The sequence below is a fragment of the Acipenser ruthenus genome, chromosome 18 (genome assembly GCF_902713425.1).
Source record: "Acipenser ruthenus chromosome 18, fAciRut3.2 maternal haplotype, whole genome shotgun sequence".
Lineage (NCBI taxonomy): Eukaryota > Metazoa > Chordata > Actinopteri > Acipenseriformes > Acipenseridae > Acipenser > Acipenser ruthenus.
Genome location: NC_081206.1, coordinates 18,549,210 through 18,621,298, shown reverse-complemented (window position 1 = coordinate 18,621,298; position 72,089 = coordinate 18,549,210). Strand labels below are relative to the sequence as shown.

At 37.3% G+C, this 72,089-nt stretch overlaps 1 protein-coding gene across 2 annotated transcripts; it reads left to right on the top strand.

The window, feature by feature from the left end:
• Window positions 1–46,460: 46,460 nt before the first annotated feature.
• On the top strand, window positions 46,461–68,706 carry LOC117395549 (bcl-2-modifying factor-like). 2 transcript variants are annotated; one of them, XM_033994640.3, is made up of 4 exons: window positions 46,461–46,631; window positions 52,343–52,636; window positions 54,187–54,279; window positions 64,127–68,706. In XM_033994640.3, the coding sequence occupies exons 2-4, from the start codon at window positions 52,366–52,368 to the stop codon at window positions 64,198–64,200; spliced, it is 438 nt and encodes a 145-aa protein (XP_033850531.3). In that variant the 5' UTR covers window positions 46,461–46,631; window positions 52,343–52,365; the 3' UTR covers window positions 64,201–68,706. The 2 variants fall into 2 exon arrangements, with proteins under 2 accessions (XP_033850531.3, XP_033850445.3); XM_033994554.3 differs by having other exon boundaries at window positions 46,464–46,631; window positions 54,187–54,368.
• Window positions 68,707–72,089: the final 3,383 nt, after the last annotated feature.

Below are 72,089 nucleotides of genomic sequence, written 5' to 3'. Positions count from 1 at the left end.
TGCGCTGGGAGAACACACATAGCACTGCTCCTACAGTTAAGAACAATACAGAGCAGATTAGATGTTAACAGCAAGTGCAATTGAAACAGTTTTCTTCATTTAGCCTGTATATGGGTCACTCGCCAGTACACTCGCTCTCACACATCAGACTGACACATCTTAATTCTCAGAATTTCAGAAAGTAAAAAATAAAAAAGATAAGAATCTGGGCTTCTCCCACTTAAACTGTGTTGAACTTACTTGTTATTTTCAGTCAAATATACTATTCTAAGGAATGTACAATATGAAAATAAATGTAATCTAAAGGAAAATATAAGATGGGTACAATTACAGAGAGCGTGACAGAAGCATTATTATTTATCCTTACTAAATTAATAAAGCATGCCTTATCATGACAGCACAGTGGAAAACAGGGCCTCTGGTCCCTTTGTGAATACTGTCAGATACAAATAGGTTAGTTTACCAAAGAGCCACAATGATATCTTCTGTATTTTGTGGAAACTGAACTGGAGTTTTCAGTTGTTCAGGTTTATTGAGGATGATGCAACATACATAAAAGAACATCTGCCTCAAACCTGGTTTGAGGATTCCACCACCTGGCCTGCTGGACGAGGCAGTGACCCCACATAACAAGCAGCTAAAGGATGGAGCTGGGCAAGAGAAGGGCAAGTTACCAGTTTATTTATATTGCTTTGATAGGTCAGAATCAGATGCGTTAATGTGTGTACGAGACAGCCCTTCATTTCAGCAGATCAGGACAAACCCCAGCAGCACAGCAATTACAATCATTTCTATTAATGATGTACATAAATAGGGTGGTGATTTAGATTGCTATTTAAAAAAAGATGTAGCCGTGCCATTGCAAACATTTTAGCTACGTTAGGGTCCATTCAAATCAGCTCTCTCTGTGAGGACTGTGTTTTTGGTTTGGTTTTGAATTGTAGTGCCATCTTCTGGCAATCCTGAAAAATGTTAAGCAACTACAGTAACAAAACATGTAATGTGATTTTGAATTACACCCAACACACAGTATAACATAATGTTGCTGCGGTGTAAAAAACAAAGTCTGTCCAATGTTTTATTTCAGTTTTGCTTCCTTAGATATAGCAAAGGTTCTGACATTTCTGATGAACTGTATAAAGCATGTGTGTTATAGTGGTACCCTGCCAACCCTACAAGTAGTTTGAGAGAAAAAGAGAGTGGGAGCACATTGATACCAGATCTTTGTGATATGTGTTACAGCCAGTGGCAAAACAAAATATCAGGCCAGACTGTCACAGGATCTGAACCTCAAGCAAACACCATGGCAGCAGCCTGACCGCCTTGACCCTGAGTGACCAGTGGAAGCTAATCCTTGTTTACGAGACTGCTCGGTTTCTTGTGTCCATCCCGAGACAGGGCTGTTTTTAACTTGTCTGGGTGAAACTGAACCCCTACAGATAACCGCCTTGATAGCAACACAATAGCAACCTTGATAATTGTGATATCGATAGGGTCTGAGATCAGCCCGTACAGGGTAATTATTTTCCAGTGTTTGTCTTATTTTGCTTTCTATTGACACTGCTTAGGTCACCTCATGGAAGCACATATAAACAACACAAGTTAATATGCCAGCAGCAGTCCTTAAAAGAAATGCAGTTATGAACAAACGTTTGGACAGGAAATATTTAATGTATTATGTTTTGTTTCTTCTTGTGATACCATCGTCAAATTATCTATGAGTAACATTATAGATAATACTTAATTATTAGAGTAGTGAATTCAATGTAAAGAAGTATACAAGTTTTGTATGAGAAGTCTTTGTCAATGTATTTTGCTTTATTACTAAAATAATAAATAAAAAACAATAATGTATTTTGTGTAATAATTAAGTAGTACTTCTATATAGATTATGTGATGGGATTTATATCCACCTTTGAACAAAAATAGATTTTTTTGAACAAGACCAGTTGTGCAATTGTGTAAACAAATAACGAAACAATTTTGTACGCAAATAACTATGCTTGAGTTAATGGTCTTGCACTTGGGTATGCCCCTATATATGTATTGCATAACCTTTTTTTGCTTAAGGCACTGAAACTGTAATTCTGCCTTATATGCAACTGTGACTGGAAAAGTAAATGGACAATGTCACTGGTCATCCAAACCATATCAATCCTTCATCAGGTCCAGCATCAATTGTCTCTCAAATGTCTATGTGCACTTTAGAGGCTGCTCTCTTGGCATTGGGGACCAGCTTGAAACTATTTTTTGGGTGTCGACTAGTTTGTCGAGCAGGCTAGGTAGTGGACCCTCAAACCAAACGGTTTGATGATGATGCCCATCAGTGTTTACAGGCTTGGTGCCACAATCACTTCATGAAGTACACAGCTCCTCGTTGTTTAGCATTATACCTTCTTGACCAGGTCTCCCTTGAGATCTTCATTCATGTCAGATGTATCAGGTGGGAGAGGCTCCCACGTTGCAGTGTACAGTTTAAATGGATCCAGTAACTGCCAGGCCGTAAACAAGATGTTCTTTTACCCAGTCTTTATTTTTGACAGCTGTTTCTCTCTAGATATTATTCATGTTCAGTGTGATGAGAAAAGGACAGAATTATATTGTGTATTACTTCTCCTTTCAATTTTAAAACAGTATTGAATTAAATTGTTTTTGCAAAAAACCAGACCGAAGTAAAATATCAAGCAAATGTTCAGAATCCTAGTGTGTGTGTGTGTGTGTGTGTGTGTGTGTGTATATATATATATATATATATATATATATATATATATATATATATATATATATATATGAAAGCACTGAGAAATTGCAGCCAGTTTGGGACATTTTGTCTGAGTCCAGTTCTTTACAGTTACATTATTAAAACATGTTTAACTAGAAAATTATTAAAAGTGTGACAGGCGTCATTTACTGTCCTCAATATTAAGTAACTGTATGTGTTAATTATGATGTGTTTCTTTAATCTTTGAACCCTAGGCTTTTGTGCCTACCATTTAAACGCATATATCAAATCTATCTGTGTCATCTGGTTATCTGAAAAATGCCATGACTGACACATTAGAGACAAGTGTATGTTTCTTAAATAGCCAACAACTACCTTTCTACTTCAAATAATATTTACTTTCTATTTTTTTTTAAAACTTGTCCCGTTATTTATCCCCATTAGTGTGATTGACGAATCCCATATATAACTCCCAAGAAAGTAGCTTCTTTCATACATGTATGCAAAGACTGCTTTAAATGAAACATATGGCAGTGTACAGGGCTGGACCAAGTGGGTGATGACTAGGATTTCTAAACCTCAGAACTTTCATTCACTTAACCTGGAACTCCACTAGTGGGCGCTGCCTCACTGTAGTTTACAAGACAAGCAGAATGTCTTCTTTCAATTAAAATGACAAAACATCTTAGTGTATTTAAAGTATATACCTTTCCCAACCATTAAAATAAATATATACAAAAATTAGAGTAACCTTAACGAGTAGCTGGTTCGAGGGGAAACAGTAACCTGTGTCAAAGGTTTCTGTGATTTCCCTTATAAAAGTTTCCCATAGTAAAAGCATAGCAAAGTGCAATAGAGCTCAGTGGTAAAGCATAGCTTTATAAAAGCAAATGCACAGGGAACACTGCAAAATAAATGTGCAAATGTACTGTTTACTTTTATAAGGGTTGGGCCAATTTAGCACGTATGTTGCCTGACGTTTGCAGGCTCAATTATGTGAACGTATAGATTGGTATACATTTTTAAATTGTACTTCCATTCCCTCATTTTTTGTCCTGTCAGTGTAGTGATTGAACCAGTGGATGCACATGCCTGGGTTGTGAGAAAAGCAGGCAATCAGACAGTGGTAGGATAGAGTCCAGTGTTCACCTGTCCCACACTTGTAATTAGGCTACCATTTTTCAAAACAGTAAAAATGTAACAGTTTAGAATTCAGCAATAGAACATGGATTTGAGGGAATTACCTTCACTCTTAAAAAAAAAAATGGTAACGTTTTTGTAAAAATGCTGTAGTGTATACGTTTCTGTAAATTTACTAGTTTACAATATTTCTGGATAAAAAAAACAGTCACTAAAATGTTGTTGACCTTGGTAATCACCTACCTTCCATACAAAGTAAAGCCCTCCAATGAAGTTTATTTTTCTTAAGTACAGTGTCAGTTAAGTGACGAGATAGAATAGTCAATAGCATTGCTGAGCTACATCCCCTAAGCGTAGCAGAGGAAGGCATCAGGCAGCAAGGAACAGTTAAAGTATTGTTGCTTGCTAGTTTTATATCAGTAGAATTATATTCCTTTCTGAAAATGTCTCTTTTATTTTGTAAAAATGGGCCCAAAGTCATATCACATGGCAAACATGATGGGGTTTAAAATGCAAATGAGCGAGCAGTATCCTTTTGCAAAGTGGAGGTGGAAATACTATACTTTGACAAAGGCTACACAACTATGGGTGGCCTTTTCAATATACTGCCTTGCAGATAAGGATACAGGAATAAGTAGCTTGTCGCACACTATTATGCTATAATCACCCCTGGGGTACGCCATCCAGGACTGCCTGCCAGCTACAGATTTGCTCTGTTCTTAAAGTTACCTGAGCATTATACTGTAAGTGTGGAGTGATGTAAAAGTATAGCCACTTGCTGATCTCACAGTATCCCACTAGTCTGGTGCCAGGTTGTAAATCAAATAAAAATCTATTGAACTCCATGTGCTCCAGATACAGACTAGACTAACACATATTGATGTCATTTGTGAATGTTTTGATTGTCTCAGATGTGGTCACTTTAAGTTCACTAAACAGTAATTACAATCAGTGCAATCCATTTCTAACCACTACCTTAAAAGCTTTTGTCCTGTAATCTTTGTTTGTAGGGCTGCCTATACTATTTATTTATTTATTTATAGTTAGCAATGCTAAAACATATAGCGAGTAAACCCTGAAACAAGGTTATAAAGCTAAGCTTTCTGAGGCAGTTTCTCTTTGGGGAAGTTTCTCTAATTTGACAACCAAATCTCTTTTTAGTACTACAGCATATCTTTTGATTGGGTGTTTAAAGTTATGGATAAAGCACTGGTGTGTGACTGAAAATAGCTGAGCTGTTAAGACTGCAGTTGGCGTGTTTTAATACAGCAGGTTGAGGCTTGTCCTGTTCGTACTGCTGGACTGGGTAATGGAAACCCAGACAGATGCTCTGCAGCTCTGAGTAGCCAAGAGCTGTTAGCTGTACTGTCTGTAGAAAGTCCCTCGAAGGGAGGTGGTGACAAAAAGGATTGGTTTGAAACTGACTTTTCGTAAGCTGGTATTCTGAATCTTAGTGGATGAGTCAGACAGACTTCAGTGTATCGGTTGCAGAACATTCCACGACAAGGCTCCTGTGATCACAAGACTCTTTTTTCTAATCTCCTAGACAACATTTCATCCAGTATTCTTAATTGAAGGCATTGATATATGTTGATATATGCTGAACAGTAATACTACTACTACTAATACTACTACGACTACTACTACTACTACTACTAATACTACTACTACTACTACTAATAATAATAATAATAATAATAATAATAATAATAATAATAATAATAATAATAATGAACACCCTTTTGTACACACAAAGATAGTCATTTTCAAAGATCTGAGTGATCAAAGGTTCGAATAACAAAAGTGTTATGGAATTACATTGGTGTTTTTTCTTTTTCTAAAACACACTGTAATTTTACAGCACCCTTTAACTTTTGCAAGTTATATTTCCCTGTCGGTAATTGCATTTTTTTATGTATATGTGAACAAAAAGTTTCCCTGCCAAGGTTTTGAAAAAAAACATACACTACTGTGCAAGTCTTAGACATGTTGTATTTTTCTACCCTGATGCATTATGAGCATCAACAATTTACTCAAAGCCTCCACTATTGTTTTCTACTATTATAACAACCTTGACTTGCATAAAGAAGGAAAAACATTGAGTAAAATAGCTCGCATCACTTGATTTTCAAGGTGTGGTATCTGAAGCATAATCAACAAGTACAGAGAAACATCATCTATAATTGACAAACCCAAAAAGCTGTCTAACAAGGATGAGCAATACTTGAAGATAATATCCTTAAGGAATAGAAAGAAGACAATGTTGAATTGACAACAGAACTGGCAGAAGGCACAGGTGTTGTTGTCCATCAAATCAACAGGACGAAGGCAGCTTCCAGTCCTGGGTTTGTCAATTACAGATGATGTTTGTACTTATAAAGCATAGAACTGCACTTGTATACAAATGCTACGAATATGGCTTTTCCAACACTGTAGCTCTAAACCTGCTTGAATCTCACACATAAATCAGTTCTGTGCAGCTAAAGCTGCTTCTGAATTTCTCAGCCTATTCTAATTCCAAGTACTTCATGTCAGTATGACTACATCAATAGAATTTATGACCAGAGAACCTTTAAGAAAACAGAAGGTTGTATTTCCCGCATTAATTTTTCATTGGTTTTCTTTTACAAGGTCAGTCAGTGGTACACTGTCCCGGTCAAGTTTTAATAGCATGCCTGAGGCCTCACACACACACAGACGGAGAGGCAGGCAAATAAACACACATATATAAGCACAAGTAACATGCTTTTCAATAAATACTGAGAAAGCATATGGTACTGCTGAGCAGTTGTCAATCTTCCATCACTTGATATGGCCATCTAAAAGAAACCCAGAAACTCAAACACAGTATGACATTAATGTTCAATGTATATAACTAAGTGATAAACCAAAAACAAACTCCCATGCCTGATTATTTTCCCTTTATCACACATTTGAAATATAAAATATTTCAAATATACGGGATATTTATTATATGTTATATTTTTCATAGACATAGACCTATTTTGCAATACATTCTTTGTTCTATATTTCTAAATCTGTTATATATTTAGTATATATATAAAACATTCTTAAACACTTATATTTGTATGGATTCTTATATTTTTGCAAATGAAGTTAGGCGGGTTTGGCAAAAACAAGTACATTTTGTTAATTTATATCCCAAATGGGTTGCTGTGTCAGCTAATTGAATTGGTAGTTAAATAGTTTAGGGCCCATCTGAAGGCTATCTGGAGCATGGTGTGACCGGTGAGAAAGGGCAGTGGAGAGGTCATGGCTTGGGAGTAGAGTAAAGATGGTGTGTGAAGTGGAATGAAGGAGGGAGCAGGTGATGAAGAAATCTGTATAACAAAGAGGTGCAAAGGGTGTGGGGGACAGGATTAGATGGCCTCTCTGCATTACAAAATCACAGAGAGGTGTTAAATGTGGGGTCAGGGTATAGTGTCAGTGAGAGAAAAAGAAAGACAAAAAAAAAGATAAAAAATAAATGGGGTAATTAGTGTAATAAAAAAAACCCAGACAGCTGTTGGTGGGACCCCAGGTGAATTTTTTGCTGCGTGGTCGTGTGTCTTGGAATCTGTGTAATAGTAAGACAACAACAAAATACTGAAAGACACAACAGATCAATTAATCAATCAATCAATATTTATTTTATATAGCGCCTTTCATAGTGGACCACTATCACAAAGCGCTTTACAAGATAGTGAGGAACAATGCAAATACATTAAATATAGGGATAATACATTAAAAAGGCTAGGATGTGAATTCTAAACATTGTGGATGCGTGTGTCAATCAGAATTAAATGAATAAGATGGAGTGAAAAACCTGAAATAGCAATTTAGACAACAGCTAACAACAGATACCAGGCTTAGAGAGCATTAAAAACAAGAGTGAACAAGTGGGTCTTGACAGTTGATTTCAAGCGAGCAATTGTGGGAGCTGCACACACTAAAGCTGGGAGAGAGTTCCAGAGAGTCGGGGCCATGAAGCTAAAAGACTGCTCTCCGAGTGTGGCGCTCTTTTGCTTGGGTATAACAAGCAGGCCTGAGTCAGAGGACCTCAGCTTGCGGGCAGGGACATAGCGGGTCAGCAGGTTGGAGAGATACTCTGGACCTGTGTGATGGAGGGCCTTGTAGGCAAGCAGGAGAATTTTGAAAATAATCCTGAACTTAACAGGTAGCCAGTGCAGTTGGGAAAGACAGGGGGTAATGTGATCATGTTTTTTACATCTGGTAAGGATCCTAGCAGCGGCATTTTGAGCCAGCTGTAGTCTGTTTATGGTGCGTGATGGAAGACCATTGTAGAGAGAGCTGCAGTAGTCAATTCAAGAGGAGATGAATGCATGACAGAGTATCTCTGCATCCAGGAGGGAGAGGTAGGGACAGACCTTTGAGATGTTTCGGAGGTGGTAGAAGGAGGATTTGACTACAGAGGAGATTTGGGCATCAAAGGAGAGGTTACTATCCAGAAGTACACCAAGGCTTCGTACAGTGGGGGAAGGCAGCAGCAGACAGTTCCCGAGGTTCAAGACAGTTTCCAGATTCTTGAGTTGAGTTTTTGATCCTACTAGAAGTTCAGATTTGTTGGTGTTGAGCTGAAGAAAATTGCCAGGCCTCAATGTCTTGGATGCAAGCGGAGAGCTGGACCATGGCAGAGGGACATCCAGGGTCTAGTTTTAGGTAGAGCTAGGTGTCATCTGCATAGGAGTGAAACATGAGGCTATGTTGGCGGATAAGGTGACCCAAGGGAAGCATGTAGATGTTGAAGAGAAGAGGCCCGAGAACAGATCCTTGGGGGACACCGCATGTGACCGGGTTTCCGTCAGCAATGCTTCCATCACAGAAAACAGAGATGACTTCTGTGGTATAATATAATGTCTGCATCTATTCCCATGAGTCGGAACAATGCCATTTTATGATTTTATAGGACAGTTACATTAAAGCACTATATAGTTTTTTTTGTTGTTTTTTTTAAATCTTTTTTTTTTGACTACTTGGAAGGTTACTGTTGAAGCCCATGTTGAAATACATCTCTACAAATGTTTCCTATAAAAAGTTACCAGTATTACAAAAACAAAAAAACATTTGAAATGAAAGTATACCCCCTTTAATATGATATACTGTATATTGTTGTTTTGCACTGTTTTCAGTTCATCTTAAATCTTGACATTATTAAACAACTCTCACGTGGCCTACCAGGTGCATCTCTGTCATAGCCGCTTTTCCTTTGCATATCATCCTTTGGCTCTGATAATATTGTGAGAATTATGAATCACCCTGTATATTGTTTTGTTCAGCTGCCCAACCTTCCGGTATATTACATACTTGGAGGTATTTGCAGGATATTGATGGCATTGTAACTATATATTACAGTTAAAAATGTAACTAACTTAACAGAATTCCAAGTGTACATGGGGAGACAAGAGATCCTTCCTGATTTCTCTAATATCTCTGCCCCACCCTTTTTTCCTCTTCAGTAAGGTCATTTGGAATCACCTGTGTATAGTGTGGGGCACATGTCTCCTGTCCTTTCTCTAGTCACTATGCCTTCATAAACCTCAAAAAATGTACTGGTTACACATGGGCAACAAGTCTTCTTTTGAGAGACGCGACCAAACTAGAAATACTAAAAGAAACCAAAATGCATTTCTAAATTGGGACGTCAACAAGGACTGGTTTCTAATGATCCAGAAAGCACAGAAGGGTAAACAATGGGAGATTTGCAAAAATTACTTTATAACACTAGCCATATCATTGTGCTTTAATTACAGAGCACATGTTTATCCAACTCCCAATTATCAGTCACACTGAAACTGATAGCTGAGTATTGACTATACAGTTCACAAGTTGTTTTTCAAACTGCTCCAAGTGTTTTATAGAAGGATCCCACTGTAAAATGAACTTGCAGTGTCAAATAGCTAACGAGGCAGAGAATACAGATAGATAGATGGACAAACTGACAGACTGGCATTGCCTGACAAACCCAATACAGCTGAAATATGAGCACCTATAGTAAACACAGACGCTTCCTTATTCATTGTCTAATTCACTGTCTGGATGCCAGTACATCACAGACAAGTTAGTCACTATGGGAAGTTTGGAAATTTACCCCTAGGAATTTACAGACAATGGAATGACATCAGTTGAACAGGCCTCTTCAATACAACTCATCGTAGAGATCCACTTTCATACTTAAACAAGGTATGTTACATATCTATCCCCCACAAAGGGTACCAATAACACCTTACAGTTGTCTATCCCAGACTGCTGTTGGCTTCTTAACAACAGTCTATAACAGTTACAAGCAGACAACTTGATTGAATCCATATTTAAACATTATTTAAACAGTGCACGTGTCAAGGCTTTGTGAACTGGGCCAATAAAAACTAGAGCTACCATCCAGTATCATGAATAATGCTTTCCATTTGCATCATGATAGTGTGTAAAACAGTGCTTGAAATGGAGCAGTACTCACCGGTACAAAGTACCGCCACTTCTCAATTTTAAATATTTGAGTCCCGCCACTTCTCAATTTTAAACATTTGCGTAGCACTTTGGTGCTTATCACTGACTATCTGCCCGTTTTCTTTTCCAATCCGTCAGCTGCATTATGTGACTTTCTAGTTGTTACTTTGTTGTCCCAGCAGCAGCTGCAAGATTTACGTCACAGCAGAGCATAGACTGTAACTCCCAGAGTGCATTACAAAACAAATGCAACTCCCAGAGCGGGGGAATTTATTTTGAATGGTCCAGGCAGGTCAAGCAGCGATTAGACGCAGTTCTGATTAGAGAAAATGAGCTGGACAGGGAGAGAGGGAAAGAGAGGCAGCTGGACAGGATGCCTGAGAGAGCTGGACAAGGAGACAGACATATAGATGGAAAGGGAGACAGAGAGAGAGCTGGACAGGGAGACAGACATAGCGATGGAAAGGGAGTCAGAGAGAGAGAGCTGGACAGGGAGCCTGAGAGTACTGTGTGTACTGCCACTTTTTTTTTTTTTTTTTCCATTTCAAGCACTGGTGTAAAACTTTATCTCATCTCATTCCAATATCAAATCAGGGCTGTGGCTGGATCCATCTGCTGTCTACAACCCAGTCTGCCACTGGACATTGCTTCTAGATTCCCTGTAATTGTCAGTTATGAATGTATTTCACTACCTAAAACATTTTCCTGATAATATAATTATCACAGCCCATCTTTTTGGCAATACACGGTTTAAAACATGTCTAGCATCCTTCACATTGACTCTCTTGGGACAGATTACAAACTTATTTAACTCAATCCCAAGGCAAGGCATAAATATAATCACTTGTTTGTACAAACTATATGTGACAAACGGACAGAAGGACAGTATCCCATATTTGTATTCTCTCAAAAAAAATGTGATGAGTGTTTCACAATTGCACAAATGCTTAGAATAAAAATGTTAGCGTATTATTTACAAGTACACTTGCCACCATAAATCAGACTAAATTATTAACATTATGTAGAATTCTGTGGATTTTGTCCTATGACTAGGATTGTATGAATCAGCTGCAGTCAGAATCCATACCTGCCACTCAGTCACCTTGACCGTGCGAAAGAGCCTGCAGCTATCACCACCCAGGTAAGGTAGCCAGGTACCATTCAGCTGGCAGTGCTAAACGTTTGTTTAATTAATTGTTCATTTTGTTTCTGCAGTGTTTTTTTGGGTCCTCTGCACTAACGTATGCATGATCGCTTAAAAACAAGATGATAAGACACTCAGGACTGCCGACATGCTTTTGAATCTTTTATAGGCCGTAGTGTCTCCTGATCCTTCGATTCCTGTTGCCAGGGCTCTGGTCCAAATCATAGGCAGAAAAGTCCTCTCACTGACAGATTGATGCTGAGTTTTGTTTACCTGTGCAGCAGGACTGATGAAAGACGCAGTGGCCCCTGGCATAAAGTGCATGTAATGTATGACACTGTTACTCTTCTCTTATTTTGTGTTCTATAATATCTCATTGACTGATACAGAACACACACGCACACAAAGATAACAAAATGTTCTCACAAACTGGTGTTTGAAGTGGACCACTTTGAATCCCCTATTCAGCTTTCAGTGTAAAAATTTTCAAAATTAATGTTAATTCAAAAATATTTTCCCTTGTACCTTTTTAACTAGATAACCCTTCTTCTTCTTCTTCTTCTTCTTCTTCTTCTTCTTCTTCTTCTTCTTCTTCTTCTTCTTCTTCTGACATTTAAAGGGGAAGCTTCATGAGCTAACCGACTTTCTAACGTCCTTCTAAATTAATTCTAAATTTACTAGCTGGTATATTATAGCTGTTGCATTTGCATTAATCTATGTACATCATCTTACCTTTCTTCCTTGACATGTACACATAACAGCACCATAGGAGGCTGATTTGCATTTGTTAAGTGTGTATATGTACGAAACCAAATCATTTTACTGCTTTCTAAAGGTTTAATGTATATGATACTCTACTGTTAATTTTTTTATTATTCATATTATTATTATTATATATTGAGAGTTGCACTACAGTCTTATTACTACCATGTAAGTGTGTGTAATAAGACTGTGATGTCACTGCCATGGCCTGTCATCATTTACAGGCCATGGTGGTGACGTCATCACCCTGTCAGAATTCTAAACTGAGAAAAAATGTCAGGCTCAAGATTTCCTAAAAACGAAAGCCACAATACGTGCAAAACAAAGGTGTCTCAAAAAAAAAGGGTAAAGGGAAATGCTCCTCACCGGGCTGATGGGTTTAACAGATGATGAAGTAAATGTGCTGTTTACTTCAGGAACAGTGGGAATGGCGGACCCGGCAGCCCTTCTGAACATGGTGTCTCCATTTCGAGCTCCAGACCAAGGAGCAGCACAACCTCGTGTGAGGAGACATCGCTCTGAATACCGATTCGCCTGGAAACAAGTTTCTACAATATTCAGAGAGACAAACCAAGACACGGTCTGGGGACAAGCATGTTTGTTAAAAAATGTTATTTCTTCAGCTTTGCAACATTTGTGTTTGTGTGTTCGATCGATTACAACTCTCCATATATAATACATAATTAAGGATAGGTAAGTGTGTGTAATGAAGCCTGTTAAGGGCTCCTCAAGGTTCTGGGTTAGGGATTTGACTTACAGTCTCATGGCCTATGATGTCCCATAACCCCTCGAAGCCCTTAACAGGCTTACTGCACACACTTACCTATAGTTAATACTCTATATGTTATCCGCTATCCACTATTGATCCCAAATACTGTAATACTGGTAAGCAAAGGATTAAAATTAGGCTAATTAGTTTAGATGTTTTTGAACCAGAACCACTTGCACTAGCAGAGGATGAATGACAAGATCTGGCGAAGAGCAGCTACTTTCTGGGAAACTGGACGCTATTCACACTGTTTAAATAATGCACAATTAAAACATGTTGAAAACATAATTGTGGATGATAGCATGGATAAGTGTTAATTTAAAACTGGATTCATCTGCTTAATATCACACACTCCAGTGAAGAAACTGAAACCAGAATAAATTATATATAAAAAAGTGAGTGACCATATCAAACAGAAGATTCACAGGCACACACTCAACAGAACACGCAATCCGGCACACAAGACTGGTTCAAAGTCCATTTATAGCTTCTTAAGGGAAATGAATGTTGGTGTGACAATTTACATAAGCAGTTGGGTTCTCAGCTAGTTACTGTTCTTCACACAAGTAACATAAATTACAGTACTCTGACAAAAATACACAGCTTGCGGGTGTGGTGGCTGATTACATCAGCTGTTGAAGTTATCAGCTGTTGAAATGATGTCATTGTTTGATGCCAAACCTCATAGATTATGTGAGGACCTATCAAATGTATTAGTTGATGCTGATAATCACGGAATGAGTCGCAGAAGTTACTCCTTCTGTATGTTTAGGTGTGATTTTAAAACTGATAATAACTGTTTTCTTTTCTTTTTAAAAAGACAATTACAGTAAACTATGTTAAATACTTGATGTGAGTATTATAAAAGTCATTGTCTATCTCAGTGTTTGTTTCAGTACATATACAGTACTGTATAATATGAATACTTTTTTAATTAGAAAAAGAAAAACAGATACAAACTTTGCACCTACTTTAGCATAAACAAAAATATAGTAAATAACAAAAAATACAATAATGACTGTGATTTATATGCACCATGTTATCTACAGACACACAATCCATGAACACTAAGTAGTGGAATTGTCTCCCTCAATGAGTGCCAGTGGCTCCTCACAATTGGAGGGTGTGAGCCCCCTTTAACTGCACTCTTGTTACTGTGGCTTGATACTAATAGTGTGAGGAACAGTTTTGAATAGGGGCCGTTGTTCTTGTCAAGTCCCAGATTGTTAAATGAACCGTTAGCAGGTTCCATTAACTAGTTAAAGACCTGACTGGAATAAAGACCTGGATTGCAATGGTCCAGAGAAGTTCTCCGCTGATCTACATGTTGGCAGAGCAAAGTAATTCAATGACACCAGAGACTGAAGTGCACTCTTACCATTGTTCCATAACCTTGGCATACAGTGACTGGTTAAGTGATCTAAATAGCATTAGTATTTACTGTATTATGTCCTCGGCCGTTTAGATTAATTGAATTGACCTGATATTATCAGTTTACCTTTAAAAACAAGTTTTTTATTAGACAGTCCTTATAAAAGTTTACTGTAGTTTTTTTTACCAAGGTAAATGCTGTATAATGCATTTACCTTGGTTTGCCATGTATTTTTAAATATGCTTTACCACACCTCTCTTACAATGCTTACCTATGCTAAAGCCCTGTGAAATTGATTTTATTTTTTATAATGTTTGTAATATTTGTTGTTGAGCGTTAATTTAGCAAAGTGTTATAAATAAACCTGTTTTGAAAATTGACGCCTGTCCCTTTAAACTCAAGGCTGGCAGAGACCACATGAATGAGAGGGTTAGCTTCTTATTTAATTTGTTTAACCGCAAAAGGATGTTTGGAGGTGATGTCACCGGGCTGCCTTCCACAGATAAGCTCTTTTTAAACAATGCCTCGCTTTACAACTCTAAAGAAATAACATTCAAAAGAAGGTGATGTCACCCAGCAGCCGAGGTGCAGGTGGCCTGAGCTCTTTGAATCACAGCGGGTAGTCTGTCCCTTTGAATGTCTCTTTCACTGGTCACACAGCAGAAAGGTGTGAATCCTTGTATTGACCTCCAGACAGTGAATAATCAGCTTGGCCCTAAACTGAAATGCAGCACTTACACTGTAGAGCAGTATTTATAGTAGCTTATTTTGAGCTGGGTTTGTAATTATGTTTCCATTAGTGCCACACAAACAATTTATGGCTACTGCAAGCCACTTTTGCTTGGGGGTCTTACAGTTCATTCAGAAATAACACAACACAAACAAAAATAAATGCAATGCTGTTAATTTATTTTTTTTTGTTAAGTTTTAAGTTGGTTCCCTATATGTCGTCCCCCCCCCCCCCCCCTCCCCCATGCCCCCCCGCCCCCCACGGGTTACAAGCCTATACAATTGAGGTCTGGGTTGTTCATTTCTTATCAGGTATGTTACTAGGTGCATTTTTCCTTTTTTTGAAAAAAATCGTACTAATGACAGTTTGGAGTAAAAAGCAAGAATCTGTTTGACATACACAAATTTAAAGTATCCCTACAATGCTAAAGCCCTGATAGCTCTGTATTAACGTTTTTCAGCCCACTTCATTTTCAACATATTCATAAACAATAAGTTATTGATTAAAAACAGCACATATATATACAGCACTACCAGCATGGGAATAAAAATGTATTTAGATTATATACTAAAGACGTACCTTTTATTTTGTGATTTAGACTGTTATGCTTATAAAAATGCAATTTTTAAAACTGCATTGTAGGCTTTTCTCATGGACAGTGATTGATGTACTCAAGCCAGTTAAATGTTTAATAATAGTGGATGAGATAGATAATACAAAATAGGATGTTGTTAACTAGTACAGAAGTTCATAGCGATTACAATATCTGGTTACATCACAGAAAATGGCAAAATAAACACCTCAAATTTAAAAGTTGAACTTTTTTTTTCAGTAACTATAATAATAATAATAAAAAATGCATATTGTAGCTTTTTTGACCATAATATATGTTGGTTTATCTATCATGTTTACATTTTAAGTTAAAAAGTAACCTATTACAGTTAGAGTTACTTTACAAAAAAAGGTGTAACTAGTTACAGTTACAAATAATTACATCTCAGGCAGAGTTCCCATTTTACAAAAAGAAAAAAGTTTTCTCCCAAACATACACAGTGTAGAAATTACACGAGAGCAGATATAAGGCAAACACACCAGGCCCTATTCACAAAACTTTAAGAACTGTTTGAAGGAATGCTTACTGAGTTTAAAGGATTTTCTGGGTTTAAAAATGCTTTGAAAATTGAGAAGAAACTTCTAACCTCCTCTAAAACAATTGAAAACAGGTTATGTGAATTAAAAATATGATTTAATCAAGTGTAATGGGCTTTCTAACCAGTCCTTAACATGCATGTCTTAAGACAGTCCTTGAGTAGGTCCAGGTAAACCATTAAAACAAGTCATTTTTAAGGTACTTCAGCTTGACTTGTACACTTGAGAGTATTTCCATTCTAGCTTTCAATATGCTGTAATTTTATATCACTGAGTAGCCGATATGTAACTGCTCATTCATTTAGTAGGCTCTCATGCTTCATCAAAACAGAGAAATATGGATATTGTAATATTCATTGTTATTTAAAGAACATGTCATGCAATACATAGATTTTTGGTGTGTATGTCAGACTTTGTTACCAGTAACCATATACTGTGGAATGTATACTTAGTCTGAAAACATGCTGTTTTGATTCCCATTGCACACTATTTTTGTACCAGTTATCAGAGACATTCCTCCCAGACCAGTGAATGATGGCAGCATCATGGCTTAGGAATTTAACACCTAGTGCCTACTTTTTTTTTGTTTTTTTGGAATAACATCTGTGTGAGTTTTGTTCTTTATTTGCTGTTTGCAAGCGGCAGGGGGTTGGGAGGGGCAAAGTCCTTGGGAATCAAGAAACAGCATATTAAGAAATGACATCATGTTGGCCTAAAGGGCTTTGGAGTCAAGAGGATAGAAGCCATTGATTCCAAGGGACTCTGTGAGTTACTGATGCAATTGCAATATATAGTCCTGATAAACCCTTTAAATGACAGGGAAAATATGGATCTTAACACCCATTATAAGTTGATGTGTTTGTTGGTAACCTATCCACAATGTATGAATATATTAAATAGACTCCCCACAGCAACAGCAATCTTAAATCTGTTAAACAAAAATAAATTACAATGATTATAATAAGTAAAGGGTTAGTTACAGGTGGTATAAAAAGAACACACAATAGGTCTTCGTGGGTAACTAAAAGATAATCAATTTGTGACTTTGGGACTTTGTTAATGTCTTCCCTCACTCACTGATTATTTTTGGGTAACCTGCTTACAATCATTGTGTAATGATTGCTATGTCTGTCTTTTACATTATTATGCTGGGATTGCCTCATATTTGACAGCCATTGACAGAAATAGACACTGAACCAAACATCATTTATTTCTGATTGCTCCAAACGATCATCATCAAGATTACATTTTTAATGACAGACTTGCTGTATGTTCTAGTCAACACAAGTTAGGGTTATCACCATCCAGTACAGTGTTAGTGAAACTGGTTGGATGCAGAAACCATTGCCTAACAAGGGTTTGAAAATTACAGTATCCTCGCAACATTAAAACAGAAGGCAATATAATGGATGGCAGTTGCCCAATTATATGTTGTAGCAATGTTTTACAGAACTACAGTTTAATAGAATAATAGAATAATGGATGGGTCAGAATATCTTCTCACAGAATAATATGTCTCCAGTTGGATTTGGGCACTAATGCATGAGTGGCACAACCACAAGTGCATTGCCAGCCCCAAACCATCGAGAGACTTATATTATTGTGTGATAATAATATTTTCTGACCCATATGTTATTTTATATATTCTATGTTTCTTAGAGTATAACAAAGAGAATAATGTTTAAAAACAAACTGACAGCACAGTAAATGGGAGAAGAAATAAGATCCACCAAGCCTCATACAGGTATCATTTGGAACAATATTCTTGGACAATGTTTATTAGTATTTTTAAATCTAAATCAGATGCTTTGAAATGAAAGGTTACCAGATATTAATGGTAAAATATGCATATTCATGGCCACTATACGTATACTCTCCTCTTGGATTTCCCCTTCTGAAGGTATGGTGTATGGTGTCACCCTTGATTGGCATCACTTTTATTTTCCTGTTATTAGTCAATCTGACCTCATCCTAACTCTCAAGGGGTTACATATCCATGCCAATAGGTCACATAACACATGTGACCCTATCCTCACATTACACAGTGGCAATAGCCTCGAAACACAGTGGATTGTTACTGCGCTATCCCTTTGAATCCTTTCATGACAACTACATGACCACAGATAGGAAAAATGACAAACGCAGTTGGGAATATGGGACTGCAAATGAGAATGTGTATGAAATCCCCCAGGTGTAGTCAATTACAGCCTTTGTAGTCATTTCAATAGCTTGTTTTCATTGGTTGAATCTAGTATGATACAATCTTCCTTTGTGGTTGTGTCAAAAGTCAAGCCCATTATTCTATTGATACTTTCTGAATATGCTGTTTATATTCAGAAATACTTGGATGTTTGTGTTTACTTGGTGTGCCACCTTATTTTGTTTTACATTGAAACACTTTAAAGAGCATTAATACTCAAGTGTTGTTTCTGAATATGGCTTTTACTCACAAAGTTCAATAATCAGAAAGCCATCGGAATTAGCTAATTCTCAGATACTAAACCAACCCTTCTACTCAAACTTGACTAATGCACGAGCATCTAAACCACATGATTGCCATTTACTTTCATTCATAATTACGTTTTCAAAATACCAATTATGTGGAACTGCAGAAGGGGAATTGGAAATCATACCAACAGGCAAGGGTCATAGATACTAACTGGTGGTGGCCAATACCACCAGCTCTGATCTCAATGCAATACCACCAGCTCTGACCTCAATGCAATACCACCAGCTCTGACATCAATGCAATACCACCAGCTCTGAACTCAATGCAATACCACCAGCTCTGACCTCAATGCAATACCACCAGCTCTGACATCAATGCAATACCACCAGCTCTGAACTCAATGCAATACCACCAGCTCTGACCTCAATGCAATACCAGGCGATGCATATTAATTTATTATCCTGCACTGTACGCAAATGATACAGTTATTAGTACATAATACATAATACATAACTGCACTACCTGTTCTGCAACTGAAATAAATGTGGTAATTGTTTTGATCAATTATTGTTTCAGTGTTTGTGGTTATCAAAATATCAACACTTTTAAATGATCTGCCCACCACAACTATGAACAGAATTGTATCTCAAATAACAGCAACTACTCTACCAGGGTATCTGCAAAAAAACAGGTTAAATTATGATGACAGGCTGGGTATGATTTTACACCATACAAATCTCTCATAACTGTTACTCAGTCGACCACAATATTAAACAAAGCCAGCAAATCACTTTTTAACATAACACATTCTTTTGGTTGTAATTGATACCAGTCAGCTATAAACAGTGGATAGGAAGCATATACAAATAATTAGCACACTCCTACTACATACAGGCGATTTAACACAGTAATTCATCACAGTGGTCACTGTAGAACGTGTGGCTGTATTTTATATAACAATAGAAGGCATGCTCCTATTTCAGATACGTGATGGAAGCCACAATATCAGGGCTTTATCTAATCCAGATGACAATCAGTGCTGACACCAGGCGACATAGGGAGTAAATATTTCATCAGCTAAAATGAAAGATTTCCTTATTTGTACGGAGACTTTGGTAGATGAAATTAAATCTTGACCTGGGTGTCAGATGCGCTGAAGGAGCGAGTTGGGTTTCAGACAGAGTGTGTGATGTCATTGTCAGGTCCTCAGAAAAATATAGTACAAACCCTTAAATAAAGAAACCCTTACAAATATTGCAGTACTACTGCAGAACACTGAAGTAATACTGCACACCATTCCCACATGATTGTTCATTGGTTTGAAAACTTGGTTGGTTCCAAAACTGACAATAATTCAAAATAACTAATACAGCACTATTATATTTTTATTGCAACATACAAATTGTTAAAAAGTCCAACATAGATGTCTCAGTCAAATAGCTAAGCAATGCAAGACATTTTAAACAGATGTTTGTTAGGGCTATGCTTTCCCTATAATATACAATATTATTATCATCACCAGCATGTATACAGACATTGGTGTCCTCCATGTTGTTAGTTATTGCTACCAATTAAGTCCTTTAGCTGAGCCTTGGGTTTCACTACGAACCGATGATAAAATAAAAGTTGAAAATTAAGCAAACAACATGTTTTTGTGTAGTTTGTGATATATAGACAAACTTAGAGTTTTCAAACTGACATATTACTTAAACTATTTGCAAATAAAGTACAAATTAGCAACAATTGGTAAATCATTAGAAAACTAATGTGAGCAAACAAATTCAGTTTTGGATAATCAGTGTTTGCCAACTAAAAAATAATAGAAAACCTTAAGCAAACAAACATTTCCCAATTTGTAAACTTGTTGTTCAAACGTACCTGCAAATCTCCACTATGTTTACAACCCAACGTAACCCATTTGTGAAATTAGGGTTTACAAAATGGTTTACAAATTATGTAAGTTTATTTAAGTTAACTGTATGTCTCATGCGGGGTAAACACAAAACTTCATGCAGTGATTCCTCCTCAAATCGATCATGAACTTCTGCTAACTTCAGTCACCGAGGGTCTAAGTGCCTTAATAACAAAATTGATTTAGAGTGACACAGTTCCTGTTTTATTCATCTGTGATTATTTCACACTGGTGACATGCTAGAATTTAGAACGCTGGGGAGTTTACCTCGAGTGAAAGGGGTAACAAAATATGCAGGATCAGTAAAACACAAATACTGGGGCAATAAATTTGGCCTAGGTTTGTTATGAAAAGGACACACATATAGAATAGCATACTTCAAATCAAACAGAAGAAAAGTAATACTCCCAGTGCTCTACTGTTATTGTATTATTCAATAATTCGGTATTTCCCAGATAGGCCATGTCAACAGTACATTTCTATGGACTATAATTTATTATAAGGGCCTCTCACTAATGTTTTTCAATATTTTTTACCCCTGTGGTGGAAACACTTAATTAAATATCCATGCTCTTTGCGTTATTATAAGCTATAGCATCCAAGCTGGCTTACAAAACAAAGTCACTCGTTGGGGGAGCACGACATTGAAACTCCCTGAGCCTAGGTGGGTGTAAACGAGTTAACAACACTGACATCAGCATAAGACACATACTCACCTCTCCACTACTGAGCTGGCTCTTTAGTTGAATGTTAAGACGTTCGTCTTTGAACCGCATGGTTTGCGGTTTGCATCCAGCCCTCATCTTTCCATTCAATTCAATGGGCTGAGATGCCAATTCATTGTAATATACTGTAAATCAAGCGTTAAAGATTGAAACAAAAATCTTATTCAGCAGATTGCAAATATGTTTTTTTTGGTGTGTTTATATAACTTACACTGTAATATTGCTTTTGGTAAAACATTTGCTTTTTTATGTCTTAATTTAAATACTTAGTGTGTTTACAATCTGTTACATATGATTTATGCTGAACTCATTTGGTTTTACAGTGTATAGTAAATTGAACAGTGATAAGCAAGCCTGTATTCTTATTTATACAAAAAAAAACTGCATTTGTCGTCTTAAATTCCATTCTTGGTTACGTCTGTAGCATTCAGGAAATGTTTTTATCATTGTGGTTAATTACTCATAGACTGGTAAACCAATGACATCATTAAACCATTGTTGCATTATCTGCCATTTTATTAAATGCTTTCTAAACATGCTTTTTTGTAGACATTATTTATGTGATAACATCCTGAAGCTAAGATTGTATTCGAGGCATGAAGCAATTTCTGTGTAAACAGAGCTTTCAAGGTTAAGCATGATGTAAGTGGGGTTTATGAAAAAAAAAAAAAAATTACAAACATTAAAAATAATATTGATTGTATTGAAGGTTGATTTTCAGTGGTCTTGCTTGTGAGAACATTTTGTACTTCTCCACTTTTCAGAGCTTTTCAGAGCTTTTCAAAGCAAAACACTTTTTAAATGTGTGAATTTAATTTATCAGTTTCTGAAATTAGCTACTACAGGATAGAGGGAAGCTGGGATGTGTGCTCTGGAGCAAAACCAGGCTGAAAATATGCAATTTTTGCACGAAAGCATACAAAAAAAACGGAGCTGAGCAAAATCTTTGAAAGTGGGCTTGTTAGTGCTACAAAATTCAAATACAATACAACACAAACAATTCAATGCAATATAATCCGCTGTGACAGCTGAAAACAGAAGTGGGTAAATATAAAGTATATATTTTGTTTCTGTTTCTTCTCCGTGTAAGTCCCAAGCAGGTATGTGTTGCTTATTTTAATCTGAAAGTGGATGAGTTTATTATATAAAGGTATGCAATAGAAATCTATATTTTTTTCTTTATACTGGGATATATATTGTCTATAGTTTTGTCTTTGTTCGTGAGGGATTCGTTTTGCACATTTTTTGCCATACTTTGAGAAATGTGGAATGAGTGATGTTATACCAGCCTGTCCATAGTACTGTACACATGGCTGGTTCTCCGTTCCTAATCCCCCCCTGAGGGTGAATTATCCTATGTCAGCCATAGTGTTGCAGAAATAATATAGTTATCTGTACATATTTTAAACATCTGGCCCTATGAGTCAGTTTTGAGTCAGATATGGTCAGACGCTGGTTGGACGCTGGTTGGCTGGTTAAGATAATTGGTTCCATTTCATAATTCAAGTGGAGGTCAACCTTCAGCGTGTCTTCAGTGTTGTAAAATGCATTTTCGTAGCGCTTCCAGTTCAGACTACCACTGGAGATCTACTATGGCAATTTCCTGGAGAAATCAGAACAACATGTGATATTATTAGGCATATTGGTATCATTAGCCATAGGTGCCCTTGAATGACAATGTTGCTGTTAAATTTTCTCAGCCATAAATCAAAGCTGTGACAGAGCTGTGGTTTTAACACATTATTTTATGCAAATTCTCTATGAATAAATAACTGAATGGTATTCAATAGATGTAATCAGTTTGGTCCTGTAGCGTTTTGTGTCTTTTCTATTTGAATAATGAGATGTCCTTATCAGTTTTGTTCCCACAGTGTTTTACTGTTGCCTAGTAATAAGTTATTATGTGAGATACAGTTTAATTTACTTTGATTATTATTTATTATTTATTTATTTGGCAGACGACTTTATCCAAGTTGACTTACAAAAGTTACAGGGCAGCACAGGGTAACAATGCAAGATTCATATTTAAATACAGTGCAGTTTACAGTAAGTGCAAATAATACAACTAAAGTACAATATGAACTAGATGCAACAAGTTAGGATCACATCAAGTTACATCTATAAAAGACATTAGTAGTGCAATAGTGCAAGGAGGGTGCATTAGCTGAAGATCCAGTAATGTGGTGCTGAGGTCAGGCAAGTCCAGTGTATAGTAGGAGGGGTGGATCAAGAGAGCTACAAGTGCAGTCGAAACAGGTGGGTCTTATTACAAAGTAATTTAATAAAAATGTTATTAAAATACTTTAAAATAAAATAGACAGATAGATAATATGCTTCCCACAATGTGTAATAGCTAGAGAGCTAGGTAGCTAGAGAGAGGCAAATCGAATTGACTTACGACAGCTGACATGGCAAAGCTCTTGAACAGGGTGCCCTTTTGGCTGTAGTGATTTCCTTCAAATATTGAGAAGTCTCCGTTGGTGGTGACATCACTGCCCAGGGACCTGATCTTAGATGTTAGATTCGGCCTATTGTATAATGCTTACAAGACCTACGCAGCATCTTACATAACTTTACCATAACATAAGCAGTTTTACAATAATCATATTATAATACCATTCAGGCAGTGCTGGTGTCCTTCAAAAAGCAAATAGATACTTTGCAATATTTCATTTTAATGCAGTAAGTTAATGATGCTTATATGTGGTCAGAAATAAAATGCATCAATATGACTGCAAGACATTTATGTTATCATTCCTGACCATTAATGTAAGACTAGAAAATATATATGAGATGGGAAAATAGTCACTGACATGCGTACATCTTACCCTAAACACATTAGCATACTGTAATGTGAGAAATATTGCCATTTGTTATATTAGAGGCTACAGTATTTATTTATATGTATGTTCACAGGGTCAACTGTATGTTTTACACTTGTGGTATAGAGATAATTATTATAAATCAGTATAAAAGTCTGTCCACACAAACAAGAAGTCTGAAAATACCCTGGGTTGACGCAGTGTGTAAGAGAGAATAGGTTTTTTAACTAACCTAAATACTGAGTTATATCTTGCAAGTTGATTACAACTATAACAAAGCTTGAAGTGTAATGAATCTCCCTTTATATGCTGTTTTCTGTAGGGTACAGTAGTCATTTAAACCTATTACTCTCAAATTCTATTTATCTTGTATTCTAATATTGCCCTCCCATCTACAGTAGGGGACAACCCTTTAGCAGGTGAAATGCTTTATCTAGATTTGGAGAACACACACTTTTACAGATGATGTGCTTGAGTGGTTTGGCACAGAAGTAAACCTGGCAGAAGTAAACCCTCACCATTGCCAAAATGTTGTAGGTTTTTAATATTGTTTTATTAACATGAGGTTTTTCTGTTTATGAATTACTACTCCTGGGATTGATTTGAATCATTTGAGATCCACATACACCTTGGATATAGCACAGCTGGCCTCACCCCTCTGTCAGAGAATGCTAAAACAACAACAAATGACATAACGTATTTAACAACGTGAAACTTTAGACACGAATTTGATTCAACATTGCATGGACAAGAAGTTATAATACAGTACCTATTATTCTGTAATGTTAAGTATTATTTAATCTTCACTGTGTTTCTGCTTCTTTCGGTGCACCTTTCTTCATAACCGTGCATTGTGAGGAATCTGATAGACACATTCCCCCAAAAGGTGATTTCAGTTTAAATATATTTGGGAGGGATGATATTATATGCTTTTTGTGTAATGCCTCTTGCATCTTTCATGAGCTGCTAGAATTTCGTCTGGCAGCCAACCTGTGAACGAGTTGGATAATTATTTAGACGAGTGTAAGTACAAATTGCTTCATCCCAACTTTGAAAGGACGTGCCAATGCGTGTCAGTGAGGTGTTGGCATCCATGTGCACCAGCTTGGTGCCCTGGTGCCGACTCAGAGCCTCAATTAAAAAACGCTCCACTATCGGTATCATAGGAACATATCTACAGTGATATCAGAAGCATTAGTTCATTTCCAGTTGAAGGTTCACAGCTGAATTTCCCATCATCGCTATGATGACTGGAGTATTCACAAACAATGCAGTATAAAAGATTGCTTGTGATGTCCAATGCTTGGAAAAGTTTACCATGCCAATTGGAACAGGCATTGTTGTTGTTTATCTGGATCTTCCCCTGCTATGTATCACCTCCATTTTGTATTGGTGTTAGCATAGTCCACTGTGATTTTCTTGTTGTTATGCTTTTACCACAGTATATCATAACTTGTATGTTCTTGAAAAGCTGCCAACTGCAAAGTGTTTCTTTTTTCTTCATACAAAGTATTTATAACTGTGACTGGACATAAACCAGCTGCCCCATAGTAAGCATTTAGACCATTGTGCAAACAGCTTAAAAATGTTGGAAGGAATTTCTGACATTCGTCAGTTAGTTCACTAGAGGGGTTCAGCTTTAGTTTTTGTCTGCTTAACCGCGACCAGAATTTGGAAAGGAGAGCACCAATTACACCCCTGGTGTTTTTTTCAAAAAACTTCAGAATTGCAGATTTTAGGGAAATGACATTAGTTAGTAAGCCTGGTAAATAATGATATGCTATCTCCAGATTTGTCTAAATAGGCTATGCAATGCAAGCACACTTTTGCTTTTATTTATTTATTTATTATGCATAACCTAAATTCACATTTATACATTGGGGTAGGGTGTGTATTTGCAATATGGAAATGTAATAGTATTATAATATGTAACTCTATGTAAGGAGTCCAGCTACATGCAACCCTTCATGTTATACAAAGTTTAAACTATTGTTGTTCTGGTGCCTACAGTCTTACCCACTAGTACATGCATATTAAATTAAAATGTAATAAATGACGGTACTGGGCGTCTTAATGTAGCCTGTTTATTTCGTCATATGTATTGTTTTGCACATGTAGCCTACTTAGCTCACATGTAGCCTGCTTAGCTAATCAACAAATCCATAAATTGTTGGTCATTGATTCAAGCATTACCAAATTATAATCGCTCACAGGAACATAAACAGAATAATTTATGTGACAGGCTGATCTGATTTATGTAATAAACCGTTAAATTGGGTCGGTCTGTGTTTCTTATACACCGTGTAGTATTTTATTGTATGTCTCTTAGTAATTATAATAATTGTTATAGGAAATAACATACACTCTTAAAAAAACTGCAACTTACACTTGCTGATAAAACCTTAGCCTCAACAGATACTGCATGTGATTGCCTGGTAGTAGATTCCAATTCGGTCTAAGATCCTTGCATGATTCTGATATTGCCTGTTGTGTGAGGCGAAATCTTTTAGCAAACATCTGGGAAACTGTCTACATGTGTTTAGGGTCTGATAGAGAGCAGATGGGATTCCCCCTACCTAATAATGCCTTCTATGTAACTAAAGAACAGCAGCTCTTACTACTACTACTCCCATGTATAAGAATGAGGTTAATACCTAATTCTGTAAATGCTGACTTCTCCTGGTTAATAACGCTGCATTGAGAAGGTGCTAACAAGTGATTGAAATCTTAGTGAATTGAGTGGATTATATAATGAATGCCCCAAATGAGTTTACAAAGCACTGTTAAGAAAAGGTGTTAATAGCACTAATTCAAGCCCACAGACTGACCTTTGTGTGTTGGATCATTTGCTGAAGAAGGGTATTAACACTGATATTAAGACAGAAATGGAACTAACACCAACAAAAACATTCTGTGAATCAGGCCCTTTGTTGTTTTGTTCTTACTTTCTTTATTGTTATATTGTCTCTTGCTTTGCCACGCTGCGAGGAATTTAACACTGACAAAATCAAAGACAAATCTGAGTTTAGTTTGAACGGTGCCAACACAGAACTCCTACAGCAGGCAAATACCTCCATTTCTGTCAGATATCTTCTATTCTTTTTTAGCAGTGACTCGCCTCTCAGAAGACCTCTCTGCCTTCGAGCCAGGATCTTGTATCAGATCAGAAGCTCTCTGTCTGCTATTACATTGTTGGGAGATAATAAGCTGCTATTAAAAATGAATGGAGGCAACGAAAAGTTTAGTAGCTGGAGCAGTCACAGAAACACAATCCTGTAGACACAGGAAGAATAATTAGCAGCCGAGGAGTGATGATAAAATCATGTTGCACTGACTTGGAGCATTCCATCCCGTTGAGGCATTTTTGTTACCTGTTTCTTAATTTAGCCAACCCACTTATGTGTATTTAACCCTTGATCTTGTCATCCCTGCTGAGACTGCAGTTTTACAGAAAGTTAATTAACTCTTATTTTGTGAATTTTACAAAACTAGAACCTAACAACTAAGATAATCCAAGTTCTCATAAGCACTCGGAAGGTGATTTGTTTCTCATTTTGTAACCCTAACATACATCCTAAAGATCAGTTAATTAAAGACTGGAGGAAGCGCTTTGAAAATATGTCTTGCAGCTACACACTTAATTTTTCCTACTGTATAAATTTCACTTAAACTTAAAGATAAACTCATAAATGGCCATACTTACTACGCTGACATTTCTCATAGGGTCTACTTGACATAGGCTACCGCAGGGGTCATTTTGATCAATTATATCTTGCTCTGATAAACTATTCCTGGATTTCATTATCATTTTACAGGGCTAGGAAATATCCCTGGATTGCATCAACCACCTGTCCCTGGTAAAAAGGGGATAGGTTGTGTAGGGTCAAGGTTAACGATCCCTGGAGGTATTTACCCTGAAAGAAAATTCCTGCATAAGGACCTGAGAAGAGCTAGTAAGCTGGGGTAAATGTTAATTAATGCATACTAGATGAGCTCAATTTAAAAAAGAAAAACTTCCAAACAATTTTCTAAGGACCACGCAGCAGCATATTTTTATGACTTCAGTTTCCTAGTTTAATATGTGTGAATAAATCATTGTGAATGAATAAAGCATGCTAATGGAGGACAATTAGTGTTTCTGCACCCAACCATGATGCAATGTTTGCATTCCCTGCTATTCCTTTGGTAATTTGTTTGTTTTAAGTTCTCCTTTATAAATGCTAATATGGTTTGCATAAGCCAACAATTAACCTGCTTTTAAATATAAATGCCTCTTTTTTATTCTTGTTGACAGTTCTCATAGTTTTCAATTGTTTATTTGCACAATTACTATTCTTTTAATAGAGCTTGTTTGGGGAGAAATACATCTACTGCTCTATATTACACTAAGATTATTTTTAGATCCCCCCAAACACACTTTATTCACAGTGTAGGTATTACAAAAAAGCAGTGAAAAGATAAACTGGAATATATATATATATATATATATATATATATATATATATATATATATATATATATATATATATAATTATTTAAAATATTTGCTCACCCATCATGAGATCTTAGAACTGAACTAATCAACATGCAATGGGACTCCTGAATGGGATTGAGTGATTTATTTACAAAAAAAACCCATAATTTAATTTAATGATGGACATTGCTTTTTCCAGTGCTTTTATTTGATTCATTCTCATATTTTTCATTTCTGATGACCAAAAATAAAATCAAACTCAATGTAGCTATGGATTGCGGGCCCTAGCTTGCCTTTCCTTGGTAGATTTGAAGATTAAAATGACATATATGTGTCATTTTAATTTTTTTATTCTGAGCGGCATTATGTTCAACTAACTCCACTTTCTGGATCCTTCTCATGAAACGTTAATGCTGCTCTCATACACCGATGGTTTTGAAGGTCGTTTCTGGTGAAATGCTGTAGAATATGCTGACATGCCATGTTCACATAAGCAACGTCGTAAATGATGTCTTCTCAGTCATGAAAACTGTTAAGTGTGTTTCTCGACTTCTGCCGCTTTTCATCAGGTCATCCCCAAGCATGCCACAGCGACAGAATGACCTTCACTCCACATTTCTGTTTCTGACTCGTGTTTGAGTTCACTGTACATTCATACAGCAAATCTGGGGTTTCAACATGTATCCGAATTCACATCTTACTCCTTGTCTTATGGTCTTGTAAAGCAGCTACAGAGCAATAAAAGATGAAAGCATAATGGAAGCTATGATAGACCCTATTAAAAAAAATACCAAACACATTACAACATTATTTAAATAAGGAGGCTGTGTGGTCCAGTGGTTAAAGAAAAGGGCTTGTAACTAGGAGGTCCCCGGTTCAAATCCCACCTCAGGCACTGACTCACTGTGCAAGTCACTTAACCTCCTTGTGCTCCGTCTTTCGGGTGAGACGTAGTTGTAAGTGACTCTGCAGCTGATGCATAGTTCACACACCCTAGTCTCTGTAAGTCGCCTTGGATAAAGGCATCTGCTAAATAAACAAATAATAAAATACACCACTTGGGTTCACTGAGGCTTGAAAATATGAATAGTCACAACTAAACTTATATACTAAACAAATAGCGGAACAATAAAGTGTATGACGATTTCTACAAATATGCAGTGTTTATTTATTTTGTTACTGGCATGTAAATTGGTCTGTATTGAAACTTCTATTACTATAGATTATCTCCATGTCCCTGACTATAGCAATAATAACTTTTAAATATATATTTTTTAGCATTTCTATGATACGTACTTTGCATTCCAGATGATTAACAGGGATCTTCTCAAATAAACCACAGCCAATAATCTCATAACATCTTTTTCTACCTCTAATTATTAAGGTTTAATATATTTATTCACTCAAAGGATAACCAACCATTTAAAATTACCGTTATTTAAAATGAAAATGTTCAAATCAGTGTTTATATAGCACTCAAAACAATGGATTATTTAACTGTTGTTGATGCTTGTCTCTTACATTAAAAATGAAAGCCAATTCTGCTTCCTTTTGGTTGTGATATGCTGTATTTGACATCATTGTTGGCTCATAATAAATGAAGCATGCCAAAAATGCTAAAAATAGAAAAAAACATGCACATTTTTGTTTGTAATTAAACCAGATGACTCACAATTGAGTCAAACCTATTACACAATGTACACATGTATGAAATAATTGCCATAAATATGTCTGGAAGGCTAAATTATTGACAAGTGTAAGTTCTTAATTAAAATGAAACAGTTGTATTGACAATTGCTCAATAACTCAGTTGGGTACTCTTGTAGTTGACGGCATGCGTTTCTAATAAACTTGCACGAATCATGAAGAAGAGTTTTTTTTATTATTTGAAACAGTGTCACTTGGCGTAGCAGTCTTGTGATGCGCCACGGCCAATACAGAAGAAGGGATGAGCCTGTTTTTCGCTGTCTGAGATGCTGCACAGAGCTCTCTGTTACAGAGATCAGATATCAGCGCGTTAATAACTGGACACTCTTCACAGTCTCTCAAGGAGGTTTTGGGTCAGTAAGAAACTACTTCCACTGACTTTTCAATTATTCAAACCTGCTTCATCTGAGCTGACATAAACTGTGTATTGCAGGTTTCTAGATCTTTCTGTATTTCTTGCCTGGCTTTACTGGTGTATCTGACTGTCCATATCTCAAAAGGAATACCTTAAAATAGTTTGTGAGATTTGAAGTGTTGAATGTCCAACAGCAATTTAAAGAAAATGTGGCCACCAAATTATTATTATTTTTTGGATACAGCAGTTGAATGGTGGAATACAGCTGGGTGTCAGACATGAAGTCAAGCATATGTTCTGGAAACCAAAAGGTCACACAGGCAAACATTCAGATTTAATTGGACAATATCCATAAATGAACTGACTGAGAAAACCATAAATTAAAGTTATGGACCCAACTGGAAATCAATATCTCAAAATGTTTGGTCACTACAATCCTTCGTTCATTGTCTGAATAAGTAAATACATGAGCTGCCCTCATTAGCTCTCACTAGTGTTAAGGTCACTTGTAAATGATGTGTCTAATCTCAATGGATTTATTTCCAAAACTCATCGATATTAAACTGCTATTGAAGATTGTGTTCTTTTTATTATTTGATAAAATTAGGTACGGTAACACAATTAGGATCTTATATTATTATTTTTTGTTGCTGTTGAAATTCCTTTAAATATTAAAAATGAAATTGGGTAAAATTGTTTGTCTTTTGAATGTTCTTTTGTCTGTACTCTGAAGTTGATTCACAAATGTTTAGTTTAGAAACCATAGCACCCCTAATACAAACAATTTGTATCCAACAGTCAGTGATGAAAAGTTGTCATCAAATCAGACCAATGAAATTCAAATGTTAAAGCTATGAAAGTTGATAGCAAAGCAATACAGGCATCTTGAAATCAGTATTATACTTTTTAACCTTGTAAAGCTGCTACTGCTGCCCAGGTAGCCAGCATTACATCCCTGCAGAGGGCATGGCTTCCTCCTGCCAAACCTTCAAAACAGTCAAACCACATTTACAAACACCGAAAGAAAAAAACAACCAAATATGAAACACACTATTTACATGTGGAGGGCCTGCGCCCTGCCACAGAGCCAAATAAAGATTTGTACTTTTTTTTAAATAAATTATGTAGTATATATGTCACTTATGGTATGTGTACTCATTTGCAAATAAATTGATTTATACAGTGGTCAGAGTGTACACAAATATTTTTTTATTGAGCTGCACAACAAACAAAGGAGCAAAATAAAGACTTTAAAACAGCGAAAAACAAAAGTCAAGGCCAAAAAAAAGTCCCTAACTCTTTTTAAATAAACCAACACTTGTTTGGCTGCTCTGTCCAGCAACCGACTGACAGTCCTGAGCTCTAGCCACCACTCCTCTCTAACAAACGCTGAGTGCAGCCTTTTATAGCCACCTGCTTTCCATGTGGATTAGCTTAATGGGCTAATTGACCGATTGGCCAGCCAGTCACTTCATGGGAGCTAAATAGGCTGAATATCAATTAATCCTCAGCTGAAATAGACACAAAACAATACAATATCTACAGTTATACAGTTGACTTCTAAATTGAGACGGGGACCACTCATCCTATCACACATATTTAAAGATTACTGGAACTCCAAAGATTTTTTAACCAATTTCTGGGACCTTTCGGGAACACCTATTGCCCCACATACACTATAATGCAGTATTTTTGGTGAATGTTACTAGGAATCCTCTGTCTGCTCTTGTTCATTTTGAACCAATCCTGGTTTGTTGACTGTCTGTTGGACCTCAGGGGATATGTGCCCTTCTAGGTTCAGTGGGCTACAGTTTGATAAGAGAGCTGAAAAATCTAAATGAATGAATATATGGATGAATGGATACACTAGCAAGTAAACAAACATGCACAAGTTAACAAATAAATTAACCAATCACAGGCAGGCAGCACCTATGATGAGTGATCTTGCTGGATGTCTGGTTCAGCTGATGGCTTTTTTTTCCCTGACTGTTGCCAGGTCAGTATGCCCATGTGTTTGAACTGCCTCTTATTGGGTTAGTGTGCCTTGGTGATAGGACGACTGGCTGCATGGTTGCTAGGGAGTTAATCCAGTCACAATTATGGAATTCCCCCACAGTTTCTAGGCAGGACTCACTGAAGATGTTGTATTAGTGGAGTCAGAATGCCTTGGTAAATGGAGCATATGATTGTGCATCCATGTGTGTGTGTGTGTTATGTTTCTTTAGAAGGGTTTCTGATGCAACAAAGTGATGGAGGCATCTCCCAGAGTCCTGCATCTTTCTTGTGGGCTTTCCTCCAGTGAAACACTAACCAATTGCTACACTGTTACCATCCATACTGGCATCTACCGTAAGCAATTTGTTTTGACCAAAAGGTGCCTTCTGGTCTGCACTTACCTTAGAAACAGCAGGCTCTAAATGTTCTATTTTAAAACCAGCGCTGTTTTATATTTCTAGTTAGTGGTTTGCCCTTATGTTGCTCTTCTAACTTCATCCAGTTACATATTAGTGATACAGTTTTGAGGAATAGAGCCAAAACATCTGGTCATTTACGTTATTCTATTAACTATAGTTTAGGAATTATTTTAATATAAATATGAACCATAAAAAATATTTCTAATATGCTTATTACAAATGCTGCCTTTGAATAGCTACACTCTCTTTCATAGCATACACTAGTCATTGTTAAATACTACAGTGATTGACCAAACTACTTGCTATTCTTGCTAAATATAATGCTTTTAGTATGGCTTTTGTATAAAGTAAAATAAATGTCCATTTTAAACTTGGGCCTGATCAGTCCCAAAAAGAAAGCAGTGAACTAGCTTCCCTTAACAAAATATCTTCAGTGGCAGTTAAGTCATACTACAATGGCAATGCCATGGTTCAGTACTTAGGGACAATTGTAGCACAACTGCATATGATGCATTTGTAAAAGTGTTCTAGAATCCTCTTCATATTTTGGGATACCAATGATATGACAATGGAATACACATGAGCTTGTAATTTCACTATCTTGGTGCCAGTATCAGGACCAGTGGGCTTTCATACCAGGGAACATTGTGCAATACTTGTGCTTTGTGATGCCATGGTTCACCAGTGTGGTCTCTAGGATTCTGCTAGATTTGAGCGATTGCTAATGTTATCCTAATTATATTTTTATCTTTTCTGCAAGGGTGGTTAAACACCTCACATATTAGAAAGCGCTAGCTTTTGACGGAGGAATGCTGGGTTGGTAAACTGCATCCACTTTGGAAAACTTTGTTTCTAATCAAGTGGATGGCATTGCATCAATAGTAGACCTGGGCTGAGCTCAACAACAGACTCTGCCTAAGGTCTCCAGACTGATTTTCTGCCAAACTGGATGACAGATCTCAGGACATGCCTCTTCCACTACACAAGCAACTTTCTCTTTCTTAGAATTGTGCATCAACTTGCTGTTATATACATATTAGATTAGTGAATATAATTGTGTGCTCAAGTTTATCAATTTTATTTTTCTTAAGATTTGCTCACTTTTTGCAGTTTCCATTGCAGCATTCACACGGTGGATTTAAATGCTGCCGTTGATGTGATTGAAGTATTTCGAATGTAAGTTTCAGTTCTGAATAGTTTTCCTGTTTTCACTGGGGTTCACAGACTAGCCTCTGTATTTGACTAGTTCTCCCTGCAATGCTTGATTACTTCATGTCTGTATTGTAAATTACTACAGTACAACAGTGGGATATCATAGATACATGCTATGCAATGTAAATGCAACAATCAAACCGGTTTATTGTGACCGCTTTGATGAATACCCTTCGGTATTAGATTACCTTTTCTTCTTTCCAAATTGTAGGTTGAGAATAAAGGAAGTGTAACAGCAACAAAAGAATCATAAAAACAAAATCACGTCTCTACAAGTCACAGTATAACAAAACATGTGAGGTGTGTTGGTGCTGTGTTGTTTCCAGTCACTTCAAAGTACTTTATCGAAATTATGAACAGCTTAGGGCAACCGATCTATTCCAAAGCTTGGTTGCTGTGTTTACATCTTTGGCTACAGTCCTGGAATTAGCATCGTCATTCTTTCCAGTCAGGTAGCAGTATGGTACACCTGATAAAAGTCAGTGGACGCACTTATTATTTGGAATGCAACTAGTGAATGAAACACAATAGCCTAGAAGTTTTAGCCATGTTTGTTATAGTATTTTAGACACCATTAAAACATCATTTTTGTAAAATGCCTGCTGCAACGCTAAATAATTTGCACATGTTTATAACAAACGTGATTCATAGAAATTATATTGTCACTATTTTTAGGAATATTCAAAACCAAATGTTATTTCTCTCCACTGACAAAATGGCAGTATTTGAATGACAGGTGCTTCTATTGAGGAAAGCAGATAAATCTTGATTCCTGCAGTCTTTAGTTTGCAGATGCAGGCTGGCTCTAGCAGCTACTTCTGATAACAAATCAGCATTGTTCCAGCTGTACTTTAGCAAATGTGAAAACAAAAGAAAGTCAAAACACAGCACAGAAAATGTTTCCGGTAAGGTGCAATTGTTCAGAATTGAAAAAGAATACACGTACAATACTGTGAAGGTTAAACTATGATACTGGCTCTTTAAATTGAAGATAAAGAAAGTGTAATGTGTACATTGTACATTTTGTATTTTGTAATACTAAATATGACTACAAAGACCTATTTTAGATTACAAGTAAGTGTGCACTTTTCATTTTTAGTAGATTCAAATTGCACCAGCACCTCAAAATCAGTGAGAAAGCAACAGCCGAGGAGGCAGAATACAGTTGAAAGTTGTCATCTGCCACCTGGAGGTTGGTTTGGAATTGACAGATTTTAAGATGAAGACAAGCTTTTTATGACCTATCAGTGGAAAGCTGCTGCTGCTGTTTTCTTGTACTAATCAGTGCTGTCATTCAAACTCACTCTAATAGCCTAGGTGCAATCAGAACATGTGACCTACAGTCAGTGTTGGGGAGATTACATTTAAAAAGGAATCTGTTAAAATTACAAGTTACTTGAACAAAACTAACTAATTAAAGTAGCTTATTACTTTTTTTAAAAAAATAACTAGTTACAGTTACAAATAGTTACTTCTCAGGCACATTTTACATTTTACAGAGATATATTTTTTTATGGTTTGGTCAGACTGCAGCTCAAAATATTCTTTGAAAATCTAGCTATCGAACCCACTTGTTCCCTCCTCTGACACCTGCTTCTATCAAGATGATATGAATCACACATTGAAGCAGGCGGGAACATGAACTGCATACACTGAGATGTTTAGAAGAAGAAAAAAAATCTTTCTCCTGATGAACATTTCAGAGTAAAAGTTGAAAAAAAAAATCTTTAGTTTATTCTCTGTTTGATTTGTGAATAAGTACATTGTGAGGGCACCATACAGTCCCCAGGTGTGACCAGACCTTCCTGTATGTTCATATTCACCTATTTATTATACATGCCCACAACATTTTTTATACATTTTCATATTGTGTCAAAAATGTGTTTAGAAATTGGTTTTTTTCCTCCTACAAAAGTAACACTATACATTATTCATTACAAAAATAACTTTGTTAAAAGTGGTTTATGGTTTAATCTTGAAACCACAAGTCAGGAAACTCAATTAACTTGAATGCTGCAGGTTTAGCACAAAAGTCAGGAAATGCCATACCACCCATAATAACGCAGCTGCAGCCAGGTTAGGATTTTAGCATACATACTGAAATGTGGTGGGCAGGGCAGCATTCAACGATAAGGGGTGCAGTGAAAATAGCAGAGGTTAGAAATTTGTTTTAAAACTTTAGCAGCAACGCCCAATCACATGCACACAGGGATTTGCTCTCTATAGTATGGCTTTTTGGTAGCTTTATTAAGGGTTAAGCATATGTAAAACTTGCGTGAAGTTTCCGTTGTGTAGCGAGTATTAGATAAAGCCAGTAATGACTTGTTAAAGCAACAATTCTAGGTTCTTCTTAGTAATGACAGCTTGAAGACATAGTGCAACTAAACAGCTTGGCACTGTTTCAAAAACGTGGTGCAACAAGAACATGCCTTACAGAAGTTTATGATGACAAGATTTCTATTGCATCGTCTCGACTATACTGTACATGTGATTTTCCTACACAAAGCAAGTTCTGTCCTTTTGGTTCTGATGGTCAAGCCCATGTCAACGTTCAGTCTTCCTTTGAAGTGAAGGTGTACAGTTCCTGATTAAATTACCCTGATCAAGAAAACCTTTAGTCAGGAGACTAACCAGAGTGCCTCTGATTCTGCTGTTTAATCTAATTACTTGGATTACTTAATGTCTGTATTGTTAATGAAGGCAATGTGCCCTACAGCATGAAAATCTAAAATGTAGAAATACATGATGTCAACAAAATATACTTGTTGTTAAGTGATTACACAACCTTGAAAATGCCAAATACAAAATATGCAATAATGCTATTTACTAAGATCGCTGTAGATGCTATCTGTATGTGGAGTATTTATACTCTTGAGTAGCTCACCGATGAAGCACCACTAGTTGTTTTTCTCTTTTTACTTTTCTTGTAATTGCCAATGGTGTTTACTATTTCTGAGAAAGCCCAGCTTTGTGGTGACAGATTTATGTTGCCTCTGGCTAGAAATTACTAATGCTCCTCAATATGTACATAATGTACTGTACATTGCAAAAGATGAGTTGTGATGATTGCACCACAGTGAGTGAGGAATGATTGATACAGGCTACAGAATGCTCATTCAACTAGCACAATAGTATCTTAGATACCAGACTGCTGCTCTGTGCGTGCATTTTAGTTCCCAGTAAAGCTAAGTACCTCAATTAAGCTGTGTGTTGTCTATTTCAAGTGTTCTTAAACATTTTTAAGAATATTTGAAAACATTGCTCAGGATGTTGATAACACCAATTTCTTAGGGGCTTCTCAAATGGCAGCTTCTGTCAAAAACTATACCACTGGAACCACATTTCTAGATGGATCAAGCATGCAGGCATGTACAATGTATTGTGACCAGAAATATAGTACAGTGTCCTAAATCAAAAAGACACCTGTTTACACTTGAACATATGCCAGTCAGTGCATTTTTAAATGCACAGAACAGTTCTGGTAGTTTTTCAGACATTTTTTGTCTTATTTAAAACTCTAACGCCTCCGAAAGAATGTATTCCCAGTAAAAGCAGTTGGAAATGATTCCTTGAAAATCTATTTTAAGCTGCTTAAAATCCCATTTCATCTAACTGTGAAATAAAAAAAAGCAATTGATTTTGCTTTATACACTAAATTACAGCTTACTAGCCATGGCAGGGTACAATATTCATAAAGGGTCAATTTCCCCTTATCTTTTTGTGTCAGTATCCTAATTAAAAAGCAATACTGTTTTTATTGACTGATGTACCACGACACTACTGTTAAGCCCTCGTGTATACTGTGAAAAACATTGCTTTATTGATCAATCCCTAATGAAATGAAAATGAAAGTTTAAAAATATATATTTTGCATGAAACAGACCACTTTATTAGGACCTGTACCTGATATCAGGTTGGACCACAGCCTGCCCTTGTCACAGCCTTGCCATGACATGGCACAGACTCCTCGAGGTGCTGGAGGGTGGCTCGAGAGATGTTAATCCATTCAGTCATTAATATTACACACAATTGGTACAGGTAGGCAGGCAGAAGATCGTTATGATGAAAGGCTCATTCAAGCTCATCCCAAACATCATTGGATTGAGATCTGGGGAATGTAAAGGCCATGGAAGAGACCTGAAGTCTGCCACTCTCCTCAACCCGTTCATACACAATCCCGGTGTGGTGGATGGGTGTATTATTGTCTTGAAAGTTGCAGCCATTTTCAAGTGCAGCTTTGTTGGGTAGACTTGATCAGCAATGCTTATGTAAACTAGAGCATTCGTTTGACCTTCCAGAGTAATCAGGGGACCCATAATGCCAGGCGAACATGCCCCCACTGGAGTGATGCCAAATCCAATTGGGTAGACAAGCGCCAAGGCTGTGTATATCAGATCAGCAATGCTTATGTAAACTAGAGCATTCGTTTGACCTTCCAGAGTAATCAGGGGACCCATAATGCCAGGCGAACATGCCCCCACTGGAATGATGCCAAATCCAATTGGGTAGACAAGCGCCAAGGCTGTGTATATCAGACTTTATCCCACGCAGAATAGATTATTAGGTATTCAGGTCTAATTACCTTTACTAGGACGAAATAAAGGAATGTTACGGTGAAAAAAGCAACATTTTATTTTAAATTATACAGGTCTGGGGCCCTTTTAAAAGTTCACATTTCAGTGATTATCAAACTTTAAAGAAACTGGTATATTGCATTACAAAATATCTTTCCGTTACTATTTGTGGAAATGCTGCCAGAGTGAAACTTAGTGTGGGTGACAGAAGGACTGTTGTGCATATGAAGGGACTGTCAGCTGGCATGGCATTGATGAATGGAGATAAACTGAATTATTCAATTGCAATTTCATGTTCGTAAAAAGTCTTGTAGGATCTTAGGTTTTCTGTGATGCAGAACAGCTTGAAACAGAAGGATAGGATTATAATCACAGCAGAGTCTCGCTTCACTTTTCATTGAAAGGAAAAGTAGGTATCAAGTCAATACTAATATTACAGGTGTTGTTTGCCAGCCTACAATCTGCAATCACCTGTTATTTCAAAGAGCCACTTTTTGTAACAACATATGTTACAAAAGCGCAGGTGGAGGAAAGTCACGTGTAATTATACATCACACCTTACAGCACTTGTTTTCATTTCTTATACCTGTTTTTTTTTTAAATGAAGAAAGTTTCCGGTAATGTGTGGTTAGAAAGCAGCTAATTGGTCCATTTTGTAGGTGTATATGGTAGTAATCTCTCCATTTGCGCTGTGTTTTTGTTTGTACCAGACATTAAAGGAAAAGTTCAAAGTATTTGGAAAGGAAGGAAGCCTTTTCATGTTTCCCTCCTCCTTTTGCTGCCTGATATTGTGTATTTCTGTTGTGGTCTCGCATGCATTTGATCTGGCTGTTAATGTTTCAGTATGAGCCTAACATGCTGACAGTAATGGCATCTCTCAATGTCTGGAAATGCAGGGCAACAGAGCAAATGTATACCAGTGGAATCATGTTCTGTGTACTCTTGTAACAGGCAGAGTTTATGTGTGAACAAGCAACTCTCAAAGCAAGAGCACTGTGCAAAAGAGCATGGAATGACTGAACATGCTGTAGAAGAGCATGGAATGATTGCACATGCTGTTGAAGAGCATGGAATGACTGCACATGCTGTTGAAGAGCATGGAATGACTGCACATGCTGTTGAAGAGCAGGGAATGACTGCACATGCTGTTGAAGAGCATGGAATGACTGCACATGCTGTTGAAGAGCATGGAATGATTGCACATGCTGTTGAAGAGCATGGAATGATTGCACATGCTGTTGAAGAGCATGGAATGACTGCACATGCTGTTGAAGAGCATGGAATGACTGCACATGCTGTTGAAGAGCATGGAATGACTGCACATGCTGTTGAAGAGCATGGAATGACTGCACATGCTGTTGAAGAGCTTGTAAGCTTTTCTCACCTGCAGGGGTCTGAAGGTGTAAAAACAGCAGCACACACAGCACAGCTTTGCACTCTAGCACATTGTGTTTACAATGCCCCCTCACGGGCTTGTATTCCTTTTTGTTTAATACCTTTTTTTAAATACATTTAATACTTCTTGCTATACAGCTCAAATAAAAATGGAAACCAAAAGGATATATCAAAGTGCCTTTTATCAAAAGGTGTTTTATAAAGAGTTTTGTATGGACAGCTGTCTCTTACAGTATAGGAATGTATTCTTCTGCACACTTCCTGGTTGTCTTTCACAGCAAAAATGTGCAGGAGACAGGTTGTTAAAGACTAACCGGTTGCAATAGATCACCAGATATTTTCTATCATTTTGTACAATTATATATTTCTTCATGTTAGGTTATTTGGATCATAAATTGTTTGACAGACATTCCCGTTTCTGTCTTCCTCTTGAGCTGGGACAAAACTGCAGCAGCGGGACTCTTGATTGTTAGATTAAGCCTGACATGCATGAAAAGATCACGTCAGATACACCGAATCCTGTGTGGAAGGGCCTTTATACCAAGAGAGAAAGTCAACTGTACATAGTCGCTTGAACCTTAAAGACTTAGAAACTGTGAGCCCAATTTGCTTAAACTTATAATTATATTATGGTTATTTAAATAGTATGCTATTCATGAAACTGATTTAAGACTGTTGTTGGCTTCTTTAGCAGTTTATATAATTTCATGAATATAAAACGTAATTTAAATAATCAACACAAACTTTAAATACTCTTTACATAGCCCCTCTAAAACTATGTAACTAATTTTAGTGTAGTTCGTGGTATAGTTCCCCACCTTTTGGGCACTAGTTTTCAGCTGTTCACTGAGCTACATCCTGTTCGGCCCTGGATGTTCGTTAGATTGCAATCAGAAAGGGCGGTTGCTTTCATTTACTGGGTTGCTTTGCTTGACACACGTGGAGACCGCTTGGGTTGGCCTAAGATTGAGCACTATAGCCTGTTAGACCTGTGACATCAGTCAAGGGGGAAAGAGCTTTGCTAGGATTTAAAAGGAAACATTGCAGTATAAGTTCAACCCTTGTTTGTGTGTTCATTATTCTCTATTGGAAGACAAGGGAGTTGATATAGGCCTTCTTGGGTAACATGCTAAGATATATTTTGGTGGATCAGAACCCAAGAGATTGCATGTTTACTTCAGGAGTGAGGCTTTATTACATTAGTATCACTGTCTCTCATAAAACACAGGTTTAGTCTATATTAAATCAGTTGTGATGCAATTCTCCCTGCGATGACTGGGAAGCATAGGGAAGGGCTGTTTATTTATCTCTGAGAAAATATCACTAAGCACTTCTGTTTACAAAAGTAGGCCTGAAAGCAAATTTGTACAAACCATGGCACTCAATTGTGCTGCACTTTCCAGCTGGATGATGCTGAATTTGGCAGCTCTTCCTTGTACTACCGTGTTATTGATGTAAGACTGTTATAGTCTAATTTAATTGATGGCGGAAACTGCAAGTAAATCCATAGCATTGTAAACAATAGGAGCTGGGGACTTCAAAATATTTTATTTTATACTGCCTTATTTTCAAAATGGTGGGCCTTATATATTAGGACAGGGTGATAAGAATTCCCAGAAAAGGTTAAATAAAATACTACATATATGCCCAAATTATTTTTTTCAACAGATGAGGCAATCTTTTTGTCAGCTGTACAAAATAACCTTTTATTGCCCAAGAATTTATTACCTAGGATGCATAGCCTCCCAAAAATCAAGACTTGAACCAGTTTGATTACTATGTCTGGGGAGTTAAACATCGTGGATTGTCTCAGCCATCCAGGTTCTAAATACAGTGGTCTTGATTCTACGATAGATGCCCTCTAAAAGCTAACAGGATATAAGAATCTTTAAACGTGACTAAGTGAAGACGTGCACGTAATGACGGTAAACTGTTTTGTTAAAGCAAGATGATCTGAATGTGAGGCCTGCAAACATAGTTTAACGTAGAGTGGCACCAGATATCACGTTTTAAAATTAAAATGCATGTTTGTTATGTAAAGTTGTGTCTGTGTAGCTGGTTGGTGTAGGCATTTGTCTTTGTGTAAAAACTAAAGGTTATCCCTTTGAACTGTTGTTGATTTATTATTATTATTAATAATTTCTTAGCAGACGCCCTTATCCAGGGCGACTTACAATTGTTACAAGATATCACATTATTTTTACATACAATTACCCCTTTATACAGTTGGGTTTTTACTGGAACAATCTAGGTAAAGTACCTTGCTCAAGGGTACAGCAGCAGTGTCCCCTACCAGGGATTGAACCCACAACTCTCCGGTCAAGAGTCCAGAGCCCTAACCACTACTCCACACTGCTGCCCATTTAAATGCATTTATGTAGAACCAACTAACAAAGTAGTATGTTTTTCATGTTCCTTATATTTCTGTTGCACTCCCGGAGACGTGTAAATAAATGAGCCAACTTTCCCTGGTTCTTAATGCAGTCTGTGTTGTGACTGACGCGTGGATAGGGTTTATATGTAATATTTCTCTGGCCCTCGGCTGGTCTTTGACTGACAACTCATTAGCTGTTTCAAAAGGGTATTGGAAACAAAACCTTAAAGATGAAGGTGATTAGCTAACTTGTTTATAATTAATTTTACTGTGAGAGACAATGAGACAAGCTGCTTTGTATAAAACAAGGTTGGTCATCACTTTCAGACGCTCCTTGTGTAATTCAGAAGTGCTAAAGTACTGCCACTAGAATGACTAAAGACACACACAAAGAAATCATTGTTTTTCGTTATCAAAAGATCAAAGATGACTGCTTTCGTTTTACAGTTTGCGGATGTATTTGTCTTGATTTATATTTGAACAAGATAATTGCTCTGTAAAACGGTATCATCTGCTCCCAGTTAGCATAGGATAGATATTACAATAGTTATAGTATTTGTATGCAGTGGATATTATCCCATAAAATCCCATATTTACAGTGGATTGGCACTACAGCAGATTTTGACATTCAAGGATGGTTTTATTAAAAATATGTGTTGCATTCAAGTATTTTACATAGCACTTTACATTTAAATGCCCTTTTCCCTTCATCCTGTTTTTCTATTCAAAGGCTAGTAAATGCTAGCGACAGGGTGCAAAGTTGTGCCCGAGTGTCTATATGCAATTGTTTGTATTGTAATTTGCATGTTTACCTAATCCCCATAAGATTACGCATTAAGCAAATTACTTGCAGGGCATGACATTGACGCATTAAAGGGTAAGGACACTACATTTGATCTTAACAGTTTATAAATAAAAACCCCAAGTATGAAGATACACAATTCGATTTTAAAGATTAAGAATTTTATAAACTGAGAGAGAGAGAGAGAGAGAGAGAGAGAGAGAGAGAGAGAGAGAGAGAGATTACTACACTGTAATGTCTCGAGTTGGTTTTGAGTCGTAATTCGCCAGCTCAAAACTAACGATTTTTGTGTGGTAATATATTCTGATCCATATTATTATTTTATATATTCAATGTTTCTTAAATTCTTTCTTAAGATGTTTTTTGTAAACTGCGAATGCTGCATTCATAGTTATGTTTGCGCAGGTTACGCTGCTATGCTTCGGAGAGAAATTGGTTCAAAGTCGTCCCCATTTATTTTAGTTTTTATTTTATTTTTTACTGACATTGCGAGGTTGGTGTCAGTAAGTGTTTTTCTTCTATTTTAATTTCTTTGCTCATTTAAAAACGTTTGTTTAAATTCGTCTGTCATTGGTGTGGTCACTTTTTTTTCAAATTGTCCATATCTTTGTTTTGGATGTAGCCTCTTGTCCGCTTTACAGTGCTTGTTATTAGTGATAAATATGCATGTTGACATTAAGTGGCGCAGGCAGAAGGTGATGATGTACTAGGAGTCTGATAAAAATAAAAATAAAGTATTAGCCATGTACATACGTATGACCGTAACTGATATAAGGATTTCTTTTTGAAAACAGCTTATTGCTGAATGCAGTGTATGCCAGCATGAAAGGGTGCTGTACCATACAAGCCTATATGAACCAAACAATGATAGTGAGTGGGGTGGAGAGCAGCTATAAAATAAATATGAATACATAGGTGATAATACATTATAAATATACATAATCAACAAAACAATAACCTAACAGTCTGTCCTAAAAACCCCACTCCTTGTAAATGTCTATGCAAAATATGTCTCTTTATACAAATCAAACTGAATATCAGTCTCTCTGGGGTTTTTTTTTTTTAAAATGTTAACCCATTTGTGTATCACATATGATATAATACTTTACCATTGTCTGTATTAAATTGTGTTTATAATGCTGTCTCAAAAGGCCACATTTTCATATCCAACACGGCAAGATTATCAGTTATGGAAACATTAGCAGCGAACATGCATTATAAAATATACAAATATGTAACATCTTTACAATGTTTATTCAATAATTATTAAGTGCTCAAGTCAGTACAAATTGCTGTGATTTAAAATGCTGAATCCCTTCAAGTTAATGATGGAAATTCACTAATTCTTTGGGGTTTTGTATCAATACTGTACTTAGGCAATGAGTTTAAGAGTGTTTAAAATGAGAACTGATGCTACAACGTTACATTTAGCAAAATGTGTTCTGATCTTTGGAACATAATTGGATAAAGGGGGATTAGACATGTGTGCTGCAGCCTCTTTATCCTAGGAGTAAAAGCGAATCTAGTTTACATAACATTCCATTACAGTATACACGTTCTTCATCACTTGTTAGTTCCATCATTAAAAAATGTTACTGTTAACAGAGTGCTTAGAACCAGTGGAAAATCTACTGGCAGCAGTCTTTTTGAGGTTTCCTGTTACCAGTACTAATTCTACTGCCAGTAAGAAGCCCTCAAAACACTGCTGCCTGTAGTTTAACATCAGGGCTGACGAGAAACGGGTGGTTGTATTAGAGTGTGTTTTGAGTAGCTACTGGCAGCAGCGGAATCAGTTGCTTTAGTGCCAATAAAAATCCTACTGTTAGTAAAATCTGCATATTTTATGACTAGACAAGGTATGTGACTATGACTGTTCAAAAAAATCAAGTGTGGTGCACCGCGAGCTCAGTTTTGATTCCGATAAAAGCCATTTAATACCAGCATCACATATTTTCTTTTGCCAGACGCTTAGCATGGCTGTTTCAGGAAGCCTACTCACACATGTGAGACTAAAAAAGCAGAGAGAGAGAGAGAGAGAGAGAGAGAGAGAGAGAGAGAGAGAGAGAGAGAGAGAGAGAGCGCGGTAAAACTAACCGCTTGTACAGTTCAGTTTTCATAGGAAATCAGCTTCTGTGGGGAATTTCCCATCCACGTGTCAGAATACGCGCTGGAGAGGCGGGATCAAAACAAATCCCCTGATTGGTTTAAAATGACACTGGACCCTGCACTCGCGAAAATGAACATTCTCTTAAAGATACAGATAACAAACATGGGGTATTTAGGGGATATGTTGCAAAATCGTTGCCGTTTCTTTAAAATCTTGAGTTTTGATCGACTTTTATTAATGCAGACACGGTTTCTGCAGCAGTGATGTTTCTGTAAGATGCCCTACTCTTAAATAAATGACAATGCAGCATATTGACACACTTTCAAACACACCAAGACACTAGCAAATCAAGACAAACAAGCCGGTTTTAAATTGTAAAAACAGTATTTGCAAGTACATGCAAAAACAGCATAATATAAAACCTGAAACTGCTCCCATTTTGTATTTAAGCGGGTAATAAGGGACATGTTCTGATTTACAGTATATGACCCATATAGTTCGAGGAAGGGTTTGTTTGTCAGAATAAGCCAGGACAGGGGCTTTAGCTAAGCCAGAGCTTGACCAGAATTCCTTCATAACGCTTCTCAATGAGGTCTGTAATGTTCATGGAGTAAACGGGACATCGGTTTAACGTCCAATTCTAAAAAAAAGCATTTCCATTAATTACACACTGTAATTAACAATGATCTAATTGACGTCACTGTTAATGCATCTATATTTTCAAGCAATTTGATGTTTTGTATAATGTATGGTTACTTAAAAAAAAAAAAAAAAACTAACATTACAGTTTCAATAGACGTAACATAAATGCAGCCCAGGTTACAAATGCTGAAGTGTACCTTTAAGAATACTGCTTATCTTCCTAGAGTGACGTTTCGGGGCGGATTACGTGCCGATGACGTCGTAGAAAGTGAAAACAGCTTGTTGCTGAATGCAATGCATGCCAGTATGAAAATTGTCTTGGAAGGATAAAGAGCAAGGTTTTGTTTTCGGTTGACAGAAACACTTTCAAGGCAGAGATACGACTGCTTGCAAACACACATTAATCAGCTGGCGGTGAGTAACTTCTGTACATTGATTTATATTGTGTGTTAGTATGCAGTTTTATATTGTATTGTTCTGGTAGGATCATACAGAACTCCGGATTTTGAAAGGTAATCTGTACTGGTAAAGGGACTACTTAAAACACCGGCAGGATGACGTAGAGAATACGTTCTGTAAATGCTAGATGTTTCAGATGTGGGTTAACACCGCCTGAAATGCACATTGCATAGAAAAATGATTTGATGCATCAGTTTACATGGTAAAATATGTTGTGTTTGGATAACATCTATCACAATAAACCTAACCTTAAATAAATAGATTTTCACTAAAGAAAAAAATATATATTACAGCTATAGTATTGTCATTTTTGACAAATGATTGAAACAAACGCAATAGTAACGCTTATTTTGTTGGATTGTTTACTGTAATTCATAGACACGCATTTGCCAGTGATCTGGGTTAAATCAAACCACGTAACTCTCCCGTTATCCGTGTCTTGTATGCACAGCTAGTGTGTCGAAAAGATGTGTGTTTTCTGTTTGTTTTGGCTAGCGGTTTCCGGGATGCGTCACGACAAGCACTTGCATGCAAGCGGTGTACTGACTGGATGAACGATTTTAAATCAGTTCCTTTGCCGGTTTTTGTGCTATACTGGGAACAAACGAGTTGACAAAGGGAGGGATTTTCCATATGTTGATAATCCATACCGCTTGTCTGACTCTGCACCATACAGTGTTGATACCGTAAATGCAACCGTAGCACGAAGAGAAACTGCTTTCTTCTTTTTTTTCCTTAACAGCAAATGCACAAGTACGTAAATTACAAATATGGTAATTTGGGATTGTCAATTCTGATTGGTAATTTAAATATTTGTAACTATATTACGCATCACGCAGATTTTCTGCAAGCGGATTCGGGTAACTGTAGCTGGGAAGTTTATGGAAATATGGGACCCTTAAATCAAATAATGCGATTTTCCGTTTCGCGTAACCGGAGTTATTAAATATGTATGTTTAATATTAACTTAGCCATAACATGTCTAGTTTCAGCAGCTTGGTTATATGTTTTAAGTAATGTAACATACCTGAATAATATCTATACAAATATACAAAACGATCGTAAATGTGATTATATGCAAGTTTCGTAGCAGTACTTGTTACTATCACGAAGCGCTAGTATTCTGTATACAGCAGGTTCCCCTACAGACTGATGCAAACACATTCCAAAACCCGCTTATGATACAACTGAGCTTTGACAATCAGTTTCCGTCGTTTGTCGTATTATTTTATATACAATGCCATAATACCTGTACACAATTTTGTATCAATAAAATAAAATACAGTTAGGCTAAAACATAAAAATACCGTTTGGTTCATTAAGTAACACGCTGTGTGTGTTGTCAGCTTTCCAGCAAAAATCTCCAAAGCAATGTATCCAGTTTGTGCTTTTTTGTGTTAGTTTTGTTACGGGATGTTTACTGAACACTGCGAGGCTGCAGATTGCAGGAAACAGTCGCTTGTCTCGCGCGTTTTGTTACACTGTGTAACTGAGTGTTCTGCAATTTGCCAGACTTGAAGCTAAAGCACTACCGCCCTCTGTTGGCAAGTAAGTGTTATTCAGTGTTTAGTGTGAAACAGTGTCTGCGTTTCAACACAGTCGCCCACACACTATAGCAATTATTGTGATTGTCTGATCTTGTTTAAGAAATCATATTCACTTATTAAAAACCTCCAATTTGAGAATATTAAAGTCATGTTGGATTTTAACTTTTTAGAAAAAGTAATAACACCGTAGATAAAGCTATATTATTACATTAAATACAAACTCCAAATGTTGGTTGCATTCGTCATATGCCTAGAGAAAAGCCTGCTTAACACGGTGTAAATTATATGTTAAATGTTTAGTACCGTATACCAATAGGACTGTACATTTGTTGTCACTTCTGTTCAGTTTTGAAAAAAAAACGATAAACGTACACAGTTCTTAATAGCCAAACGCTAGGCAATGGATATCTACAGCGTACAAGTTAAATGGGAAAACTTCAATTAAGTTTTGGGCGTCCCCGTTAGAGTTGATGTTTACAAAATGATGCAATATCTCCTCTGCGTTGAGTGATTTAAATACAGAGCAAGGTCGATTTAAGCTGACGCCCATTTTTTTACTAACAATTATAAAACCTCGTGCTGCACATTGTCGTTTCCTCGTGTTTTTAATACAGTGAAGACAGCCTATCAATTTTTAGCAACTAGAACACACCCAATGCACCTTTTCCAATGCACGTTGTTAAAATATGGTTGCATATTGTTGTTTTTCATCTCTCTCTCTCTCTCTCTCTCTCTCTCTCTCTCTCTCTCATATATATATATATATATATATATATATATATATATATATATATATATATATATATATAATATATAATCACTGGTATGCTGCAGTGCAGCTTTGTTATATAAATGTGATGCAAGGGCAGGAAACCAGACACAGTTTTCTATTGGCTGATGTGTTGCTATTGAAAAAAAACAGCTTAGCCAATCACAGTTTGGAATATTTTCCCCCCCTACTGCTCAGTTCAGTTCACTGTTCACTTATGTATGCATTTATTCTGTTGTGTCTTTTATTATGATGACAGCAAGAAAGAGGGGAGGGGAATTTTCTGTGGCGCAGTTATGTCATTGCTTTGGGGCAGATATGGAAACTAAACACGGTATCTATCATTTGTGATGTAACTTGGTGTAGTTATTTATTCACCCAAGGTCACATTTTATCACAAAAATGGTCACATACTGGTGAAAATATGCATTATTTGCACTTACATAGCATATTACGTTAGTCCATTGAGAAGCGGGCAGCCTTATGACCAAGGAATATTGATTACACTAATATACCGGAGCTGAGGTATTTAGGATAATAGGTCCATTCTAATTAGATTACCATTGCACTGGTCTGTGCAGTTCAATGCATTTGTGCTTTGTGGGTTTATTACCAAAACTGTGAGGCCTGGTCTCAGTCTGTGCTAAGAAGGGCAGCAGTGTAGAGTAGTGGTTAGGGCTCTGGACTCTTGACCAGAGGGTTGTGGGTTCAATCCCAGATGGGGGACACTGCTGCTGTATTCTTGAGCAAGGTACTTTACGTAGATTGCTCCTATAAAAACCCAACTGTATAAATGGGTAATTGTATGTAAAAATAATGTGTAAAAAATAATGTAATTGTATGTAAAAATAACGTGATATCTTGTAACAATTGTAAGTTGCCCTGGATAAGGGTGTATGCTAATAAATAAATAATAATAATAATAAAGACAGTGGCATTATGAGTGCCTGTTCCAGAACCAGTTACTTTGCTTGAGGGGTACATCGTGGGTTCATGCAAACACAGAAATGAAAATAGACATGTTTTGCCTCTTTTGTGAGTGGGGGGCTCAAGCTATAATTATTGTGGTACAGCTGTGCTCTGGCCATTGAAAAGATTCTCAGAAAGGAAAGGAAAGGCTTCTGTGTAGGTGGTGTAATACAGGTGTAGACTTTAAACAGGGTGAACATCAGTAAACCGTAATTAGAGTCAACAATGTCTGCTTGATTCCTTTCTTTATCACTTCTTGGACTAGTAAAAGTACTGTAAGTGTTTGGCAGGATTTTTGTGTTCTCTGTGTGAAGTAGTTTGATGTATCTTCCTTGTAAACACACAGCGAGACAACTCACTACGCACACAAGTAGGCTACTTGAACCAAATATAACTCATTGTAAGAGCATGGAATGTGAAGCCATACCACAGGGATTTTCTTTCTGTCAATTGTAATCCTGCTGAAATTACTTGGTGAGATACATAGATGCTTTGCCCCTGTAAGGCCCAGGGCCCACTTAAGCCAACCAAGTGCTTGGGTCTGTTTTTTTGGGCAGAGGTGGGGGTGTCATTTAAATTATTGACCAATGAGGATTTCTATTGGCTGATGCACTGTGGTATGCTTGTAAACTTAAGAACTGGTACCATTGAACTCTATAAGGGGTTCATTTGCTTTCTACTGATGTGTTGTTAGATTTCTGCTGCCTTCACTAATGCCACATTTACATAAAAATAATTACCATTGAGTAGAAAAATCTAGTTTATAATGCCAACGGTCTCCTCTGGCAGGTTTGCTGTAATATAACCCTATTGCAAGTCAGTTGCAGTCATAAGGGGCAGGACTGCAGACTTTGGTATTGGGATGATAGGCGGTGCTCAGTTGGCAGGTGCTTCCCTATACAAGGCTGCGCTTTATGTTTCAAAAGGAACAATTTTAAAAGGCATAACTCTGTTAGCCACTGTGGAGAACAGACTTTGCTGGTATCCTTCCAAAACATTTTGGTCTAGCGTGCAAATGTAAACCGAGTGTGACTATATGAACAAGGTATTATTTTGGGGAAGTACCAGGTCCAGAACAGTGCATAACCTTTACATTTAGCAGGTGCACAACTGATATGTGGTTTTGCCTTATAAAAATTGCACAGAGATAACTGCAGTTTGCATACATGCTAATAGCAGGATATTTAGACGTCATTATTTGTTTTCAGTGCGCTGGAAACGGTTTAGAAACTGCTATGAGATCATTTTTGTTGATGAGCTACACAGGTTGCTTGTTCATTGTGTTGGTCATTCACACGGTAGAGTGACCTTCTAATATTCAGATTTGGTTTTATGTTTCTTCACTCCTGATTTGCATGTCTTCCTGTGGAAATATAAAACACTTCTTGACCTACTGAGATGTTTTTTTTTGTTTGTTTTGTTTGCAATTTCTTTTAATGAAACTGAGGGGAGAATATGCTGTTTTAAACAACCGGGACATTAGTAAGTGAGTAAGTTACATTTGCAGTGTAAACCAGGCTTACACAGTACTTTAAAATCAAGCAAATACAACTGTTTTATCTCATAAACCAGTGCAACTTTTCATTTTCATATTCATATTATGGGTTAGCAACCTAGGGCAAAATCTAACATAACCTATTCCTTTGACCTTTGACTTAAGATGACCTTTCCAGACATTACAAGACTTAATGCATTGAGATATTCGCTTCATACTCAGTACACTGCTGTATTCTATGATTCTCTGGGTCAAGCTGAGTGTGGGTACAGTAAGGAAAATGACAGTTAGTTGTCCTATAAAGCTGCCGCAGCCACGGTGTCAATGCCTCATATCTTACAATCTATATACGATAGTGACTTCATATTTTCATAACTATATAAACCCTGCATGCTAAATGTGTCCCTGTGGGGGAAAGTGAAAATAGGGTTTAGCACAAGGAGCAGGGGAAGGGGAAGATTAACCAAACATCTTAACAGTATGTAGCATGTGAAGAGAAAAATGTCATATACTGTAAAAAAAATTAATGGAAGAATACTTTTAGTGCATGTTTAAAGGAGTTGCATTGTAAATACAATTCCCAGGAAATTCACGAAGTATATTAATTAGTCATTTAGCAGACGCTTTTATCCAAAACAACTTCCAGAGACTAGGGGTGAACTATGCATCAGCAACAACTTACAATAGGAACTTGGTTTTACGTCTCATCCGAAGGATGGAGCACAAGGAGGTTAAGTGACCTGTTCAGGGTCTTGCAGAGCGTGTCAGTGGCTGAGCTGGGATTTGAACCGGGAACCTCCTGGTTTCAAGCCCTTTTCTTGAATGACCTGACCACCAAGCCTGTAGTATAGGATTACAACTAATTTAAACATGTTTCTGTTTCCAGGGAGATTATCATTAAAATAACCTATGGATTCTGATCTGGATGAAGTTGATGACGACGTCTTTCATCCAGACGATGCCGAGGCTGGAGGTCCTGAGAAGACCATAGTTTCCGTGCGCTGTCACTGTAGCTGCTCTCCACTCAAAGCACCACTCCATTTCTCATACTGCAGGGGCACCAGGTTCAGGGAGATCAGGTACGAGAACAAGGAGACCCAGACGACAAGCCCCGTCATGGCAAACAGAGACATCATGCTACCCTGCAGTGTTCAAGAAGAGCCTCTGAGACTTTTCTATGGTAAGGATAAGCTTAGCACATTTACAGGTTGGTAATTCTACATGGAGTTGTAATATCTTTGTACAATGGTTTATTTAATTTGCAAATACAAATGTAGAAGAAAGCCTATCATTTCAATCCCTGTCCTTCAGATGACCAGAATGAAGGAACAGAAACTTTCAATCACCTGCCCGTCAGTATCACCCTGGAAAGGAAAGTATGCAAATATTCAGATTGTCATAAGATGAATATCAACAGTTTTACTGTATGGATCCATCAGATTCATGCATATATTAAACGGATATCATTTTTGTTCCACGTTAGTTTGCCAAGATATCAAGGCCTTTCCACAAAGCAAGAGACACAGGGACAGGAACCAGTGTCTGATTTAGGACCAGGCTGGATATAGACTGAGATTATGTAACAACTTTTTTTTCCTAGGGTTACGTCTTGTTTGAACTGTCTACCAGGGTGGATGTGCAACTCTCTGGTTAAGTGGTAGTAGTTTCTCAGCAAGATACGTAGAGATCAACACAAAGTGTCAGGTGTTTTTATGCTAGTTACCAGTTTCTTAGATTTAGTTGTGTCACTCGACCAACTTTGTTGCACTTGACCAACTTTCTTTTAGAATAGCTATGTCGACTATTCATCTTAGGCCTGCAGACTTCAGTCTTTGTGTCTGCTGATCTATATCTTTATTGTCTGCTCTATTAGCCAGTCTGCTTGTAGTCTGTTATGCAAGTTCAAGATTTCCTATTGTACTTAATATCCTCTGCTAAATGCCCGTTCATGTACTTACACACTGCTTAACCATTGTTCATAAAGCAGGCCAAAAATATAATGCCAAAAAGAGGGTCGGATGGTGGAGGAAGTTCAGCTACACTTGCTTCAGTCACAGTGTTTGTGCTCAGCAGGGGGGCTAATGTAATGTTGGTAAATCTGGATGCATAATATGTTATATTTTACCATGTTTACCATCATTTACCATGCTTATGTATGCTTTACCGTACCACTCTGGGCTTTACAATGCTTTCCTATTACACTTTGCTATGCTTTTACTATGATAAACTTTAAAAAGGGAAGTTCTGTGTCCAGCTATTTAACTCTATTACGTATGCCTTAAACTGCTAAGAAAAGGGATCAGTAGGTTCTGACTCTTTCTGCTGTCTACTATTTTAAACAAGAGGAGACAGATGCTGATCTTTTCCCATTTAAAGGTGTGCTAACCAGGCTTTAAATCCTTTAACATCCACAACACATTAAAAATGTATCTATTGTGCTCAATGTAGTTCTTTGTTTTCTTTGTGTTAAGATTTTGTATATTTAAGTACAGTTGGTACAATTACACCATTTCATGGTGTGATTACAGGTAGACCATTGGAGTGAAACTGACATACTAGTACAACACATGAAGTGATTAGGTGCCAAGATGCAGCAGGAAGTCTACAGAATTGTGTTTGAAGTGTCTGCATATCCTGAGCAGAGAACCCGCAAACCCACGGCCTAACTAATATTGGTTCCTTTTTGGTTTTATGATGACGCAAGCCTCTTCTTGATGTGCTGCTTTGCAGGTAACGCAGGCTACCGATTGCACTTCCCAGCGGATTTTGAGCAGAATCGGGATGCCGTAGAGGACGAGCTTGTGGAGGAGAGGAACCAGGGAGGTGAGCAGCCAGTGCTAAGTGCCGAGGCTCGGATTGGGCAGAAACTCCAGCAGATAGGAGACCAGTTCCACAGGGATTACACTCTAATGGTATGGGCAAGTTCTACTCCTGCTCTTATTACTGTAACACTCGTACTTCTCAGGGCAAATTAGAGACGGTTGAAATTGCGCCCACAAAAGGAAGCCGACACAGTAGCAGGCTTCCCTTTATGCTAGCCAAGTAAACTGCTCTCGGGGGAGGGAGGGGCATCCTAGAACCACCATTGTCCACATGGGCAGTACTAAGCCTATTTCACCAAAATGTTTGTAGCACTTTACAATGATATTGCAGCACTGCTAGTTGTGTGTTGATTGTGATATAATGCCCTGTCCATTAGGAGCTGCTCTTTCCAGTACACCACCCATCAACAGTGTTCATGTCCTGTTTTTCCATTATCCCATGTGGTACTGAACACCTTTAAGCTTGTTGTTTTACCAGATGGTGTGGTCGAACCCAACGTGATGCACCTGAACATTAGTGGTTTGGTGAAGATTACCAGTAAATCTGTTTTGTCATTTCATATCCCTTAATTAAGGAATTAGCCTAGTTAAAAGTAGGTTATGATTGTAAAGTAATGTGGTCAACATTGAGATGACTTCATCCAATAGGTCTCAAATACTGGTAGTAAAGATTCATGTTGGACTAGACCTAGGGACTAAAGCCCATATTGGAAATGACTAATTAACAGTGAGACGTTGTTCTGTGACCCTGGCATAAAACACAGAGACTAGACGAGGGTAGGGATAAACAGTAATTCAGTTTCCATGCACATCAAATGCAAATCCATACATCTCAGTATATTGACAGAAAATTATCTACCGTCCGCCCTTTTTTGATTTTTTTTTTTTAAAGCTGTCCAAGCAAGCAAAGGTTTGTGCAGCATAGATGTGGCCAATCAACCACATGCATGTGTCTATATGTTCTAGACAGATGTGTTAACGATCACTTGTGCCCACCGACAGCCAATCATATTAGTCTTACTACGTCACAAGATAGCCTCATGTTATTTTCAAATCCTTGATACACAAATGTTAATGATCTCAGTGGCATTATTTCTGTCTGCCACCAGTCACTTCTTGCCATCAAAGTAAAAGTTGCTTTCTCCAACACCCTGAAACCAGGATGTCTTTTATCCCAAGTGAACCTACATTGGAGAAATGATTTATGAAACCACATGCAGCACAACGGTTACCAGGACATCCTAGCTCGTTAGTTGCAACACGTCAGGGGGAAAAAGAAAATGAAGAAGTAGCTGGACTAGATAAACATGTTGTAACCCGATACCTTGTGCGTGAGTGTAACGTGCAGCTGTGGCTTTGGAGTCTCCAGCAAGTCCCGCCAGCAATATTAAGGACAACAAAAACAAAAAGAGCCACAGAGATGACACATTTTCATGAAAACCCCTAGAGCTGGTTGTAAGCCTGGTGTGTGAAGCAAGGCGCCTTGCTGTGTGTTTGGCAGGCGAGGACAGGGTGGCGTGAGAGTGGCGTCGGATCAGCCCAGTAACAGTAAACAAAGAGGCAGTGAGGGCACACTCGGGTCTATTTCTTATTATTCTATAGTGTCCTGTTCATATTAATCCTTACCCTCCCAACCAGACAATGATCTTGTGGTTTTGTGAAAAAAACCTTAATCTTTCCTTTTTTTTTTTTACTCTTGTGTAATAGCCTTTTAACTAAGTGAGTCATACAAAAAGACTGCCTGTTCAAGCTATTCATAACATATAATAATATTGGCTGGATCCATTGGCTTAGGATTTAAGCAGACACATTGAAAATTATGTTGCCCAGTAATATATTTTTCTTACAAACCCCTTTTCATTGGATCTAAAATAGAGTTTTGGCAGTAATATAGATAAAGATTTCTGTTTTGTTTTTTTTGTTTGTTTTTTTAATATTGTTAAAAATGTATCTGCAAGCTGTTGAAATCTCTTGTCCGCCCATTTTAATCCAAGCAATTATCAGATTAACTTTTTAACCCGCTAACATGAAAGGAAAATGATTGGTTTTAATATTAAGCAACCAAAATAATATGGTGTCAGATTTCATAAACATTTATGTTGCTCAAACTCAAAAAGAGGATGTACCTATGTTAGCCTGACAGCCCTGTATATCTGAGGGAGATAAGCCTGCTTTGTACTGCTGCCATAGAAAAACACATCTCTGACAGGTCCTCTCTACCCCGTCACTAGGTTTAAAAGGAGTGCATTGTCATACACCAACATACTTCTGTTCGTTTATCCTCTTATATCTTTATTTTAACCATAGGAGTCAGTTATTTGTAAGGGTAGCACCAGATAGTCGACCAAAAAAGTGACCTCAGAAGCTGGCAGTTGACTAACCACATGCTTCAGCGGCAGAAGCAACAAAGTAATGTTTTTGTGTTTTAAAGTGTGTACTCGTAGCATACTGTCAATTTCAGTATTGTACTTGTAATCAGCTGTTTACATTGAAACAGAAAGTACCCGTGAAGTAACGGTTTCAGAGGGATAGAAGTGCAGTTACGGTTGCAATCCATTAACATGGAAATGTCATTTTAGAACATTAATAAATCGTTTTAAAACAATTACAAGCAGTTTTAAAATATAGAAATGTACAAATGGAGAGCCAGACATTATCAATGGCATGGTTATCAAAAACTATAACTTGGGTACTGATTTTACAGGCATCTGTTCCATGCATTTCAAGACAGATTATGATGCTGTAACAGTCAAGAAGGATGATCCAATTCAGAACCTACACCAGGTCAATTGTAACAGTGTGGAGTGTAGTAGTAGTTGTGTGTGCTCTGTTAAAAGGAAGGTTGTTATTGTTGGCAGGTGAATGCTGTCACATGGATGAGCAAATTGAAATCTTTTATTAGAAGAATGGTTTATTATGTGTGTGTTAGTGTACATATCAGAAAAATGGCCAGCATAACAAAAGACAAGAAGGACATGGTGCCAAGCTCTGTTTTTATTTAATAATACAAAGGTAAAAAGGGATTTTAGTGAAATCTGTCTACTGTATTTGCCTCCCTTTTGTGATGTTCCTTTGCAGCTTCTGTTTTTGCAAATTTTTGCTGTTTTTATCTTTCTGCTTAACGTACTGCAATATTTGTAGTTTTGATATCTGGTCAAAGATAAGTTGTAATTACCGGACTAACAAATGAACTGTCGTTAAGTGATAAGGCAGCATTACCATTAGCATTGTTGAGTAACAGCTATACATGCATATGGTGCTCGATAAGATATGTGGTTGTGGAGTGAGAAGGCTTGCAGACTGTGTCTGGGTAAACTCTCCCTGTGTTTATATCTAGGGCTAAATTTAACTTCTGAGTCATCCATGTACCGAGCAACGTGACTGAGATTACCCAGAATGCCTTGCCATCTAACTGACTCGCAGCCAACAGTGACTGAATCTGATCTAAAGGTCAACACCAGGGACTTTCTGGCAGGCAGCTTACTATTTAAAAAAAAAAAAAAAAAGTAATCTTATTTAAAGACACAACTGAATCAGTCTTTTAGTGCAGTATGTCACAAGTTATATGTTATTTGTAAAACCAGTAAGAAATAGCACATTTAAACTACTCCTATCTGCATTAAGTTGTTTCCTGTTAACATTTACAATTATTTCATGTATGAATTGTATAAACATTGCCTCAAATTTACCTCAAAGAAAGTACAGTGCTTTGTTTTGTTTATTCTACCACCTGAGTGCTAATTTGGGAGAATAGACCAACACACAGCATGCTTTAACAAGACCCGGTTTATTTTCAGTTTAATTCTTGGAGGATTTACCATAGACTTCCCTCAAAGGACTTCTGCAGCTAGTTTCCTAACCCCTTCCAGTAAATGTTGACGTTTCCCCTATCGGTGTCCACAGGTTTCAAGATTAGGATCTTCCCCCTGGTTGTTGATTATGAGTAAAGGGCACTACACCTAGTTACCTTTCCTTGTTTTGCATTGTTGATGTTTTCCCTTCACTCCTTGTGGTTGTTTACACTCAATTTACATGTTATGGGTGCAGGCACTTTTTATCTGTTGCTTCTATGCTTTGAAACAATGTGAATCTGTAGTTTAAATCTTTAGTGAATGCTAACTTGTTCAATGTTGTCTTTCAGCAGGTTGTGTTGTTTGTAAAGTGCTTTGAGAGTCATGGAAAGCACCATATATGCTTTTGTATTGTATTGTACAACAGGGTGTGACATATTACAGGAGGGTTTGTTTTAGGTAATAAGGTTGGATTGTCATGTGGCACTGTATCGCATAATTACACCGTGTAACAAATTTTTTTTTTTTTTTGTTCCTGGGTAGTAAGTGTTATTTCCTAATTGCTTATGCCTCAAAAGTATAGAAAATGGCTATTATTCCCCACAAACTTTGCTTTTGTGACCAGGACAGTGATATTTTGAAATTTACCTATTTTCCAGAACATTCCAGATAGATTCAGTGCTGAGTAAACTTGGAGTAACTTCTAGAACTTTCCAGTAATATAAATAGTAGTATAAATACAGGGGCCTTAAGCCCACCAGTTCAGTTTAGTTCCAGCTGCCTAAGTGGATACATATCTGCATTTTTCTGAGATGGCATCAAGAGGCTGCAAGCATCCGACAGACGCATTTTGAGACTTCAAAATGGTGGCATTCCTGATGGGTCTCCAAGGCGGTTTTACCAAGTTTCCCTGCTATCTTTGCCTTTGGGACAGCAGGGACACCAAGGCGCACTACCACAGGCGGGACTGGCCACAGCGGACAGAGTTCTCTGTGGGGAGGAACAACGTCAAGTGGGAGCCACTGCTGGACCCCCGGAAGGTGCTGATGCCACCACTGCACATCAAATTGGGCCTTATGAAACAATTTGTCAGAGCTCTAGATAAGGAGTCGGCAGCCTTCAAGTACCTTCAAGACTTCTTCCCTAAGCTGTCTGAGGCAAAGGTCAAAGCCGGTGTCTTCGTCGGACCACAGATAAAGAAGATCCTGGAGTGCAATGAATTCCCCAAGAAGCTCACTAGTAAGGAGAAAGCGGCTTGGAACAGCTTTGGCGCAGTGGTTCGGGGCTTCCTGGGCAATCACAAGGCCGAAAACTATGTGGAGCTGGTTGAGACTCTGGTGAAGAACTACGGCACAATGGGCTGTAGGATGTCCCTCAAAGTCCATATCCTTGATGCTCATCTTGATAAATTCAAGGAGAACATGGGAGCGTACTCGGAGGAGCAAGGCGAGCGCTTCCACCAGGATATACTGGACTTTGAACGCTGCTACCAAGGACAGTATAACGAGAACATGATGGGAGACAACATTTGGGGGCTGATTCGTGAAAGTGATTTACAGTATAATCGTAAACCTCGAAAAACTACTCGCTTCTAAATCTTTTGTAGTCATTTTGTATTACTTTAGTATAAATACATGTTAATTTGGATTCATATGTTGTTTTTTTCTGACTTTATGTGAACGAAAAGACACAAATTCGCCCGTTTTCTCATTGGAAATAGGTACATTTCAAAATATCACTGTCCTGGTCACAAAAGCAAAGTTTGTGGGGAATAATAGCCATTTTCTATACTTTTGAGGCATAAGCAATTAGGAAATGACACTTACTACCCAGGAACAAAAATTGTGTTACATAGTGTTATCTTTGTAGTATATAAGTCATTGATAAGTTAGCTCTAACTATACCTGTATTCAGAATAAAAAGGGTTAAATATGGTTGTTTTAATGTGCAATACTTGGCCAATGTGTGCTTTGTGTTGTGATACTAGAAATTGATCTTTAACAAGAAGTGTCTGTGGTGGTAATGGTAAATATAGAATTCAGGAAATCACACTAAAACACACGCCACTATATTCAACCATTCAAGTACTTTATAATCCCTAACACTATAGTCTTACACAATCCTGTTCTATTCTGGTTAACTACATTTTCACATAGTTTGACCTTTTGTGCACTCTACAGTATCCGAAAGCAGCATTGCACCATGATCTGTTATGGAAGAATCTATGGGAAAAAGTATGAAAAAATTGCATGAGCATTGTATTTCCATCCAATGTTTAAGGATAAGGATCATATTTTTTTTTATCCACTTTAGAAAAAAAGGAATACAAGAAAGTTGTTATTCAAACTTTTAGAAATGCAAAATTAGTTTGACTGTCCTTGTTTTGTTTTCTGAGGAATCCGTTTAATTTCCCAGGCCCGATTTAATTGACGCAAAGGCAGTGGTAGAAGATTCAATTATTTGTATAATCAGAGCCCACTGACTGGTTGTTCTATTTATGAACAGCCCCTGAAATTCACACAGGATAATCTAACTTGTTTTAGGTAGGTCAGTCTTATATGGATTTTGGTTTAGATGTGAGGATGAAGACACAAAGAGCTTAACCTATCATTGATCACATCCTTTTGGAGCAATGAAGATTGTTTTTCTTGTCTGGACGAGTCTTTTGGCTGTCAACACTCAAATTGGGGTGGCAGTCATTTTTTAAATGAATATTAATGCTCACACTATTTATTGAGCCATGTTTTACCACTGCAATTCACAATTCCTCTTCATGCTTTGTATCTAAGGAAGGCCTAGTGACAGAGGTTGTAGTACAAAGTCATAATCTGGCTTGACAACACTTATTGAAAATTAAACATTTTCTTATATGCAGGTGGTGCAACTGATTCATTTACATTCAGATAAAGCAACATTTTTTTTCTTTTGAAATTTCCTCTTTGATATATTGATAGCTGTTTCGGGAATACAGATGTATGCAAAAGTATTCCTTTGATCTACACAGGGGCAGATCTAAAGACCCTCCCTGGTGTTTTACATATAATTTTACAGAAAGAAAAATACTTCAGATATTCTCAATAATTGTTTTTAATTGATTTTCATAACCTTGGAACAGAAAAAGGATGATTTCTTGATCATCTAAATATTTGCAATATTGAAATCCCCCACTGTTTGAATCAGTGTAATTGTGTCCTCAATGAAGCACAGCAAGGTGGGAGATATGCAGTAAAATCGCCTGCAGTTTGTATGATGGCATAAGGCTTATGCAGTGAACTTCATTTTTATAACCATACATGTGAAGGCTTATCTGGTAGTTAAACAGATAGGAGCTAACACTTTAAAGGAGAAGGGAGGCTGAGCCTGCACTGGAAAGTGACTGTTCAACAAATTTAGCTTGTTGACAGTTATCTTCCCTGCCAACAATAACATGCGCAGAACGTGCCCGTTAGTTGTTTGCCAGTTTGAGGACAGCCACATGTATAAAAAGTATAGCAGCTGATCTTTGCATGCTGGATTTGCACCGGCACAGTACTTGTTTTACTTTTCGTTGTGTTGGTTTTGGCCAGCATGCCTTTTATTTTGTGTGATTGTTTTGTTTATATGATTTAATAAAGAAAGAGCGCACAGGCAACTCACCCCACACTACTTGTGTTGCCTGTATTTCCTGGTCTGACGTTACCCACCAGCCATCCTGTCACACCTCCCCAAGCACTATAGTGTTGTTTTCTTACTGTATGTCTCTAATGGTTAGGGCAGGCATTGTTTAACTATAAAGATTTCTAAAGAGGGAATAATACTCTGTTTCCTGGTGTTAATGGGATGCTTTGAAAGTCCTCAGATGCTGTCACTTGCAGGCTATGGATAAGCAGCCATTGACCTACGTGTAACTTGTAGCTGCTATAGCTTTGTGATGGTAATGCAAGGCTGTTATCTTAAAGAGCTTCAATGAGTTTAGAAAAACTAAAAAACTAAATATACACAGGAGAACTTTGTATTTGTAAAGATTCAAAAAGTAAATGCAGTCTATTTTTTCTGTTCGTTCTTTTGTTTATTCACAAAAGAATATCAAAAACAATTTCCATTGTTTGTTGTTGGTGGTGTTGAATTTATTTGCATGTAGATAAGACTTTATTTTCCTTAAAAACAGGTAGTGCTTATTTTCATAAGCGGTTGGAGCCACCGCTTCTGATTCTTGTCAAAGCGTACAATTCCACGTGTGATGCCACAGCAAAGGATGAGTAATACTGTGCATGGTAAAACACACCGTTACTACACATCTGTTAGATAAACACTATTGAATATTGCATATCAACATGAACACAGTGGCACAAATAAACAGTTCTTTCATGGTTTAAGTAAGCATTTAAAGGCCAGTGCTTTCCGATGTTGAAAGGCTTTTAGTTTCCAATAAACATCAGTGCAATGCTTTCTAAGGTTACACGAGGCATGCTCAAGTTACATTTTGTGACAGAATAAATGTTCCGAGTCGTAATAGCTAACAAATTTGGAACCAAATGATGATGATTTTTTTTTTCTTTTTCTGAAAGATGCAAGGAGATAACACTTGCGGTTTCCACCCACTAATATCTCACCAACCCTAAAAGTTTGCCATGGTAAATTTGCATGGTGATACTATGCATTCACCATAGTTTCCATGATTTGCCAGTTTTTATTATTTGCTTTACCATAGCTCTTTGTGCTTTACCATGCTTTCACACTTTGCTATGCTTTTACTATGGTCAACCTTTATAAGGAAACACCTAAGCACATTCAAAATGTCTCTGTTCTTGTGCTGCATTTCCATTTCTATAGTATTCAAGCATTTCTAATGGATCTTTCCAGTGACTCACATCTCAATGTCCTGAATTATCAGTAGGGTTTTTACTAAAAACTGGAACAAATTCCTTTTGTCTTCAGTGCTGTTGTGAAGCATAACTGTTGACCAAAAGAAGCTCATAGTAGTCTTGAACCAGTTGATCTGAGACTCCTCATGATAACCATGCCTCTTTAAACCTAACCTTGAATTTGACAAAATACAAGTGTAGATATTGAAATACACTGTCCTGATTTGTCTAAACACACCTGCCCCTCTCAGACACCTTGCATTTTAGATTGGTGACCACTTATCCAAGAAGGTGTTTCCCCCCTCCCCAAACTGGTTAAACAGGGATTTACGTCCTGACCTACTTGCACACTCTGAGAAGCTCGCTGTTGTCTTGAGTTAGTTCAATGTTCCAGGTGATTGCTGCTTATGCGGTCAACCTATTATGGTTTATATCCTTGCTTTCACACACTGTAAATCTGGACCAAAGGTCACCTTTTGGGCAGCGTCCAGAAAGTGTCAAAGATCATATGCCGTACAAGGGATTTGTAAAAGGAAGGTAATAAGCCGTCCCAACAGGATTAGTTTGATAACTTCCCCAAGTTTGCTGATTGCATATCCTGTGTGTCTGTGAACTACTGTTAAACTTTAATCTGCTAAAAATGAAGGAGAAAATAAACAGCTTGGATAAAGCCATGTGTACAAAATGATAGCGTTACAGGTTGCTTTTGGTATTAAACATGGTGTAATTACAACTTTCCCCTGTTAGGCAACAGTAGGATTGAAAACAACAATGTACCCTACTGTTAAGGGAATTACAGCTCTAACGTTCTTAAAATACATATTCGTATGTTATAAGCTATGCTGTTTTTTCACTTTGAAATGTATCTTTAAATGTAAAGAAAAAAAATCTAAATTACACATTTTTATGTGGTTTACTGACCCCTTATAATAAATGTATACAAAAATCACCTATAGCATGCCTGCTGTTGCCCCTGTGAGATGCTGATCATTCTCATTATTATTTATGCATATGATGTAACCTTATGTAAAGAGGCCACAGCACACTGTCAGGCCTAACATATGCATATATAATTATAGTTTGATGTACTGCCTGGTTTCTTTGTGTGAGTAATGCAAAGTGTAGGACAGACGGCTGGCAGATTTAATAAAAACTATATGGCCTGAACATGTGACTTGGTTTTCTAAAACCCTCAATTTGTTTTTTCTTTCAGCACCACATAAACCAAAGGAACCAGCAGCCCATGTGGTGGAGACTGGCAGTTACTTTGTTCAATCTGCTCTTTGAAAGAGAAGGGAACATAGTGATGCCAGATCAGAGGTGAGATGGACACTGCACGCTCACAGAGGGACTTGGCTGCTGATGGCACTGTAAGATTGAACACGGGTTTAGACCATAAACCACACACCGCGGGCCGGTGGCTGATTTTATACGCTCTCAAATTTCCCAAGAGGAAGCCATGTTGTTCTTCAGATTCTTTCACAAGAACACGTCCATAGTGTTTGTGAATAACTATTTTGTACAGTATGTCAGTCTTTTGCACTTCTGTAAATGTACATCTTGAACAACATGCCGCTATATTGGGAATGCCTTATTTTCCATTTTTGTGTGGAATCTTCTCATAACTGTTAAAAAAATATATATAGCAGCAAAAAATATATAGCAGTTGGAAATTCGATTTAACTGTGATACCCTGGGACCATTTCTCAAGTTTCCCAAGATTTTTCCAAATTGTTTCTAGTACTATTTTTCTCCTGTCCCAATTGTTGAAAACTGAAAGGTGTTTCGTTTTGTAAAACTATTGTCAGCAGGTCACATCCCACTTTTTCTGTGTGCTTCTGTAAGTCTGGGAGTGAACCAGCTACCTCACGGCCCCCCTGCAAGCATTTTAACCTCTGTACAAAAGGGTCAGACCTGTTTGCGTGGGTAGATCATGGCGCCACTGTTGCATTACCTCATCTCACCCACAGGGGTCAGCATTATCTGTAAAAGTGCATTGTTAACACAGAACTACACATTAAACCTCCAGTGTGTTAGCTTAACAGCCTCAATCTTCTCGATGCTGGCGATGCAGAACGCTTATAGTGCCTAATGGACTCCCTGAACCTCACCAGAAAGGTGTGTCTGTGTCCTAAATCAGAGTTTTTGATGAGCTTGAACTAAACTACCACTACACAATGATTTGGACAGGAGTGAAGCAGGTACTAATGCTAATAATGAATGAAGGGTATCCAATTCTGTACGTAAAGGGCAAGCCTGGGCTTCTCCTGGATCTCGCATATGGTGCAAACATGGTACCTTTAGCACTTACTGAATAAAGCTGAATCCTTTACTAAAAAAAACCTGTATTCGTAAAAATGATTTCCCTTGCACATATCCTTTTTCTAGAGAAATTCAATTTTATTTTGATAGATATTGATAAAGTGTACCACACCTTTCCTCCTTAAACTATTAAACATTGTTTTGGACCAGTTGTTCTAAACGGGGGAACAAAATCATATGAGGTACAAAAACCTGCGATTTATATCAGACATTTTCTCAGGATGTGGTTTAACAGTGGAGCGCCAGAGTTCTTGCGCCTAATTTCAGGTTACTTGGATGTGATAATTCAATGGATTCAGTACGGTGCTATTGTTACAAATAACCACTAGTTTGTCACTAAGAAGTAGATTTTGTACAGGAAAACAAACATACTTCAAGTTGAGGAAGACTGTAATAATTTTGGTTAATTGTGAAAATTAATACATTTGTAGACCACTGATGCTGTTTCATTTTGTTTTGTCCCTCTTTGATGGAAGCTGGCCCTGCCACTCATTAAAATACCTTAGACAGAAATCTGTTTTTTAGTCTTGAATCCCAGACTATCACATTTTTATATAAAATTGGGCATTAAACAAATGTACAATCACAATTTCACTAAACCTCATAAATTACTTGGTTCTTTGTTTGTCTTTTGCAGCTTGTTACTTGAACGTAAACTGATTTTAATTACTTAAATTTAATCCCAATAGATGATGTCTGACATTTTAAACAACTTTTAAAAGCCATAACATGTTTGTGCATGAGTCGGGTACCAGCTGATAAAAAATGTAGTTAGTGCGACACTCAAAAATATACAAACATGACGTTTAAGCAGGGTCTAAATGTACCAAGGAGTTACAGAATGCCGTATTTCATTCAGTAACATGTGAAGGTTGTTTACCTTCAGTAGTAGTACCCTTTGGAACTGCTCATTGTAATTTGATTGTTCTCCATTATATGTGTTCTTAGATGATGAAAAATCCAGAAAAACCCTTGAAAAAAAATTATTAACACATTAAAACAGTTGGGGTTAATATAAACTAATGTAACACTAGTGACTGTAAGTTTTGCAATAAGAGCTGTTGTAATTTGATAACGGCTAAAGGCCATCAAGAGCCATCGTTTTATCCTCTAATTACCACCATTATAAGTCATGAACAGTAGGTTCTACTATTTGCAACTCCTTAAAAGGTGTCAAATGGTAAGCAGCCTCCATAATGGTTGTTTCCTGTGAACCTTGAAAGCTGAGCCAACTACCGTAGCCTCCTGCCTTCCTTAGAATCAACTAGTGAATATTTTTTTTTATATTCCCCACCCAATTTGAGTGGGTCAGCTCCCAGCATCAAAAAGGGACTTCTTTTCCTTGTAACTTATTCTTCATAATTTATTTTGTGTATATTTGTTTATTTCTACTGTATAGATTTCCTTGTGTGCAATTTTTTGTAACCGTGTTCTGTTTTGTCAGTACCAAGATTGTGCCAGGATACATGACTCATACTTACAGCCCCACAGATACAGACAACTGTTTTTTGGAAGCATTTGCTTGAATTCTATAAGGTTAGGCCAGCCCTTTTATTTTTGTTAGCAAGATGGGCGGCCGTTTGACATACACATCTTTCTTTTCAAAAAAGAAAATGTAGACCCACAGTATTAAGTAGGTTACTAATATAATAGAATGGTTTAATACTGACTTTAGGAAGTATGTTGGCTAGTTTACTCTATTTGAAGTACAATATTTGAAGCGAATGTAATACATATTCCCACTATCCCCTGTGAAGGCACAACTCTGGTTCTTGCACAATAATCTGTGTTTGGCATGCTTAGTAAAACTAATTGGGCTATAGAGATTGGAAAAACAGGCTGCTGTATTGGACACAATCAAATGTCATATTTAAAATACAGGGATGGAAATAATGCTCCCATTGCATAGCAGTTGAATTCATTCCTGGTTTAATAAGACACACCTGAGCTTGTTACCTATATAAGAACATAAGAACATAAGAAAGTTTACAAACCGAGAGGAGGCCATTCGGCCCATCTTGCTCGTTTAGTTGTTAGTAGCTTATTGATCCCAGAATCTCATCAAGCAGCTTCTTGAAGGATCTCAGGGTGTTAGCTTCAACAACATTACTGGGGAGTTGGTTCCAGATCCTCCTTGTTTCTTTTTTCAGGTCGAAAAAGTCCCCTGGGTCGACATTGTCAATACCTTTTAGAATTTTGAATGCTTGAATACTATGACAGGAGTCTCCAACCCTGGTCCTGGAGAACCCCCATCCTGCAGGTCGTGTATTTACATCATCAGTGGCTAAAGATCTGGAACACCTGTTAATCTTGACTAATTAAGCTGATAATTGGTTCAATTAAGTAACTGAGAAACTGGTTGAAACCAAAAAACAGCAGCCACAGTAGCTCTCCAGGACCATGGTTGGAGACTCCTGTGCCATGGGTAACCAAACATCAAGTAAAACCTGCAATGGGTGTAACTGCTATGCAATAGGAGTCTTATTTCCATCCCTGATTAAATATTAATTGCCTTCATTTCCATTACTTTGCATGTTTATGACAGTGATGTCAAAGGCCTTTTATGTTTTGGACTTGCATAATATAACAACAGACCCTATGTGATCTCAATGCACTGGAAAGTAATTTATATATGTGTGTATATATATATATTTCATACATGTCCCTGGTTTCTGGTGTAAAGTACACTTATCATTTTGTTTGTAATAAAACACAAAACTGGATTTCTGTAATTAACAATTGGCTTCAGGAATTAGATTTGTAATTAATTTGAAGAAAACCACAGTGGTTTCATTTTGTGTTTTGTCTGAGGGAATTTCTGGCCTGTGCTAGAACTCAACCTATATCTTTCAAGAACACACTCGTAAATCAGATGTTTTATCAGGTTAATAATGCCTGTTTTTACTGTAAAATGTTCCTGCTTCCTGTTTTCATTGTTGAGGAACTGATTCCTACAAAGGTTTAAAAAGTCTTCACATCTGGGTGGAATTTTTGAAAAGCTATTTTTTTCTTTTTTAAATGGCTTTTTAAATGATTAAAAATGTAAGTAAAACATTCCTGTGGTGACAATATACTTTTTTGTAATCTTTTATAAGAGATATCAACAAAAACACAAAGGCCAGTCACCAGAAATTTCAGTCTGGAACTTAAGTATGTTTGCTTTAAGGCTCTGGATATGCCTTGCATTACTCCTTTGGTTTCGAAGACGTCTTGGGGACCACACATTCTCTGTATCCAATAAACTGAGACCCAGTGAAAATGTAGCATTTTTTTAAAACATTGACTGTGTGTCTTCGAGACTGTACTGTGCACTCCTTAACCATATAAATACAGTTTGAAAGTGGAGAGTTTTGTATTCGTGCAATACCGCTGTAAATTAGAGCTTGGCTCTTTTGAATTGATATCTTTTCTCAGATTTTGTTTTTCAAATTGGTACCATTTTTTTCAATAAAAATGCAGAAAGTGAAAAAAAAGATGTGTCTTTTTCATTTGAATATATTACAAAATAGAAATAGGATAGTCAACTGATAAGCATCCTCTCCTCCCCATTGGAGTTTTGTTGAGGTACTGGAATTGAAGTACATTTTCAGGTACAGTAGCGCAGTGTTGGGGAGTAGATGAGCTTCAACACTTTGCACACACCTTATTCCCTGGGTCCAAGCCATGAACCATGAACCTGGGGGGGGGGGGACGGACGGGTCGACAGTGAACTCAAAGAGCTGGACTCTATAGCATTAGAAAGCATCAAAGCAATGGGGAAATAGTCAACTTGAATTGACCTTTAGGTGGCGTTCCAGTCACGCAGATTCTTGCAGACCTGCATGGACTGTTCTTGACAACCGCCTGCGTGACCTCAGCCGACGGGCTGTGCCGATGCCTGTGCCAACAGAGCAGCTTCAAAAAAGCTTCTGCCACCTAGGGAGTGGAGGACTGAAATGATGTTAAGTTTTCTTTGCAGGACATACAATAGCAGTCATGTTTTCACCTGATGTCCGTCCTACCGTTCAGGTAGAGCTACAGAATGTTATCCTCGACATTCCTTGTTACAACAAATCTGACAAACATTAGATTAATCTTTCTGTGCTCAAAAAATGGCCATTTATACAGGAAAGATAATTGCTCTTTGTTTAATTAGATTCATAGGTATGTTTTGCTGGTAAGTGGTATTGGTAAATAATTAAAAAACAAAACAAAAAAAAAACATTGTACAGCCATTTCTGTTTAAGTATCTGTTATTTTAGCATAACATACAAACATCACAACTGTAAAAAGTGCATTATGAGAGAAATATGTGAAAAACTGAAATAAAGGTGGGAGCGATAAAAATGAGTAGGCCTATGACAGCCATGTTTAAACAACTAGCTAGAGAATGGAGAGCCTGAAAAGCGTGTGCGATGCTGCTGTAAGTCAGGTCACAGAAGATCTATGCAGGCAGAACATCAACAAAAAAGAACTAGAAATGTGTCTGACATTTTCTGAGGCTTTTCAGCCCAGAGCACACATCCCACTTGTTCACATTTCAATAACCTGCAAGAAACTTGTTCATTTTTAAAATGTAGCATGCAGAAGTTCACTGGTAGCTGTACAGTGCATGACCAGTAAATATGCAGAAAGACTAAATACATGGAATTAGCTTTCATACTCATAACTGTAAATCTGCAACAAGGCTTTATGAATTCATCCTTTGGAAACATTTTGATTTGAAGTTAGCCATCCGTTTAGCAGCAGTGGTGCCTACTTGCTCCTCTCCCGTGGGGAGGTCATCAACTCACTAAGAGTAATTGTCTGCAGCCTGAACTAATAACCGCATGTCTGTCTGCACAGCTTAAACTGGCAAGGAAATTTAACAACTCTAAATGACCTGGCTTGCTATTAGTTATCTCAAGCAGAGTGTTATTAAAGTTTGGCATGTCCTCCATTCAAGTCATTTTTAAACACATAAATGTCATGTTTATTAAAAATGAGATTATTAGCAATTGCAAATACTAAATGTTTTTCAAAATAATGTGCACACAAAACCATAAAATAATGATGTTAGATGCAATTTCTTTGGAATGATAGAGATCCCTTTAAGGGTAACTAGGTTACATGTTCCTCTGTCAGCCAGCCCTTAAATTTTCCCTGTTGTGATTCTTGGCAGCCCTTTTACTACAGGCCAGTGACTTTGTACAGCCATTCCTAGAAGTAATTGTCTAGGAATAGAATCAAAAAGGGGGATTATGTTGTCTTAATCTTAGCCAATGCTCAACACTGTTAAGCCCTGAATTGTGCACAACCTAGGCTCAGCAAATAGAATATGAATGTTGTGGCCAACGTTAACATAATGCATTGCATTCACATCCATTTTTCTTGACTATAAGTAGATTTGGGGCATTTTCCATGTCTTGGCCTATTGTGTGTTATACTGTAGCTTTGTGTCCCCTGCAAATTTCATAGGTTTGCTAATTATCCTCCAATCTAAGTCATTGATTTAGATAACGGTCCAAGAACACAGCCCTGCACCACCCCACTGAGTAAATTGCCTCAGTGAAAGGATTCCCCTCTTATAAATACTCTCTCTTCCCTATGTAGTTACACTGTAGCTACCATTTACATACATGCTCTGTTTTGCTCAGTTATTATTATTTGTTTATTTGACAGATGCCTATAGCTACAGTGCAAAAACAATATTTAAATACAGTATAGTTTACAGTAAGTGCAATTACCACTAGAATACAAGAAGCAACAAGTTAGGATTCAAACCATTTGTATCTACAATGACATAATGGTAGTGCAATAGTGCAAGGATGGTGCATCAGCTGAGGATCCAGTAACGTGGTGCTCAATTAAAGATGCTATTGAAGTAAATATGCAAAAAAAAAAAAGGCATTCACTTTTTCGTTTTTAATATTTATTAATGGAGACTTACTCAGTAAGTCACCAAGCTTTGAAAATCAAGCCAATCTTTATTGTGATATTATGGAGCCGCAGTCCACATTCAAGGTGAGCTAGATTCGCTGATAAAATATATGTAAAACAATTTCTGAAAGGCTTTATGAACTGTATTTCAGAGAGGCTAGTGATGTTTCAGACCCGTGAAATTATAAAACAAATGGTCTAGACAGTAAAATCATGACATACTCCGTGAATGGATTTCACTGAAACTGCTCAGAGACAAGAACACAACAGGAGAACTTCTTGAACAGGTTACCATTGGCAGGACAGGCTTCAGAAAGTTCATCACTACTCCATATCCCATTGTAAAGCTTCATATTGAAAGCTGTTGAATTGACCAGTTTAACCAATCAGTACTCTGCTGCATTTAAAAGTGCTCTAAAATAAGATATACATCTTTTCTGTTCTTCTCCGACTGAGTCTGACTGCAGTGAAGCTGTTTCCTTTAAAGCTGCATCAGCAGTTTTGTGGGCACAGCCACAGGAGACTCAGCCAGACAATGGTTTCTCTGTTTCTTGCTCGTTTGCTAAAAGACACGCCCATTAACTGGACTGTCTATCTCTGAGGTCAGGACGAGGGGTTACTGACAAGTGCAGTTCTTGTTTTTGCCTGAGAAGTCATTCAAAATAGCATTGCCAATGGTTAACCCTTGTTGTTCTGAAACTAGGCAGCTAGGAAACTAGGTAAAAGGTTACCATAGTAAAAGCACAGAAAGTGTAAAAAAAGCATAGTGAAAGCACGGCAAAGCATAGTAGGTATTGTAAAGCCCAGAGAGGTCTGGTAAAGCATTTTAAAAACATGGCACACAGTACATGATAAACTGTATTACATTTTTGGAATAAACAAATTACAACATTACATTTGTTGCTTTGCACCTACGCAGTTAATTTGTTTCTCAAATCAGCTCACGCAATTTATTC

What these genes read in the sequence shown, in the direction of transcription:
- LOC117395549 (XM_033994554.3), top strand. Translation starts at nt 52,366, where the DNA reads ATGGATTCTGATCTGGATGAAGTTGATGACGACGTCTTTCATCCAGAC. An exon ending in GCCTCTGAGACTTTTCTATG is followed by an intron (nt 52,637 to 54,186) that starts GTAAGGATAAGC and finishes GCTGCTTTGCAG; the next exon opens with GTAACGCAGGCTACCGATTG. An exon ending in ACAGGGATTACACTCTAATG is followed by an intron (nt 54,369 to 64,126) that starts GTATGGGCAAGT and finishes TTTTTCTTTCAG; the next exon opens with CACCACATAAACCAAAGGAA.